The 64362-nt window shown below is 33.3% G+C and overlaps 5 protein-coding genes and 1 pseudogene across 9 annotated transcripts; all 6 read right to left on the reverse strand.

Annotated features, from left to right (window-relative positions):
* Nucleotides 1-4190: 4190 nt before the first annotated feature.
* LOC100804940 (splicing factor 3B subunit 2-like) lies at nt 4191-11281 on the reverse strand (annotated as a pseudogene).
* A 5039-nt stretch (nt 11282-16320) lies between these two features.
* Nucleotides 16321-21982, reverse strand: LOC100818650 (protein RTF1 homolog). 4 transcript variants are annotated; one of them, XM_014778115.2, is made up of 4 exons: nt 21924-21975; nt 21673-21776; nt 19022-19091; nt 16321-18583 (listed from the first exon to the last, which is right to left on the reverse strand). In XM_014778115.2, exon 4 carries the CDS (start codon nt 18551-18553, stop codon nt 16583-16585), a length of 1971 nt encoding a protein of 656 aa, XP_014633601.1. In that variant the 5' UTR covers nt 18554-18583; nt 19022-19091; nt 21673-21776; nt 21924-21975; the 3' UTR covers nt 16321-16582. The 4 variants fall into 4 exon arrangements, with proteins under 4 accessions (XP_014633601.1, XP_003529309.1, XP_025985092.1 ...); XM_003529261.4 differs by lacking the exon at nt 19022-19091 and having other exon boundaries at nt 21924-21982; XM_026129307.2 differs by lacking the exon at nt 21924-21975 and having other exon boundaries at nt 21673-21902.
* Nucleotides 21983-27692: 5710 nt separating this feature from the next.
* LOC100819183 (cytochrome P450 736A117) lies at nt 27693-32667 on the reverse strand. Its single transcript, XM_003529262.5, has 2 exons — nt 31716-32667; nt 27693-28746 (listed from the first exon to the last, which is right to left on the reverse strand). Exons 1-2 carry the CDS (start codon nt 32652-32654, stop codon nt 28132-28134), a joined length of 1554 nt encoding a protein of 517 aa, XP_003529310.2. The 5' UTR covers nt 32655-32667; the 3' UTR covers nt 27693-28131.
* Nucleotides 32668-34560: 1893 nt separating this feature from the next.
* On the reverse strand, nt 34561-36429 carry LOC121172598 (cytochrome P450 71A8). The gene is made up of 2 exons (XM_026129128.2): nt 36211-36429; nt 34561-35332 (listed from the first exon to the last, which is right to left on the reverse strand). The coding sequence occupies exons 1-2, from the start codon at nt 36427-36429 to the stop codon at nt 34895-34897; spliced, it is 657 nt and encodes a 218-aa protein (XP_025984913.1). The 3' UTR covers nt 34561-34894.
* Nucleotides 36430-36464: 35 nt separating this feature from the next.
* Nucleotides 36465-37073, reverse strand: LOC100806015 (cytochrome P450 736A117). The gene has a single exon (XM_041017537.1). It carries the CDS (start codon nt 37071-37073, stop codon nt 36465-36467), a length of 609 nt encoding a protein of 202 aa, XP_040873471.1.
* A 1503-nt stretch (nt 37074-38576) lies between these two features.
* On the reverse strand, nt 38577-47046 carry LOC100806542 (wings apart-like protein 1). 2 transcript variants are annotated; one of them, XM_003528401.5, is made up of 13 exons: nt 46290-47045; nt 44936-45035; nt 44473-44815; nt 43753-43865; nt 43053-43181; nt 42755-42848; nt 42484-42594; nt 41192-41760; nt 40557-40819; nt 39937-40087; nt 39244-39341; nt 39093-39174; nt 38577-38878 (listed from the first exon to the last, which is right to left on the reverse strand). In XM_003528401.5, exons 1-13 carry the CDS (start codon nt 46739-46741, stop codon nt 38795-38797), a joined length of 2589 nt encoding a protein of 862 aa, XP_003528449.1. In that variant the 5' UTR covers nt 46742-47045; the 3' UTR covers nt 38577-38794. The 2 variants fall into 2 exon arrangements, with proteins under 2 accessions (XP_003528449.1, XP_025985093.1); XM_026129308.2 differs by lacking the exon at nt 42484-42594 and having other exon boundaries at nt 46290-47046.
* Nucleotides 47047-64362: the final 17316 nt, after the last annotated feature.

Consider the following 64362-nt stretch of genomic DNA (forward strand, 5'->3'; position numbering starts at 1 on the left):
ATTACCAGCTACTAGTTTTGAATCTCTATTATTGATTTTGAAACTTTAAAAGAAGAAATGAAAATTTTGAATGGAATTTCATATTTGATAGTATATATACGTTTCATTAATTAAAGTCCAAAATTAATAGTATAATATTTAAAATTAACTCATGATAACGACTGTAGAGGTTTTAGAGAAAAGAAAAATCTTCTGACGAAATTTATCTATAATTGTTCATTACTACTAACAAATCCGTTTATATTAAAATAGATTAAAATGTAATACATATTAATCTTTCATGAAAGAATTTATAAAATAAGAGTGCGGAATATTACTTAAACATCTTTCAGAGATGTAGAGTATAATTAATTTACTATACTTCTTATAGGATCGATTATATTGTAAGGATTTAATCTGAAGGTACTTGTAATAATAATTCTTTATAATACTAAATCATAAATTAATAAATTATTGAAAAACATTAAAATCACAATTTTGAAAACTTTTAACTTTTCAATGTTGTATTAATATGGTACAAAACTGAGGTAACGAAAGCACTTTGTGTTATGGATCGTAATCTAGAAAATTCTTCAAAGAATGTTGAATGAATTTATTAATAATATTGAAAGGATAGTGCAACAAAAATTTAACTTCCCCAATTTCTTTATCTCATTAAGAGAGAACTTTTCTTCTGATGCATATCCTAAGCATTCTTAGCTCTCAAGTATAAATGGGGTTGACCCCAAGCAAAATGACATATAACATTTTACTTATACATTAAACTCTCTTTACAAGTATTCTCCACTCAAGTTGTTGTCATGCAACAAAATTATTTAGAAAAAAAAGTTTAAATATTTTTTTATCCTTAATAAATATTCAATTTTTAAGTTTATTTTTTAATAAATTTTTATTTTGTGTTGAGTTTCTTATAAAATAATAATTTTATTTTTAATTTTTGGTATTTATTTTTAATTATTAATAAATTAATGAATTTTGTATTTATTCCTTAATAATTTTTTTCATTAGTTATTAGTCGAGACTAAATTAAGTTAATTTATTAAAAAATATCATAAAATTCGCTAATTTATCAAAGATTAAAATAAAATAAAAAAATCAGAAAAAAAATATTATTTTAATAGGAACTCAACTTAAAGTTAAAATTTATTATGAAATAAACAAAAAAATTAAACATTTATCAAGGATAAAAGCATTAATAAGCCTTAAAAAAATTCATAACTTGATTTCCAAGACTCACGTCTAGAATCAAGTAACAACACTTTGGTTATAAGTATTTTTTAATAGAAACCACATCTTTGGTAAAATTAAACTATCAATAAATTTATAAAATAGTTACATCAAAGTCGTTCTCTATATTTATAGTCAAATTAGATGTGTAATCGATCCTTAAGGAAACTGAAGCCGCACCCCTGCGGCAAGCTAGCATTTTTCTAAAGATATTAGATGGGATGTTTCCTCTTATAGTTTGCCTGATTGATTTTATTTTGTAATATTCAGAATTTTTGGTATGTATGTCAGTGTGTTTTATGGTATAATATATATATATATATATATAGATAGATAGATAATTTTGCTTTAATCATAAAACTATTATGAGTAATAATTTTTTTAAAAATATTTAATACGATTACAGGACTAATTCAAAATGACTAATTTAGAATTACTGATTAAACTGAAATAATCTCCAAATACAAGGGCTGAATAATATACGGTTTGTTATTTGTGTTTGGGGGATTTTCAGTGTAATTCCCTTAATCTCCTGATTGTTAAAATGGATGAGTCTGAAAGGACCCTCCACCTAATTGTGCAGCACTGAGACGTAGACATCCATGAGGAGAGAATGCATGTTAATCATGCCACACAAAAGACACCTGCAGTGGCCGAATCTTCCATTTGATACGTACCATATATGGTGGGGAAAAGCCATCAAATGTGTTGTGGGTCTAGATCTAGAAAATTAGGACACCAAGCCATGACGAATGGCTTCATGTTTCTGACCTTTAGATTGAACATTTTGTTGCCAAATGAAAGAAAAGAAAAAAAAAAGTAGTTGTCATCTGTCAAATGAGCACGAATATACATATACATATATATATATATACATACATATATATATATATATATATATATGTAACATGCATCCATTTACATTCTCAAAAGCCAAAACCAATGAGAACCCTCCATTTGAAACTTTGATAGCTATAGGCGGTGATGGCGGTGGGACAAGAATATGATAGCATAGGTACGTAGTTCTACAGGTAGGGAACTGAGTAAGGAAGAAGTAATAGATTTGACTCAGAGTGGAGCCAACCTCTCTGCTGCCACAAGAATAATGGCATGCATAAGTCACTCAATAGATTGGATGGCTTCCAATAATTTTTAGGAAAAAACTTAGATACAACATCATACGTATTGTTGCTAGTGTTCTCCAATTAAATTTAAAATTTCACTTCGATAATATGCAATAGTGATATTTAATAGATTTTTTTTATTCTCCCTATAAAGTAAATCTCTAAATTTAATTTAATTGGAGAACAACACCTGCAATACCTATGATCCTGTATAGGTATGGTGTTGTATCTAAAGTTTTTCCTAATGTCTAGGGTGCCTCAACACCTATGAGCAATCTTGATGAAACAATTTTAGTACGTGTCAATACCTAAATAGTGCGAAGTCTAAACAAAAAATTAAAGAATTCTCTTCTATTGTTTGGTCTGTCGCAAAGGGCATCAACTGTTTTCATGTTATCAGTGGGGAATGATTCTGCATGATCAAAGGATTACTTTATTTGAGTAACGGTTATTGCACAACACCTCTTGTGATTTTACGTTAACTTGAATTACTGTGCAAATAGGTCCACGTATAAACAGACAAAATAATAGTAAAAAAAGGCTGCTACTGACATAAATTATTCATAGGTTACTGTACCTCACCTGACTTGGTTTGAGGTAGAATCACACTGATTTATACCTGGGAATCAAGCTTCTCTCATTTCCTAATTAGGCCAAGGCGCTGGCCTCATCCACAAGTTTATGACAATTGAGCATACGTAACTATTTTAAAGTCAAGAGATACACTTTCCAAGATAGGCACAATTATAATTTATTAATTAAAATATAAGAAAAAAATTATAATACAATACACGGATAACAACAAACAAATAAATGTATACAGATTTGAAGATAAAATCTCACTAGTTAGTTTTCTAAACAACACTATATATTATCTTATGAAAAACTTTTCCTATTCAATTTAGGAGTCAAATATGTGAGCTAATCCTTAAAGTAAAATAAAAAAAAAGTAGTGAACATAAATTAGCAAGACTAAACACAATTAAAGAAAAAACTCTTAAATAAGTAACTTTTTTTTTTCTAATGAACAAAAACTCGATAAATCTTTATATAAGCTAATTAGAAGAACATTCAAGGGGAAAAGTCTAAAAAGCTAAGGTGGTATTTGGTTGTGTGAAAATTAACAAAGAAATGAATGAAAAGTTTCAAAATTTGATACAAATCTCATACTTTTACCCTCTACTTTAATTTAAAATTTCATTTCAATTTCACTTCTTTCCATTTGTTTTCCACTCTACCGATGCATCATTCAACACACAGACACGATTTTATATAAATAATAGTCGGAAAAAAAAGAATAAGAAACTGTTAATGACAAAAAAGGTATGATTCCATAATACACCTCCATCCCCCGATCCTAACCCCACAGCAATGCCTCCCACTGACCCCTATATAACACTCCTCCCAAGAGTTAGAATCAGAACCACAAGATCGTGGGCTTATGTTTCAGTTTTAAGATAGATAAATGGAAACAAAGGATAAATTTACAACTCAGTATACTTTCACTATCCTGTTTGCACAACTCAGTATAATTATCACTAGGGATCATCCAAATATCTGCCTCAACAACGGATTCGGAATACCAACATTAATAATGATTTATTGTATTGTGTTTCCAACTAAAGAATCAGCGCTGTATAAGGTGTTTCATCGTATTACGAGTAGTATGTTCCTAACAAAAAACAATGAAAGCTACTTGCAGACAATAACGTGTGATAGAAATGCCATACAGCAAAGCTAACAACCAATCCTCCCTTAGTGGAAAATGACAGTTTGATGAATGGATAACTTCCGTGTCACCCATTTTTTTCTACAAAAGAAAAAGGCATGAAACCACCTTTAGAACTTAAATTCCTTATTCCTCTTGGACTAGCCCTCCTTTTCTTGCATCTTTCTCTTCTTCCTCTTCTCATTCTGCACCAGTTGGTTACACAATTAAATATACAAATAAAAACCAAAGTTATTAATAATAGCAACAGCAACATGAGCGAGTTTGTAAGATATGAAAATTAAATGTAGCACACCTCTGCCACCATGTCACTGAAATCCTCACGCTGATTTCATGACTTCCCTTCCTCCCTTGCTTCTTCATACCTGGAACAGTTCCAGCAGAGGTAAGAAATCAGAGCCATGATGTTAACATCACTAACAGGCAACAGAATGTTTTTAAAAGAAATAGAATTCATACTTTGCGGATAAAACATTTTCCTTGGCATCCAACTCTTCTGGCAGTAAAGTGACATCCACTTTATCTGACTTTTGACCTCTAAGTAAATCAACCTGGAAAACATGTTATCCCACTAATCAATATCATCACAAGAAACCCCTCCCCCTTTTCTCCCTAAATATAGAGAGGAAACTCTTTAAGTTTTACCCTTTTAGACCCTGACTTGTCCTGGGTGCCAGTGTTAACCACATAACCGGAGAGAAAGGGACATCAGGACTTTTTAATAAGCAAATAATTGTGAGGAAGAAAAAACAAAAATGTCACCCAAATATTACAAATAAAAGGTGCCAATTTTGCATACGTGTGTGTGATTCCAAGCAAAGTTCCTGGAGCAATTTTTTCCTCCTTCTCAACAAGAACTTTCATGGAAAAAACATGATTAATGACAAACAATTGATCAAAGAGCTAAAACTGATGGAAGAGCAGAAATAGAAACACTCACCTGATAAAGAGGCTTTTCAGGTTCCTTCCTTTGCAGCTTACGAAGGTCAATAACATCATGTGTCTCCACTCCAGTGGGAGTGCTGGGAAGGAAAATGTAACAGAAAATAGGAAAGAAATGAGTTCACAAACACAGGAGATTATACAACAAGCCCAAAACCATACCTTGACAGACTATCAACCACCACTCACACACATGCAGAGTAGAGAAATATAAACATGAACCAATTTAGCAAGAAATTCATGAGGTTGGTTCTTTAGGTTATTTATTAACCACTGCTGAACTAAATTAGTCATGTGATAAGTCCTTAATTTCCATTTATCATGCTATTCCCAAGAAAGACTGTAAAGTATCCATGAAAAGAAAGAAATCCAATAATAAAAGAAACTAAAACGGAAAATCATACCTGGACAGACTATCAACAGACTGAATACCAGCTTCAAGTTCCTCCTCCTCCATTTCTTCTGATTCATCCTCCACTTCTTCCTCTTCCTCCAAATCACCCCAGTGTTTGGTCTTATCAACCGGCTCTTCCTGCATTGTGAGAACACTCAAGTAAAATACAACTAGAAATACCATGAGCCAAAAAACCATATTTGAGTTGATAAGTGCTCCTCAATTATAAATTAAATATTAATTACTTTTTCTAGCCCAGTAAATTCTGCATTCAATCTACCTCAAGAATAACTTTTAAGAATGAAAAGAAGAGGAAAAGAAACAATGATAATAAGCAGTGTATTTGGATATATGCAAAATGGCTTGATAAAAACCTAAAGCTGATTTTATTTCTAACTTCAAATTTCTCTCATTTTTATCTCTATCATGTTTTCATGGACTTGAATACAAAGGAAAAGAGGACATAACACACCCACACACACTGAGATTAGAGACAGAGAACAAGAAGTTCCATAAGCTTCAAACATTGAACATAAAAGGAACTTACTTGACTTTGTCATCGAACATAAAAAGGGCAACATTGAAAGATTGTATCAAAGAGAAGAAAACCCTCTAATTACATAAAACTTCTATGTAAACCAACCTCATAATTAGGCTGGTCTTGTTGATGAACACCAAAAACATCTCCATAAAGTGGACTGCCATACTGTTTAGGTGCAGACAAGAAAAAGTGATCAAAGAGGTGAAAAGGGGGAAGGGGGTGGGAGAGCACTTTAATTTATTTTTTTTATCAGCAAAAGTATATATATATTATATAGAATATTAAAAATAGTACAAGCAGTACTGTTGTATATACATCCTAGCATTTGAAAGGTGCAGAACTGTGGTGACCTAATACATGCTAACCAACTTGAATTAGGAAACCAAAGATCTAGCTAACCACTAGGTACCCATCCAGCCTAACTTGTTTTATATAAACTATCCCCCCTCGACACAAAGAACTATCCCTAATGTTACTGGACCATGGGTGAAACGGGATATCAAATGATGAAAAGAAGAGTGAATATAAAAAATGTACTTCATCAACAGGAGGCTTGCCCCAGCCACCAGGATGGTAACCAAAACTTGCCCCAGGGGGAATGGGAGCATTCAAGCCTGGGATCTTCAGATGAGGATAAGATGAAGGAGGACCATACAATACCTCTGGTGAAAAAAATTGATGTTATGAAAGGGCCAGGACCAGAAGAATACAACATACATGCCACAAAGACACTGATATTACCTGCATATTAATAAGCCATGGTGGAGGAGCACCCTCAGGTATACCAAGAGCTTCTTTTAATTCATGTGATAACATGCCAGGTTTCATCTCCCTCAACTTTACCTGCACAGCATTATATAAAATAATAAGAACCAAGTTATAAATTTTATAGGTGCTGATAATCTTGACACTTAACTAGATCAAGGGAAGCATCTTAGCAAAATAAGTTTGATGATGTGATCTTCAGACCAAACATTCAAAGAAAAATACTTTATACTTTTGACAACACTATAGAGAAATACATTAAATTTCCACTACACAAGGAAATGATATAGAGTGAAGCTAAACTCTCAAGTTCTAGGAAACCCATTATTCAACCAGAAATCGGATAAAGAGAAATATCCTGAGTTATCCATATTATACAAAGTATGCCAGTGATAATGAGTTAACTACCATTTCAATCAAAATACAGAATTAATACATAGAGTGTACTACAGAGTACAGAGTTAAACCAAAAACCCAAGTTAAGTGATAACTTATTCAGCTCTATGGATTAAAATATGAAAATTGAAAGTATTTTAAGAATCAAAGAATTTGAAAGAAAACATATCAACAACCTGGTACTCAAGAAGGCAGATTTCCCTAATAGCACCAGCAACATAAGCAATACTGCCAACAACTAGATAACAACTAATCTGTTTATAGATTTCAACTTCAAAAAACTAATAATAATGACCTACTGAACAAAATGCTGCAGCTGAAAAATACATTTACAGCACAAATCTAACAATTTCCTCAACTTAATACATATGACTCAATGAGCTCATTGATCTTCCAGTAACAAACAGTTTCTTAACTTCTATATATAGAGATCAATCAGTACATGGACACTATTGCACATTCTTGTTGACATTAACTCAGCCAATGAATTATGCAATATTTCAAATCTTGTGCTTGCAATTAAAAATGAACTGTACCTCAAATTCTTTTCCTTCATGATATAGGTCCCCAAGAGATGTCCGCTTTGGCTTTGTCTGATAGTTAAAGAACACATCATGAAAAACCTAGCAGCCAAGAAACAGTCACTTGAGAAAAGGTAGAAATTGTTCTGACTTCTGAATACAGCATAAAAACAAGCAAGCAAGACAAAGAGTGCAAAACTAGAATAGGTAAAGATATAATAAAACCTGATAATCAATATCCATTTTCCCCATTTTTGGTTACATGCGTTCTCTTTGCTTTTGCTTCAACTTTTTACTGTGCTCTTTCTCAATATAAGCCTGCATGAGAAAACAGAAGATAACCTGCCAGGTAAGAAGCAATTGCAGTAATGCAATAAAATTACTTAAAAAAGACAAACGCATACATTGCAAAGAGAAAGTTTCATGTTATATCAAGTTCAGTTGAAAGAAACAGCAAAAATCAACTACGGATGTGAAAGAAATCTATATAAAACACCAGTCAGAAAATTAATAAAACATCAAGATTCCAATATAAACAAAATGTTAGTAAAGATCAATAGTAAAATCAACACAACATTTGATTGAATAAAGTGTAATTTTGTGATGGATCATTAACACTTCAGCAGATTCAAAACACATCCATCAAATAATTTTTTAAAAAAGAATCTCAATAATAAATGAATATCTTCCCAGTAAACCATTCAAATTATTTTAAAGGATCTCAACACACAAATCAGAAGTTCAAAATAATATGTTCCTTCACATCATGATTTTCAAACAGCAGTAACATCCCGTCATTGAATTAGCAATGCTAGACCAACAAAGTTATTTCAGAAAAGTATAGAAGTGTGACTTTTCAAATACACAAATAGCTTATTAATTTTGTCAGTAAATCACATAAACATTTTACTTCAAATATTACTTTATTTTTTTAAGGTGGGTCACTTAGACAAAGAGTTAGAACAGATGCAAACAGGTAAGATCATATTACCTGTCTGATTTTCTCAATTCCTGTGGCAGCAATGAAATCAGGAAGCTGAAAGGGTGGTTTCTCTATACCTCTTTTCCCCAGCAAAAACCATAACTACATTTGATGAGATATAAGTAAATTACATGTACATGACTATGAAGTTCTGTGGCCAAGCACTAAAACATTGAAGACAAGAGGAATTCACCCCAAGCATTAAGCACAATGAAAGGCATCTGAAAAATTCAAAGCAGAACTATTAGCAACTTAGTTATAAACAAGTGCCCAGGAGAATTACACGAGAAAAACATGATCATAAACCCTCACCATGTAACATCATATAACACCCATATTAGCATGCAATCTAACAGAGAAATAAATGAATATTGAATCAAGGATGCTCATTGCCAAACACCTACAAGTCCACGCTTGGTGATTGCCACAACCGCTCCCCTGCAAGCATCACATACATACATATAAGAGAAACCTCATCAACATTATCTTCCTCACTCTATCCCTACATCTCACATGTAGACAACAATCATCATATATGCTTGCATCTTTAACCCATAATCATCGATTTAGATAGCTGAGACTAACCTGCAAAAAATTTCTCTTTTGGCACCAATGCCTAGATACAGGTACAGTATTTTGATAAGATTTCAAGAATACCAGCAATTTGGATCTGATGCAGTAGCATCCCACATCTTAAAAGTGAAAAAATAAAGTGTTAAAATAATGACCATAAGACTAGAAATTTAGGAATGAAAGCACAAAAGTACAAAACTACGTATACTACAAAAAATATTCCAACCTCAACAACATCAGGCCTAGAGAAAATCTGTTTCAGTTCTGCAATCTTCATCTGGCGTTGAAGCTGAGAACAAATAAAACTTTTAGCATAACAGTAGAAGGGAATGTGATAGTTAATTGAGCAAACAAAATAAATAAATAAAAACATTACAAATCACTATACCTTTTTCTTCTTGTTTGAGATGCCTTTCTCTTTTTGCTCATTAACGTTTTCTTCCTCTTCAGAATCCGAGTCTGCTTTCTTATTGGTAGTTGCATTCTCGACAGACTGGTCCCTCTTATCATTATCCTGGTTGTATCCAAGTAAACAATTCATCAAGCAATATATGAGCATGCAAGTACAATTAAACAATTGATACAAACTCTTTATCTCTGAACCAGTAACCTAGCCAAAACTAAATTTCTCAAAGATTTTTCTGAATTCTTCATCTAGCTCTGCACTCTCTGGTACATATTCAATTTCAACTTGCTCAACAACCTATAAATTGAAGAAAAAAGCAACATGAAACGGTCACACCATCATTTGTGTAGTAATGACATCGTATTTGAAGGCACTGGAATGTGTCACTCTTATATTAAAGAAAATATATATCTGCCTCACCTATGTAATTTCCAAAACACTCAACAATGACTTTGGATTGAAAATCGTAATAGTTCTAGTTTTCAATGGAGCTATAAACATACATGACATTTGAAGAGCATCTATAATAAAAATCACCTATACCTTCTTAGTTGCACTATAACAAACAATTCTAACATAGGGATCAAAACCCAACTCCTATAAATAGGTGAAGATGTTCTAAACTAATAATCAATAGACAAAGCTTCTTGCCCAAATTAAACAACTCAATATTATTTGGGAGGAGAGGATGGTGTCCCAGTCGAATGCAGGAAAAACCTCCAAAATTAAAGAGGTACTTATATTTACCTCACCCCAAAGAGACAAGTAGTTGCTTCTGTCAAATTCGAGACTCTGTCTTATTCCACTAGGCCAACCTCTCGGGGTTATGCATCCATGGGAGCTAAAACCAATTATTGTGCATAGGGGGGAGGGGTAACTAAGAAAATTTGCACTCTGCAATCCCAAGTCCCAACCTTCGTTTCCATTGCACAACTAGAATCATACTGTAATTTTCTAACAACAAAATTGCCATATTGAACCTACACACACTGAACTCAGCAATGTTCAGTAAGATGAAATTGGAGAGAAGAGAAAGGAAAAACATCCACATCACACATATCATTCTCCTTTCTTTCCCTTCCAATTCCCATTCACCAAACAAAATTCTCATGCTTCTCTTCTCTGCCTCACATTCCAACCTCCTTCACCCGAAAACTCTAACATGCAAAACGACGAGCTCCGTCCAATTTCACAAACCTAACTTTACTACAGCAACGTGAGAACAATTGCTAACATCTAATCGGTTCCTATCGTTTCCAGTGATAGTGCCATTATCGATTGCGAAGCTAAACAAACCATAGAGAACCGGAAGAAGGATGAAAACCTGCTGCGGATCGGTATTCTCCTTCGCTTCGTCACCGTCTTCGGTCGCTCTCCCGGGATTTTTTGGTGGCGGTGGCGGAGGAGTTGGAGTTGGCATCTTGATCGGCGTTGGAAACGACGCCGTTCTGATACGTTAACGTTGCTGCGGCCATTGTTGCGGGTTTCGGCCGAACGGAGTGGGGTAACCAACTGCGTTTTAGTGTAACGAACGGAGTTAGAACTTAGAAGAAGTGTTCAGTTTCCACGTGGCTTTGGCACGTGTGGGAATCTGTTGGTCCTTTCGCGCTTTACCGAGTGTATTTCGAAATCTCGAGGACGAATGTTAGGCTGTTGCATTCTTTTCAGAGTATTTTTTTGTCATTTCAGAAGTAGAAAAGAAAATGCATTTCGAAATATAATTGTACATTCCACAAGTTAAAAAACAAGTGCAGGAAGCACTAGTCCCAATGCTAGGGTGAAGCTAGCTAGCTAGCCCAATTTGCAGCATTTTTTTAAATTTGTTTCTAGTATCTCAAAATTTGAAACATTTTGTTTTTAGAACATTTTAGAGGGAGATTTTAAATTGGCATCTTAAATATTTTTTATGGATCTTAACTTAACACATCGGGTGATGTAAGATTTGATGATATCTGTTTTATTTTCTTTTCTCTTTTAGTGGTAGATCTAATTTTAGGATTAATCTAAAATTTGACTAGGATATAAGAAAATTTAATCAAGAATTATTTCCGTCAAATATTAAATTTGAATATTATACAAATAATTTAATTTTAACTTTGGCATATTAATAACTTATGTGCAATCCCTTGATTAAATCATTAATTATATATCATCATAAGTTCAATTGTATAATTAATTAAATTTAATTCTCCACCCAAGTTTCAAACCAATTGTCAGACCACTTGAACCCAATTTTTATAACACCAATTCAATCACTTATGATTAACTTTAAATTGTATAATCTCTTACTGATCTTCGAGATATGTCTCCCAAGTAATGAATAATAACCATTCAAATGTCAAGCTCAATAAGCCTAGGATCATTTTGATGCCTACGAAGTTATTTCATAGACTGAAATGAGATATGACACAGATCTTGACCCAAAGTGCTCGTGTTCTACTAAGCACATGTCTTATTTTGACTCTCAAGCAAATGTTCTTTGAATAAAAGTGGGCAGAAATCTTTATTTTTTAGATAGCACGAGTTAAAGTGGTGTTGAATCTTTGCATTACATTTATATATGCTCGAAATTGTATTATTTTATGTGATAAGAGTGATTGGTTGTCTTGCTCACAAATGATTTCATGTGATAAGAGTGATTGGTTTGAAATGTAATACTTGTTAATAGATGAATTTGTATGTTCTATTTATGATTTCATTATTTTCCTAAGCTTACTTTTGTGTGTTAGCTATATGTGTGTTTGTGATTATTACAACAATGTTCCCTGGAGTAAGCAACAATGATCCATCAGCGAAAGGGACCATGTTTAGGGAGGAGTCCTTATCAAGTCAACAAACACAATGATGGCATGTTAAAAGATATAGCTGATAAGGTGGATTAGATGATTAAAGAAAAAAGAAAAATAAAGAAACTAACATATTCAATTCTCTCTATTAATAAAATTAACATTGTCAATAAAAAAATAATGGTGTGTTATCTTTAGTGGATGTAGGATGTAATCTTGTGGCCAATGAGGGAGTAGTGTATTTGGTATCTCTTTTCCTTTTAGGTGTATGTATTTATGATGGGTAAACTTCCCTTGGCTCACACATTTAGTATTTCGAGATAATTGGATTTTATGATGCATATGGTTTGTAGTGTTATAACTATAAGGCACAACTCTTCACTGCTCTTTACTTCCCTTGGCTCACACATTTAATATTTTTATATCCATACGTTGGTGTGGTGCTTTTATTTGCAATGTCACGCGGTGAATACTACACGAAACGCGAAAAAAAAATAATACGTACTTTTACAAATAATCTAATAACAGTTTTTATAAAAATTGAATTAATTAGAGGATGAGACAATTGAGGTCATGTAGTAGCAATGGTTTGTTACAAGCTTAAATTCAAGGATATAAAAATTGCTGTTGGGATTAACCAAGATTGTCCGAAGGAAATGGTTAAGCTCCCTCAAAAGGACCATGATGAAAAGGTTGGGAAAAAGTTGTTTGCGAGGCCCTCTCATTCTATTCGCTAGATTGTGATTGTGGTAGCGGGGAGGGATTCACTTTTTTAAGCATATAATAATTGGTTAGAATAGAAGTTATGATGCTCTACAATCCATTTTTTCTTAATAAAAAAATAGCTGTTACTACTAAGTACAAGCTATTGTTGACAACCATTGGACTAGCATTGCAAAAATCCTTTTCTTGATAATAGCTTCTTTTTTGCTTGACAAAGTTGGAAGATGTTGCTTGGTTACAAGCACAAGAGGAGTTGTTTGTGGTCTTACAATATAAAAATTCAACTTGACCATGATGCATACATCTTAGAAAAAGCTCTTGTGGCATGATATTGATTCATTGACAAGCATATTAAGTTATTAAATAGTATTTAATAAGTAAAAATTATTGTATCCACGAGAACTTATATAATATTTAATAAATATTATAAATTTTTACTATTTAAACTAACAAATTAACAATGATGATTTGAACATGACATTCAACAATAAAAATACATTAAAACAAAGTTACAGGTTACAACATTTTTTGGATTTTTGATACACAATAAAACGGTATGAAATTCAAATAATGAAAGTTGTTGGAATTAAATTTCACCAAACCAAACTCTTTTTGTACTAAAACGTAACACTCAACTTGTAGTCCAATGTTAATATGGATCACAGTTCAAGCATGATATTCTAAGTGAAAATACTTAAATTTTTTCATTAAATGTCAATCTTATGAACATTTAACAAAGGAACTTGTTTTAAGCTCAAAGATAACTATTAATCCTCATCTTATTCCTAGCTCTAAGGTTTAATGGACATTTTTTCACAATTCATGATAAAAAAAAACATTTTCCAATAGCAATTTCATCTAAAAATCAAGTTACGGATGGTCAATCCATAACAAGCATAAAATATAGAAGTAAAAATGTAACATTGAAGAACAAGATGAATATATAACAATATTTCAAGAGAAATACATGAAAGTATAAGATTCAGATACAATCTAACTCCAACAATGAAAAATTTAACTATCTATCTCTATGAGTAACATCCAAAAGTAAGATGAAAAAAAGAAAATAAAAGAAAGGAACTTTGAGAGAACAAACTTGGACAAAGGAATTATTTTTACAAGTTTAGAATGTGATACCCACAAATGAAGAGACTTAGTGTCCAAAAAGACGTTTGTGCCGTGGAAGACATTGTTAAGCCTCCCACCATAAACCTTTCCTAGGCTCTTCAATTTTCCCATAAAGCCCAATTTAAAAGGAAAGTTGATAACTAAGGTCCGGATTGAGTGATTTTCTGTTTCTAATTTTGAAATTAAATCTGATTTATGTTTTGAGTTCTTAATTTTAGTTTATTTGGATTTTTAAATTTTAAAAAATTATTGTAAATTAAAAAAAAAAGTCAAATATTATATCTTATCGCGTTTCATTATAAAATCATGCAATAAAAAATATCAACACAAATAATTAAACATAGTAAAAATAATTAAAAAACATTAAAAAAAAAAAAAAAAATTCTACAACTAAAAAAGTTTGTTAAAATTATAAAAAAAGGTTCTACAATGTTGCTTTGTAATAGTATTCCCATCTAAAACGTTTTCTCATCTATAATTCAATGCCTTTATAAATTGGTATTTGATCACTTATAGTACATTGATCATAGATTCCTATAGATAATTAAAGCAACAAGATTGGAGATACTGTAGGAATAAAAATATCAACAGGAATGCAATGAAACAACAATGAATTTACCTATTATATCAGTACACAGCATGAATGATCACAATTGTTGCAGTTCCATAACAAGTGTTGAATGATCATAGCAAGGAAAAAAATACAATGAATTTCTAGGAGTACAAAAAACATAGTGACATTAGTTATGCCCTTTGATCCATGTAGGATCTGATGCCAGACAAATTTGAAGTTTGATCCAAGAAAGAAATTTATTAAATGCTAATAATACCAACAATAGTTAATTAGTAATGGTCCTGATATATTGCTCCAAATTCTGCTCTCGATGCCTGCTCATCATGCGTATAGGAGGAAGTTGCATTGTGTGCCACATAAGAATCATCTATACAGTGGTTGCAGTGCAGACTCAGGTAATTTACTCTCTGTTGGTACTCCTCTCTGACAAGCAAACACGCACAAACAAAAAACCCCTTTCATCAATCTATTCCCCCAAATCTACTCCCTGAACTCAACCTGAAATTTGTTCCTAATCTTGCTTCTCCATTATCACACACATACACAGTGAGAGAAAGAGAGAAGGAGATACAAAATGAGTGGCGACGAACGACAAATGGAGGCGACGAGCAGCGAGCAGATCTCGACAATGAGCAGCAAACTAGAGGTGAGGGGGAGAACAACAGTGACCGACGATTGACGACTGGCATAGATCGAAGAGAGGGAGACCACGAACAGATCACATCAAGGAAGGGAGCAGCCACAAACAGATTGCAACAAGGAAGGGAGCGACCACAGGGGAGGGAGATCGGTGGCGAACAACAACAAGCAAACGAGTGAGGGGTGAAGGGAGAGCAACATGAAGGGAGTGAGAGTGTGAAGGGTCGTGATTGCTTAGGGTAAAGGGTAACTAACAAAAACAACAAACAACAAACCAAATTTTGCTATTTCTCAAATGGGATAACTTTTAAAAAGATGTGAAAAACAAACTCAACCCACTTTTTGTCGAATACGTTTTCGTTTCGAAATATTACATTTTAAAATGAAAAATCGAAGACTGACAACCACCCCCGAAGAGGGCTCGGATAGTGATATTTCCTATCAGACATTTCTCTGTAGTCATTATAACAAATAAATAACGTAAATAACAAGGTTCATATATCTTCCATAAGAACTATATCATGAATGCCTCGACCATATATTTCTCTACTTTAGCTCATACGTAACATTATGGTTTCAGATGCTATTAATTTGAGTTTCACCATTTTTTTTACATGACATGATTTATACTTTGTATCTGTTTATCATCAATACAATGAGCTAATGAGGCAGCTAGTATTGCTTTCCGTAACAACTGCAACAATATTAAGAGAACCTTCCCATACAAGAAAACAAGAGCACAGGAAAGTTCGTGGATAACACTCAGGCTCAGCACAGCACACAGGAAATTGAAAGTGAAACAGAAGTTCTTCTAGACAATAACAGTCTCAACTCAAGAGGACAGATATTCTGTAATATTTCACAACGATATAAGATTTTCTGTGCATTTATCATGCTTTATCTTTAACTTCCAGCGATCTGGCTAAATATCATTGTTAAATCACACACATTCTTCACTAACATTCATCAAATATCTATTGTTTGTTTGAGCATTGAGAAATAAAAAATATATGGAAACATGACCACTTAAAAAATTCAAGATACATAATATTACAGTCAACACGAACCATCTTCAGCTCATAGAACCGCAAACTTACCTCTAACTGGCATACTGCAAGAGCAGCAACAAATTTCAAAGAAGCCCTCTTCTTCTTTTGTAATCACTGACTGTCAGCGTCAACGCATGCCTCCTGCCATCGTTTTCAGAGACTCTAAATCCAACTGTTGCTTCTATTTTTTGTTTTCTTGCCATAAATCCTGCCTGAGCTCCTTGAGCCCCGCCAAACTTTTGAAGTAATGCTAATGAAATTGGCAGCTCAAAGTTGTGCAGCATATTTGACTCTGTCCCTTGATCCACAGGAGCACTTGTATCCACCAACTTCCCAGCACCAGCAGCAGCTTCCAAGGCAGCAGCAGTAGCCACCATGCCAGCCTCTGCAGTCACTGGTGCTCCTGTTCCATTGCTGCCAGCACCAGCCACATTGCCATTAACACTATTATTTCCAGCAGCAGCCTTTTCACCAGGTTTTGCAGCATAGTAATTCCTTGATCTAGTCCATCTCCTTGAAAATGGATCATAACCTGCCTCCCCTGCTTTCAAACCTGTATTCACCGGCTTCATTTCAGAAGCATTCTTGAAGTTCTCAAACCTGTTTTTTCTATTCATCTCAGCCAGCTTCAATGCCTTGGCATCCTTCTGCTTTGCTTGTCTCGATGCCTCTAATTCTAGCAGTCTTGTCTTGATCCTCTCAACTTCTGCCTCATCATACTTACTTTGTGCTATCTCCAATTCCCTCCTCAGTCGATCCTTCTCAGCAGCAACATTTAGTGGCCTTGTTGAGGCAGACTTTTTCTCTTGTAACATCTGCTTCACAGTAGCCGCTGAGTAGACAAATGTGATGGCTTTTTGGATAGCTTGTTTTTTTTCTAACACGTCTTGTTTGCTTGGCATCCGGCCACCACTGCGATCTACTTCCTTAACCCACTGTTTGAACTCCTCTTCAAGTGGAGCAGAGTCACTAACCATAGCCATTTGCCACCTAGCAGCAGAACTTTCATTTCCCCAAACAACATTCAAATACTTGTATGTAGTTTTATTTTCTAATTTATACTGTCGATCAGGTTCTGAAGCATCAACATTTTTCACCATGCAGAGCCGGTAGATTGGTCCAGTTTTTGATCTACCAATTCCCACTCTTACAAAGCAACCAACTATTAACTCCTCAAAGAAAGGCTCCATAAACCATTTGGCAAGTTTTGATCTGCGAATAGTTATTTCCTTTACATCCTGAAATGATGGACCCTCAGACCCAGCTAGTGCCCTGTCATCATCACTGTCAACAATTCCTCCATCCCCAGTTGACCCTTCATCGTCACTATGGGACCTACTTTCGCTCTCACTATGACTTGAACTACTGAGACTTGTTGATGTGAATGGTTTGCGCTTTGGTGGAGAAAAATGCCGGGACCCTGCATTTCTTGATGCCTCTCTTAGTCTCCGGTGAGCTTCCGGATCTTGCTGTTTCAATCGCTTTGCACGCAATTCATTTAACGCATCATTCTTGGCTGACCTGTCAGCAGATCTGGCTGATGCACGCATGCGCGATGATGACATGGGTGGAGACTGTTTTCTGGGCACTGCTACCTTTCCTTTCTCACGCTTTGATGCTATCTTCCCCAATAAATTTTTATCATCCTTTTTCGTAGCCCTATCCGATAAGATCATCTCTCTTTGTAGTTCAGTCATCTCAGAAAGCTTTCGCCTGTCATCCTCATCCTTGTAGAGATCATCGCCAATATTTGATTCATCACTGCTATCGCCATCACAATCGCTGCGACCATCATCATCTGCTTCTTCCTGACTGCCTAAATCATCATCTCTTTCTGTTGGATCTAATCTTTTCTTCAGAGGAACTTGTGATCCAGAGGGCTTTCTACTTGCATAATTGAGTTCGTCATCTGAATCCTCATCCCTAGAATCACTCCCACCATCTGAATAGGCGCCATCATGTCTTCTCCTTGAAGATGGAAGAGAATGGCGATTTCTCCCAGCTGTACCAGTTCTCCCCGCAGCCTCCAATAGCAAATTCTCCAAATCGGCCATATTTGTATTGGCTTCAACCTAAATCCTATCCTGCATAAATCGCAAAAATCCACAAAGACCGCTTCAGATGGGAATATCATACATAAAACATTTAGTTCGGTCCATGAATGTATCTAAGCCATATAAGGTAGTAGTTATGACATACAAACATATTCAACACATGGATATTCAATATAGGGGAGTAGAATTCAGAAAAAAATTGACTCATGGCTTGTGTAGGTACACGGTTTGACTTTGACATCTTTTACATTATTACCACAAATTCTTTTAAAGAGAACGCAGTGCGCGGTACATGTGCCGTGAATTTAGTACACAATATGCAGGGTTATTGATAGATTTATGTAAGCCACACAAGTCGTAGTTATGATATACAATAATGTTCAATGCATCTGTGCGGATAGTCAACATAGGAGAGTAGAATTAAGATAAGGATTGACACACAGTTCATGTCGGCAAGCAGTTTGTCACCTTTTCCATTATTATTGCAAGACTTCCTTTAAAGATGAAAGAGAACCCACCCGGGATGCGGTAGTATGCACTATGCAGGATTATTAAGAGAATTATGTTAGCCACACAAGTAGTAATTAAGATATACAACAAGAGAAATGCTAGCAACACACTCTTTTGAACACACTAATATTGGTTGAAATTTATTGGAATCCACAAATTTTGGTGGGTTGAACTCCTTTTGTTAACAAGCCTCTCTCCTAATTTTGTAGGTTCAATAAACTATGAAGCACCGACACTGACACAGACACCGGACACATGGACACCTGTAATATCCAAAATATAAGACATGGACACGGCTATATATGTATAATTAAATAAAATAAAATTACATAAAATTAAATATGAGCGATATGCATAAAAGATCTAAATTGAAAATCAAGATTTATATATTCATCATCATCTCAAAAGAACTTTTCCTATGATAATGAGTCTCACAAAAAATACTAAGAGACCTCATTATACAATTTGTACACTTTGTTTCTTTAAACTTTGCGTTCCAGTGTCGTGTCCAGTGCTCCATCGCCGTGTCGGAGCCGAAAAGAATGGGTATTTCAATTAGGACACTGGTAGGGCATGTCCGACGCACATCATACGGGCGTCGGTGTCGAATTCGTGTCGGACACCCGGACACGGCAAGGGACTGGGGTGCCCGTGCTTTATAGTCAATAAATTTTAACCAATGGGGAGTATGTTAGTAAGAGACTGTGTTGCTAACATTCCTCTATACGACAATGTTCAATGCACCCAAGTGGATATTCTATATAGGGGAGTTGAATTCGGATATGGATTGAAACACACTTCATTTAGGTAAGTAGTGAGTCATCTTTTAATCTATACCAATAGATAAAGGAGATACTTCTTTTGGTAACCACCTTTTGGTCTCCACTTTTATTAGACCATTATGCCCTTAATTAACAAAATATTAACAAATATGGATGTAATCAAACACATGAAGAGGAGAGGACATATCCATCTTTTCCTCTCCATTTTTTAAACTCCTCCATAGTTCTACCATCAACTACTAAGCAACTCCTTTACACATTTTTTTCTTCTTATTTTCCACTTGAAGATGTAACTGCTCCAACGTGCTCATTCACGTTTTTGTGCTTGAAAGCAGTTTATATTTTTACAACTCCCACAATTTACCCATGCATTTTCACTTCTCTTCTCTCTTCACCAACCCTAAATGCACACCCCACACCCCACATCCCACATCCCACATCCCACACCCACTCCTATATAGCGCACTCACCACCATCCCTCTGCTCACTATTGTGCCATCCCTCTGCACCGCCGTTGCGTTGTCCCTCTGCTCGACGCCGTTGCATGGTCTCGTTGCAACACTGCTGCGACTTCGCACTGCTCGAACCACTTCGTTCAGGTACTTCCTCTGGTTGTTTCTACAAACCCTTCTTCTCTGACTATGAACCACTGAAATTGAAACCCTTGAATTCTCTATGTTTTATGAACGTGTGTGCCTGATTCCTCTATGTGAGTCCTTCTTTTTGCAGTAACACCATGTTTAGAGGTGAAATTTTGTGACTACTTTCAAGTGGGGTACTGAAATTGGTTAAAGATTGAGTTTTGGGTTTTGATTTTTTTTTTCCGTGTTTGAGTATTGGAATGCTAGGACAAACAATATAACCCCTGTAAGTAACAATCGTGTCTCTTCTAGCCACAAAAACTCAACCGCTTTGGTCATTCACGTTTTTTTTTCTAGGTGTGATGGATATGTGTTATATTAAAGAACACCATCAAAGGGAACATGGCTTGGATGATATTTTTTTTCCAATTACAATAGGAAAAATGTTCAAACAATCTTTAATTTTTACACATATTTTTTATATTTATTTTATATATTTCTCCATTTCTCTTATTTTTCTCTTCACCAAATATCTTAATTTGAAATATATCAAAAAAAATCCTTAGAATTGAAGTATATACACCCTAAGAGCAAAGATAATTAAAGATCAAAATAAGAAGAAAAAATTCAACATGTGACATAATAATATTACCATTTCAATATTTCACAAATGCATTTATCAAATAGAATGATATTCAAGTATGTACAACAAATGGTTTGGTCAATTGTGTACAGATAGACATGTATTTACAAATATAATATATCAATTTATCATGCTATCATAACAAAGAGACATAAGAAGTAAAATTATGTATACTTTACAAAGTATATTAAACTAAAATAAATGTGACGGCGAAATAGAAATGTGGACACACAGACACTACCACTCCTGTGTTTCTGCTAGTTTACTATTACATGACTTCTTTTTAACAGAAGTGGGTTCATCTAGGTAAGCAGTTTGTCATCTTTTGTCATCTTTTACGTTACTATTAGAAAACTTCCTTTAAAGATAACCCAAAATGCGGTACGCATGTGCTGTCATTCACAGGTTTATTGAGAGAATTATGCAACTAAGCTCATCTCAACAAAAATCATAACTAAACTCAATAAGCAAAGTACTCCCTCAGGTCTAATTAATTTCGATTACTTCCTTATAAAGCCAAATCATAAAATCCCCCTTAAACAGTATTCAAGAACAACAAGATCTAGGAATGAAACAAAAGAATTCATAGATCGCGAAGCTTACTGCTGAAGAAGCTGCCGTGGAAGCAAATTTCCCCACCTTTGACGATATGGGAATGAATTACAAAGACGACAGTTGAACGTGTTTGACTTCAAATTTGAAAACGTCTACAATGAAAAAAGACAGGGTTTAATCGTCAAAAGAAACTAAACTAGGGTTTGATTCTTGAAACTTGAAATTCTAAATGGAAGATTGCAGTAACTATTTTAAAGAAACAGAATATCATGAGAGAGAGAGGGAGAGAGAGTGCTTACAGAGAGAGGAAACAAGGCGATATAGTGCGTGGAACCACAGTAAATAGAGAAGTACTGAACAAACCCAAGAACAAGAAGTTGCTTTTGTTGTACATTTCTTTTGGTTATTTTCCGAAAAAATTATTTTAAAATTTAGTTGGAAGTGAAAAATTAATTGGTAAGTAAAATTTGAAAGTTATAAACTAAAAAAATAGTTTTTCAAATTATAAGTGTATAATAAAATTTATTTTGAAGTAATTAAAAATTTAAAATGATAAAAAAATTATTATTTATTTAAAAAGATAATTAAAAAATTAGATAAATATATTAAGATAAAAATAAAAAATATATAAAAAATTAAAAGTTATCATTTTTTGGAAAAAGTTACTATAAGTATCATTTAAAAACATTAGAAATTGCTAAAATAATTATTTATTAAACAATTAGATAAATTTTTCAATTAATAAAAAAAATTAAAAACTAGAATAAATAATCATTTTTGTACAAAAAAATTGATAAATTTATCCTCGAAAGAATGAAAATTCAAACTTTAGTCTCCAAAAATAAAAAATGTGATAAATAATTCATCCATTATCTTCTCCACGTTAGCATTCCGCATCCCACATTTTAGTATTTTATAAATAATTTTGGATTTTTTTTGTGTTATCATTACACAAATTTTACCTTTTCAATTCTTATCATAAACACCACATAAACTAAAAGATATTCTAAGATGTGTACCTAAAAAAGATAATTTTTTAGTCTAAAGATTAAATGAATAATTTTTACTTCTTCTTCTTTCTTTTTATTTTTTTATTTTTTTTCTACCTATGGAATCTAACATTTTACATTTGTTTCAAATATCAACTTCAGTTATTTTACCTTGAATAAGATTTTTTTTTTATTTTTTATTTACAAAATGGTAGAAGTTTTAAAGTGAGTTCCTGATTCAATCTTGACTAAATTGAACCTAAATAAATAAATTAGAGAAAAAAAAACTAATTTAACCTAAAAATTAAATGATTGTGTTAAAAAAATTAAGAGTCTTGTTTATCCCCTAGTTTGAAATAATGTGAGAATCAATTGACGCATGAAGGATTATAGACGTGAGCTTCCAATAGGTGTTTTGAATTATGATATATAACTTAATAACTTAAGAACTATAATCAGATAAAAACTAGTATTATTGTTCAAAAACGCTACAAAGGGTTTATTGAGACAATTGTAGAAGATTAGGTGTTACTTAGGATAAAATGATAGTTAAAGGTGTCTATTTGTGAAAGGGTAAAAGTTTAGGGTGCTTATATGCTCTTTTCCCTTTATTTGTTAACTAAGAAATTCAATATTTATTTATTAGACAACTCCGCATATTTCACGAATTTCCTCTACTGTACAAGAACTTCATCTAACAAAGCTCTCCCAGCAAGCTTCACACATTTAGCTTCAGCAATCAATCATTTTCTACTGCACTTTAGCTAAATTTCCCACACTTCACAATCCACATACACCATTCATGACGAAAGTCCAATGTCAACCAACTGAGCTGAACTAAACCCCTTCATTAAAAAATTGGAAGAAAATTTATATCTTGTCTCAAAAGTTAACGGAATGTTTGGTTTGGTTGTTTTCTATAGAAAATGATAATGAAATGTGTTTGGTTGGATTTTTAAAAACATAGGAAATAACCAGAAAATAAAAACAATAAAATATTATTTGCAGTGTTTTTAGTTGAAAAAACAGAAATCTCATTTTGGATAAAATGAAATTGTGATGACAATTAATATAATTTCAAGCAAATCTAAAAATACAAAAAGACAAGAAGTCAATATATCATACATTTTTAATATTTTTATTTCATAAAAACAGAAAACGAGAAGTCAAATCAAACATATTTTCAGAATTATAATCTTTTAAAAATAAAAACAGTTTTCAAAAAATAAAAATAGAAAATGAAAATGCAAACCAAACACATCTTAAATTTTCCACACTTCACAATCCACATACACCATCCCTTCTCAACCAACTGAGCTGAACTAAACCCCTTCAGTAAAAAATCTAACTTTTGAGACAAGATATAAATTTTATAATTTCTAGCTTTTTCCTTCTTTTTATAATCTGCATCAACTTGGTTTGTTCCCACACCGCACTCTCCAAACTTTGGCTAAAAACTATGGCCCTCTAATGCTACTTCATTTTGGGAAGGTACCAGTACATGTGGTCTCATCTTCTGATGCAGCACGTGAGGTGATGAAAACTCATGACCTAGTCTTTTCAGACAGGCCACAACGTAAGATAAATGACATCCTCTTGTATGGTTCCAAAGACCTGCCAAGTTCTAATTACGGGGAACACTGAAGGCAATTAAGGAGTCTGAGTGTGTTGCACCTTCTGAGTACCAAAAGGGTTCAGTCTTTTCGCGGCGTGAGAGAGGAGAAAACGGCTAGAATGATGGAAAACATTTGGCAGTGTTGTTGTGATTCCTTGCATGTGAATTTGTCTGACTTGTGTGCTGCACTTGCCAATGATGTAGCATGTAGAGCGGCTCTGGGAAGGAGATACTGTGGGGGAGAAGGGAGGGAGTTCAACATTGGTTGTTGGAGTTCAGGGAGTTGTTGGTTGCTGTCTCTGTAGGGGAGGACTATGTACTTTGGCTTGACTGGATGAGCAAGGTTAATGGTTTGTCTCAGAGAGCACACGGAGTGGCCAAAAATTTGGACCAGTTTATAGATGAAGTGATTTCGGATCACGTTAGGAATGGAAGAGATGGGCATGTTGATGTTGATAGTGAAGAGCAGAATGATTTTGTGAACGTTTTGCTTTCCATCGAAAAGAGTAAGACTACTGGCTCCACAATTGATAGAACTCCAATAAAGCTTTGATATTGATAAGTAAGAACATCATTTGTTTTGTATTTTGCTTCGGATCTGAGGTTTTGTACATGTAATATTGCTTCTTGATTTCTGTCTTTGCTCTGGATGATTCTGCTTCTTATAATAAATCAATAAGTAGAGAGAGCTCAGATTAACAGGGTCACGTGTTTCTTAAAATTTGAATTGATTAGATCTCAAATATCTAGAGTATTTTTTTTCTTAGTTCATCTGTACTGGCTTTTATTATTGGACAGTGGTGCTGTATGACCTTTGGTTGTACTAGAGTTTCCTATGATGATTTGTTATTAAATGAAATTGTAGGCACAAGGATAGGTTTGAAAACTGTGAAAATGAATATAAGGATCAACTGCAAGAATTGGCTGTCTAGTTATGCAGCAAGAAAGGAGAGGAAATGAAAGCTAGCTGATATTGTACTTTAAAAAAAAATCATCTTTTGATTTCTTGTTTATGAAAATGTGTCATGAGTGATTCTTATTTTCATAAAAGAGGGACCAAAAAGAGGTGATTTTTTGTGAAAGATAAAAATCACTCATGACATATTCCATCAAGGAGAGATTAAAAGGTGGTGATTTTTTATAGACTCAAAGTGAAAAATTTTATATTTACAAATTACAAGGACTAAACATGTTTAATCTTTTATTTCTATAGTATTCGAGGACCTGCCTATGTATATTATTTTCGTGAGTAAATAGGTAATGTGAATTGTTCAATGTTTATGAAGAGTTGTATATAACTACATTTAATATATTGTTGAAACTGAAACATTTATCATTAAATCAGCGTGGTTTGGTAACTACAATAAGGTGTCATGTAATTTTGTTTTCTTTTGTTCAGGACATGCTTGTTGCAGGTACTGACACAACTTACACAACCCTGGAGTGGACAATATCCGAACTGTTAAAGCACCCCAAAGGAATCATTAACATGTCTTGCTTGCCTTAGCCCAAGTCCACCACACTCCTTATGCTTACAAAGAGTTTCTTAAGCCACCCAATGAACTTTCTTGTCTGTTACAGTATCACCCCAAAGGAAGTTCCTGCCAATCTGGTCAAGTTTATCGCATACCACACGTCGTATGAACTCTGACTGCATAGTGCAAACTACTAGTATTGTTTGGCATTTAGAGTTTGACAGTATGCTATATGTGTAATTATTTATAGTTGTTATTGAACAATTTATTTGACTTCTGAATGTCCAAGTTTTAATGTACTAATCAAATTTGGTTGATGAGGTATCTGACCTATTTGGAGGACAGCATTCAATTTTATAAACAAGTTATAAGGATAATTTCTATGTGTTCACTATGCAATCAAGATACATGATACAAAGGATAAATTATAATTTTTGTGTCCTATTTTTAAATCAATATATTTAATTTTCTTTTTTTTTAAAATAAGTAATTTTGGTGCTTTCATCCGCCAACTGTCTAAAATTAAATGTTAATTTTGATATGACATATTAGTATTAACGCGACCCTTATATAGACCGGAAGAGTTGAACTCATAGTCTCTTGTTCAAAGATAAGGTAACAATATTTTATATGTATCATTAATCAAAATTTTTTAATTTTTTTCTAATTATAAAAATTTATAATTAAAAATATATTTAATATATAAATTTTTTTAATTTTATTTTACATCATTTTATATATTTTTTATTTTAAATACTTTACATATTTTTATTTTTTATTTTACCAATTTATAATTAAGTTTCATAAATTCATATATAAACTATTTACATAATTATTTTGTAGATTTATTTTAATATACGAACTACTTTTACTCTAATTATATAAATCAACATAATTGCATCAACGTAAACTATACAAATTAATTAAATTTATTTTAATATTTAAATTATTTTTATTCAAATTATATAAAATAATAAAATGTTAATATTTAATATTTTAGGAATTACTTACATGTTAATATTTTCGTTTTAACTATAAAAAATTATTTAGTAAATAAGTTTTTTGATACCAATTATATAAATCAATAAAATTATGTAAATTATCTTATGTTATTTATAAAAATTATGTACATTTATTTTTATATATAAATAATAAAAAATTAATTTAATTATGAAAAATAATAAATTTTAATTTTTATATTATTTAAATATTATTTTAAATTTACTTAATTTGTATAAATTACACAACATAGTTTTTTTAAAATAATCTATATATTAGTTTATGTATTTTTTTAAATTATATTAAAATAATAACAAATTTTTGTTAATTTATATTAAAATAAAATTTTATAATAACAATAAATACATGTAAAATTAAATATTAAATATACTTAAATATCAAATTTTTATTTTAATTTATAAATTTTTATAATTTAAAAAAATTAATAACTTCCAACTAATGATATATGTAAAATAGTATTTATAAAATTAAGTAAACAAAACAAGTGTCTTAGGATTTTATTGCTTTACCTTCAAATAAAAGTTTATGAGCTCAACTCTTATTAAGATTTTTTTTTTAGTTTTAATTTTATTTAACTCCTAGTCACATAAGTATCATTTAGACAATCTATATATGCGTCATGTCAATACCAATACATCGCATGAAAGTCAATATTTGATTTTGGATGATGAATTAATGAAAGAATCAAAATTACTTATTTTAAAAAAAATAGGATGATTAAATATTTAAATTTAAAAATAAGAGACTAAAATTACCAATTAAAATTATTAAAGGACCACAATTATAATTTAAGCTTAAATAACATAACTATCAAGTTAAGCATAAGATAGAAAAGGAATAAATCCCTGAACATTAACTACTAACCAGATCCTTTAAAATAATATTCTCCTAATAATTACCAATATACAAATAATCACTCCATAATTTTTGGTATTAATATAATCCCAATTTATTTGTAAGATATGTTAATTTATTTCTTGTAATTGATATATAATTTCTATCTCAGAATAATGAGATACATCAACTATACAATTCCCCACTTAAAAACCTCAATATATATATTCAGTCTTTCTGCTTGTCTAATCAATTCTCCCACACTTTTTCCATTGAAGGCAAACTGACCACAAAATCATTCTGGTCCTCACTTTCTGCATAAATTTCCCCATCGCTGCTATTCCTCAACCAACGACTAATGTGCTCCTCAATTGCTTCATCTATGGAAGATAAAATAAAATTAAATTAAAAAACTAACAACTATGAAGAATATACTTTTCAGACTCCCCTTGAACCAAATTTCATTAGTAGTTTAAAACTTGCACATACAACATAGAAGAGGCATATGTGATGTGTCACAATATGTGAAATTTTTATTTTTTTTATCATAACTTCTTCTTCTGGTCATTGCATATCAATTTCTCTGATATGCAGTTGCTACTGCAAGTAGAGGAGATTTTCTATGAACAGCAAGGCCAGCTGTTTCAGACATGTCCAAGTCCTCCCCTGCAGCCCCACCAGGCAATGACCAATCAAATTGGTGAACAAGGTTTGCTAATACCACCTCAATTATATTTGTGGCAAACGTTATTCCGGGACAACCTCTTCTTCCAGCACCAAACGGAATAAGCTCAAAATCATGTCCTTTGAAGTCTACTGAACTGCTGAGGAACCTTTCTGGTTTAAACTCTAGAGGTTGGTTCCAAGATGAAGGGTCTCTTGCAATTACCCAAGCATTCACTAATACCTGAGTGCCAGCTGCAATGTCATAGCCCTTCACTTTGATATCTTCCATGCATTTCCTAGGGACTATTAATGGAAGTGGAGGATGAAGACGAAGACTTTCTTTGATCACAGCTTTCAAGTAGTTCATTTGGCCCAAATCATCCTCAGTTACATGAGTCCTGTTACCAACCACACTTCTCACCTCGTCTTGCAATTTATGCATAACCATTGGGTGCTTTAACAGCTCTGACATTGTCCACTCCAAGGCCGTGTGTGTTGTGTCAGTACCCGCAACAAACATGTCCTGAAAAGAAAACATAATTACAGGACACCTTATAGTTACCAAACATCACTGATTTAACAATAAATGTTTCAATTTCAATAGTATCACACTTTCACATGAGCTATTTGCTCACGAAAACAATATACATGGCATATTTGAGATTACCAAAAGAGAAAGGTTAGATATGTTTTTACTATTTTTGTCCTAGTAAATATAAATAAGTTCATTACATGCCATTATAAAATATTGGCTCCTTTTAGTCCTTGGATTATGGAAATATATCATATAGGGTACTTATCGTTCATAAAAAGTCGTCTTCTTTTGTCTTTCATTTATGGAAAAAAGAACTATGCATGATACATTTTCAAAAACAGAGAACCAAAAGAAGACGATTTTTTTGTGGGGACTAAATGTGAACATTATCCTATTTGAAGAGAACAAATTTAACTCGATCTAATTTTGCTTTCTCTTCATTCTTGCTGTGTATCTTTGGGCAGCAAATTCTTGCAGTTGACCCTCTTTTTCTTTTTCACAATTTCCAGAAACTAGCCTTGTTTCTACAATATCATTTAATAACAAATCATCATAGGAAGTTCATATACAAAGGTCATACATCACCATTCACCCCTGTCCAATAATAAAAGCCATTACAGATGCAATAAACCAAAAGATAGTGTAGATATTTGAGATCTAATCAATTCAAATTTTAACACGTGATCCAATTAATCTAGCTAAATTTCTAGTATGATGCGTTGCATTTCATTCTATCTTTTGTTTAATTTGGATCATTAGCCTAGCACGAGTGATTTAGGCTTAGGTTCGTGCATAATCTCTTAGTTTTTCCTTTTAGGACGCTGTTACACTTTGTGGTGTGCTTTTGGTTTTAGGAAGCAACTACACAGCTAATTTTGGCTTGAAGGCCAAGTTGGATGAGTTGATTTCCTTGGAGGAAGATCTGGAAGATTTTTAGAGGCATGAGTGTGAATGTATGTATACATGATTTTGATGATGTCAAAGAAGAATTTAACAAGGTTGTTTCAAAGGATAAGCATTTGCTTCAAGAATAATTCAAGATTGCTTCAACAAACAAAGCCTTGTTTCAAGATTCACTAAAGATCAAGTCTTGTCTTAAAACAAAATGCTTTCAAGACATGCAAGATTCTGGTAATCGATTACCAGGAAGTGTAATCGATTACCAAAAGACAAGGTTGAAAAATAACTGTTGAAAAAGGTTTTGAATTTGAATTTTCAACATGTAATCGATTACCATATGTCTGTAATCGATTACCAGCAACGAAACTCCTGAAATTCAAATTCAAGAGTCATAACCCTTCAAATTATGACTGTGTAATCGATTACACAAACATTGTAATCGATTATCAGTGGAGAGTTTTCAGAAAAACTACCAACAGTCACATCTTTTCATTGGATTGGTGAATGACCATCAAAGGCCTATAAATAGGTGACTTGGGCACGAATTTTAGAGAGAATTTTGCTGGTCCAAAATGTCTTATCCTCTCAAAAGACAATGAGAGAGATTCCAAGAGAACTTCATTATCAAATGTTCTCTCAAAAGAAACTCTTGGACAAACACTTACAAATTCATTAAGAGTTCATCCATGAATCTTCATTGTAATATTCTTCTCTTGAAGAGAGAATTCTTCTTTCATTCTTCTTATTCAATGAGATTGGTTAAGAGACTATGAGTCTCTTGTTGTAAAGCATCTGAACACAAGGGATGGGTTGTCCCTGTGTGGTTCAGACTTTGTAAAAGGATTTTACAAAGATAGTGGAAATCTCAAGTGGGTTGCTTGAGTACTGGACGTAGGCACGGGACGTGGCCGAACCAGTATAAAACTGTGATTGCATTCTCTCTTCCCTTATCTCATTTATTTTATTGCAATCAATTTTGCCTTGCATGTTTAAAGAAAATTATTAAATTGATTGTTGTTACTTCTTCTGCATTCTAAGTCTATCTCTCTTAAGATTATTGAGGCCACAAGGTCCAACAATGGGATCCTTCATAATGGAGAATGAAAGCTATCTTAGCATGAAAATCATGAGGTTCTTGATCAAAAGTGAATATATGAAAGGTGTGATAAGTCCCCACAATAGTGTAGGTACTCCTGACACGTATTTTCTCTTTCAGCACGCCTCTCACACCTTGTGGGAGTAGTCACACTAGTGTGAGGCGTATCAAAATGACTATTTACAAATTTTTAATTTTATTTTCAATTAGGTTTGGACCTATGACTTATTTTTAAGTTTTAAATAGACATTTAAGAGATTCTTGTTTGAATTCTCTTGTGAAAGCTTAAGATCGAAGATCATGTTTTTCTAGATTTTTCCAATCCCATTCTCAATTTCTATTTCTTTTTGGGTTACTATGTGTGAGTAGAATCCTATTTTCTAAGAATAGGGTTAAGCCCTTGGGAACTAACTTGGTTTAGTTAAAATAATTAAAGAAGAAATTAATGGTGAACCTAATTGTTGAAAACCCTTGATAAAGACTTAAGCTTTTAACCATGAAAGTAGGTTTGATCCTTTGAGAAATCAACACCTACCATAAAAGATCTAATTGAACATAACTATCATGAAAGTATGAGTAAATTAAATTAGGCCTGTCTTCCTATCTTGAAAGAGAATATAATTTATTTTAGGTTAATTCATCTTCATAGAGAACCAAATAGAGCAATTGGTTGGTGGATTAAGCACATTGAAACCCATTGTGTATAATGTTGTAGTTTTTCCTAATTTTGTGATTAAATGTTTGATTAAAAATGCAACACGAAACTAAATTTAAATTTATGTTATTTCATGAAGAAAACGCGATCCATGTGGAGAGGCCGATAATTTTATTACTAGAGCAATTGCAAGAGCAAAACCTCACTGATCCAAAACAAAATAATGAGATGAAAGAGAAACCAGCGTACGTACTGAGTATACGATCATAATAAGCCATATATATGAAGAAAAATGTTCTTACTAACCAGTATCAAAGCCTTTATTACAGTTCTATCAATGGGGGAGCCAGTAGTGTTATTCTTTTCCATGGAAAGCAAAACGTCCACAAAATCATTCTGCTGCTTACTATCAACATCAACATCCCCATTTCTTCCATTCCTAACATGATCCTCAATCACTTCATCTATAAACTGGTCCAAATGTTTGGCCACTTCTTGTGCTCTATCAAACAAACCACTGACCTTGCTCATCAGCCAATCAAGCCAAGGCACATAGTCCCCTATAGACACAGCACCCAACAACTCCCCAAACTCCAACAACAAACTCTGAAACTCCCTTTCTCCTCCCCCACGGTATCTTTTACCCAAAGCCACTCTACACGCTACATCATTCGTAATTGCAGCACACATATCAGTCAAATTCACATGCAATGAATCACTACAACACTCCCTAATGTTATCCATCATTCTAGCAGTTTCCTCCTCTCTCACACCTCGAAAGGATTGAACCCTTTTGGTGCTAAGAAGGTGCGACACACTCAAACTCCTTATTTGCCTCCAGTATTCTCCGTACTTAGAACTTGCAAGGTCTTTGGAACCGTACAAGAGGATATCATTTATCTTACGTTGTGGCCTGTCTGAGAAGACAAGGTCATGAGTTCTCATCACCTCACGTGCTGCATCAGCAGATGAGACCACAAGTACTGGCACCTTCCCGAAATGAAGCAGCATTAGAGGGCCATATTTTTTAGCCAATGTTTGGAGTGTGCGGTGTGGGAACAAACCAAGTTGGTGCAGATTACCCAGCAGAGGTAACCTTGGAGGTGAAGGGGGTGAGTTTTTGGAGGTTACTGCATTGGAATACCATTTGATCATGAATGCAAGAGAAAGGCAGAGAACAAAGACAGTGAAGAAAAGCATTGTGAATGAATGCGAATTTTCGTGGGGCATGAAACTTGGTACCATATGCTGAGTGGTGATGACTACTATGAATATATGGTACTGATTAATTTAATCTTGCATGGTAAGGTAAGGGAAAAAGACACGTTAGGTTAAAAACTTGCACATGTGGCAAGAAATATGTGGGTGGCAAGATGTGTGGGAAAGTCAAAGGCTGAGTGGGGATATCCAAATTGAGTGACTCTTGTTCTTGGTACAGGGCATGGAAGATTTTCTTCTCTCTTTTCTTTAATCTTAGCTCCTAATGTAATGCACTTTTGCTTGTCTCTTTTTAGAATTTAATTCTTGGCTTAATGAATTAGTCCCTTTATTTATTTAGAATGTTCAATTGAAGCATGGAAAACAAGATAATTCACACTACTAGACAATGGATATTTTTCAAATCTTATCACCCGTATCAACTCGTAGCAATGATTGAAAAAACTTTTAATGAAAGACAAGAGGATGAAATTGCTTTGATATCCTTAACTGAAAATTCGAACGTTGCAATATTTGCAGAAATTAAAAACGTATTTATATAACACCTTCCTTTTGTTTTCTCTCGTTTCTTGCTGTATATCTTGTCAGCAAAGTCTCGTAGTTGACCCTTATTTTCTTTTTCACAATTTTGAGAACCTATCCTTGTTTCTACTATATATCACTTTAATAACAAATCATCGTAGGGAACTCTTATACCAGCAAAGGTCATACAACACCACTGTCCAATAATATAAGCCAGTACATATATATGAACGAAACCATAAATAGTACCGAAGATTTTTTTTGAGATCTAATCAACTCAAATTTTGATAAACATGTGACCCTATTAATCCAAGTTGCCTCTAAACAATTTATTATAAGAAGCAGAATCATTCCGTACAACGGCGGAAGTAATGGGGAAGCAACATTACATGTGCCAAACCCCAGATCCAAGACAGAATTCAAAAAAGAAAAAACTAACTGTTGATAAATGTGGCAAATCATATGATGTAAAATTAAAAAAAGGGTAAGAAGAAAAATGGAATGGAAAAGAAACCAGGTGTAAGAACATAATAACCTATAGAAAAAAAAAAAATGATGTTCTTATTACTAACCGGTATCAAAGCCTTTATTGCAGTTCTATCAATGGGGGAGCCAGTTGTGTTATTTTATTTCTATGGAAAGCAAAGCATCCACAAAATCATTCATTCTGCTCCTCACTATCAACATCAACATCAACATCAACATCCACACCTCTTCCATTTCTAAAATGCTCCTCAATCACTTCATTTATAAACTGATTTAATAGTTTGGCCACTCTGTGTGCTCTCTCAAACAAACCACTAACCTTGTTCGTCAGCCTATCAAGCCAAGGCACATAGTCCCCAATAGACACAGTACCCAACAACTCCCCAAACTCTAACAGCAAATGCTGAAACTCCCTCCCATTATAATACTGATAATGGGAAGAGAGAAAAAAAAAACATTATTCACAGCAAATTATTCTAAGTTTGTGATAGCTGCGAACCGCAAGCATGCAGCAATATGTGAGCAACATATTTTTGTTTTAGTTCTTAGAAAACACCATTAATATTTTTGCAGATTTGAGTTAAATTAGTTGCTTAGGGAATTATATTGCAAGGACAAGAACTATTAATTACTTCAAGATAAATTCAACTTTTACACAAATCAGAGTAGGATCAAGGGGTAACTTATAGTGGTGGCTTCCTAGTTGCCACGGGAAAGGTTGGATTACCAAGCACATAATAAGCCATATCAAGTAATAAATTACCGTGTTAAATTATTCGCAAAGAGAAATAATAACACATACAACATACTGTTAAACTCTTAATTCAACCAATAGTAATAGTGTAAGCCAAACTCTAATGTCAACCAACATTAGTAGTTTATATCTATAACCTGCCAAATTAGATGAACAACACATAATCATCCGTTAAGCAGTAACAAAGCTTGTGCAATCCATTAAACCACAGTTGGAAACGAGAGAAACCTGCAGACACAAATGCATCCACAACGTAAAAGAGTCATGTGTGTTACAATATAAAACACAACCTTATTGCTTTTATAATAACTTCTTTTTATGGTCATTATATACTAATTTCTCTCATATGCAGTTGCTACTGCAAGGAGAGGAGATATTCTACTAGCAGCAAGGCCAGCCGTTTCAGACATGTCCAAGTCCTCCCCTGCACCCCCATCAGGCAAAGACCAATCAAATTGGTGAACAAGGTTTGCTAACACCATCTCAATTATAATTGTAGTAAACCTTACTCCAGGCAACCCCTTCTTCTAGCACCAAATGGTATAAGCTCAAAATCATGTCCTTTGAAGTCTATTGAACTTCTGAGGAACCTTTCTGGTTTAAATAATAGAGGTTGGTCCCAAGGTGAAGGGTCTCTGGCAATTGCCCATGCATTCACTAATACCACAGTGCCAACTGCAATGTCATAGTCCTTCACTTTGATATCTTCCATGCATTTCCTAGGGACCATTAAGGGAATTGAGGGATGAAGCCGAAGACTTTCTTTGATCACAGCCTTCAAGTAGTTCATTTGGCCCAAATCATCCTCAGTTACCTGAGTCCTATTACCAACCACGCTTCTTACCTCTTCTTGCAATTTATGCATCACAGTTGGGTGCTTTAACACTTCTGACATTGTCCAATCCATGGCTGTGGTAATGTCACTACCAGCAACAAACATGTCCTGAACAAAAGGAAAGCAAAGTTACAACACACCGTGCTGATTTAACAATAGTGTTTCAATTTCAATAGTATGAAATATATACTAAACTTCATAAACATTGAAAATTTTGCATGAGCTAATTTACTCAAGAAAATAACGTACATGGGCAAGTTTGAGATAATTACAAGAAAAAAGGATTAAATGTGTTTTTACTTTTTGATCCATGCAATATAAATATGGATTCCATTTAATTAGTCCCTCCATTATGGAAATATATTCGTAAAAGAACCATCTCTTTTTGTCTCTGGTTTATGATACATGACACATTTTCATAAATAAGGAACTAAATGGAAATGAGTTTTTTGGTACGGATTAAATGTGGACAATACCCCATTTGAAGAGACTAAAAGCATATTTAACCCCTAACTTTTGTTTCCACTCCTTTCTTGCTTTATATCTTGGCAGCAAATTCTTGCATTGCCCCTCATTTTCTTTTTCGCAACTTCCAGAACCTATCCTTGTGTGTAAATGTACAATAGCAGATTAATAACAAATCATCACAGGAAACTCATATACAAAGGTCACATTATATATCACCACTGTCCAAAAATAAAAGCCATTACAGATGAAATAAACCAAAAAAAAGACAGATATTTGAAATCTAATCAATTCAAATTTTGAGAAACATGTGACCCTTTTAATCTAAGTTGCCTCTACTTATTAATCTTTTTTAAGAAACAGAATCAGCCCAAGCATCGACAAAAGTGAAGGAGAAGCAATATTTACATCTGCAAAACCTCACAGATCCAAAACAGAATACAAAAAGTAAAAAAATGAGATGTAAGAGAAACCAGGTGTAGTAACGTAACAAACTCAAAAAAAATGATGTTCTTACTAACCAGCATCAAACCCTTTATTGCATTTCTATTAATTAGGGAGCCAGTAGTGTTACTCTTTTCTATGGATAGGAAAACGTCCACAAAATCACTCTGCTCCTCACTATCAACATCAACATCCCCGTCTCTTCTATTCCTAACATGTTCCTGAATCACTTCCTCTATAAACTGGTCCAAATGTTTAGCCACTCTTTGTGCTCTCTCATACAAGCCAAGGTACATAGTCCCTTAAAATAGACACAGCACCCAACATCTCCTCAAACTCTTGACAACAAATTCTGAAACTCCCTCCCTTCCTTCCCACAGTACCTCCTTCCCAGAGCCACTCTACACGTCACGTCATTCGTAAGTGCAGCAAACATATCAGTCAAATTCACATGCAACAAATCACTACAACACTGTTTCCTCCTCTCAAACCGCGATAGGATTGAACCATTTTGGTGCTGAGAAGGTGTGACACACTCAAACTCCGTACTTGCCTCCAATATTCTTCGTACGTGCATGGAACATGCGAGGTCTTTGGAACCGTACATGAGGACATCATTCATCTTAAGATGTGGCCTGTCAGAGAAGACCAGGTCATGAGTTTTCATCAACTCACGCGCTGCATCAGCAGATGAGACCACAAGTACTGCTACCTCTCCAAAATGAAGTAGCATTAGAGGGCCATATTTTTTAGCCAAAGTTTGGAGTGTGCGGTGTAGGAACAAACCAAGTTGGTGCAGATTTCCCACTAGAGGTAACCTTGGAAGTGCAGAGGGTGAATTTTTGGTGGTTGCTGCATTGGAATACTGTTTGATGATGAACATCAGAGAACAGCAGAGAAGGAAGATAGTGTGAATGAATGCAAGTTTTCTTGGTGTCATGTAACTGCATCTGCATGCCTACTTCAACATAACTTGTACCTTCTGCAGACACCAGGTGCCTTGTCACCTTCTCCTGTTTTGATTTTAAAACCGAATTTTCCGATTTGAATCGGTTCGGATCATAGTAACATACTCTCTCTGACCTCAACCACATTTAATAATCTCAATTAAAAATAAAAAATAAAAAAAGTTACCTTTCATTAGAATTTTGATATCTGAAATAAATAAAAAATATCATTAGACTTAAAATTTTAATTAAATAAAACATATTTTAAAGACAACGTTAAATAAATTAAAATTTTCTTATATTTAACATCAATAAAAAAATTCTTATATTTATGATTGGAAGAAGCAATTTGTTGTTTCCCTCTCAAATCATGTATTGGTAATTCGATCCTTGTTATTGCTCTGTTCTCTTTTATAAAAAAAATTCAAATCTTTTTTTTCAAAGTAAATATTAACAACATATGTCTTATGTCTTATTTAATGAGAATATTTTTCAAATATCATTTATTTAATGAGAAATTTATGCTTAATATCAAGTTTTAACTAAGGATAATTTAATAAAAATTTATTTATTTTTATTGAAATTATATAATTTAATAATAAGATTAACTAATTTTCTTAATAAAATTAAAACTAATATTTGCCAATTCGCACACAGGATGGATGAGGTACTTTCAACGAATATTAGGTTGATTTGAATAAGATTTTCAGACTGATATGAAGGCACTAATTAAGGGCAAGTAGCAAGTTTGTGAGATTTTAATAATTTTTTCCTCCTCCCTTAAATATAAGGGAAAAAAATATTCATTCTAAATTTAATTAACCGTATTTAACTATATTAATTTCAATTAAATATTTTTTCCAACTTATCCTTCATTCAAACATAATATAAGAAATAAAAAAAATTAAAATTAACACCTCAATTAAATAAAAAATATTTTAAAATAATAACATTAATTAAAGTAAAATTAATCAAAATTTTCTTATATTCAAGACAATTCTTTTTTCTTATATTCGAGAGACCGAAGACAATATTAGTCATCATAAAGTGAAAGAATGAAAATAATAATTAAACCTACTAAAATAATGAGTTGGTCACTTAGTTAATGACCGACTAAAATGATATAAAGCCACTTACTAACATTCTTGTAAAAAATCACTAACTGAAAAGTACCTAATATTGTAAATTTGTAATACAAAATAAGAATTGGCAGATAGTTCCAAAATGTGCCAATCTGAAAAACAACTCCATAGTAATTTCATGCAAGTTTTATTTTTCCCTCCACTAACGTTTCACAATGTTGAATATCAACAAAACTTGGCTTAGAATGAGAATTGTTAACGCACAAATCTCCACTGGTATTTAACATTAAACAAGACTGACTAATCCAGCTAGCTAGCTTCCGAAACAAAGGGACTTGGGCACTTGAAACAAAGTCCAATACAAGAAAATGAATGAATAAACAAGAATATTGAAAAAAAAATTACCACTATTGATTACACACAAACTATGCTAGGTACGTATCTCACTATTGATTTTTTTGTATACAAACAACTCAGCGTCATCACCAGCATGGTAATACAAGAATAAGGGTATAAGCGCTGTGAGCAGAGAATAAAAGTTGGTCAGACTCGTGTAACAGAGTCCCATTTCCTCCGGAATAACAACAAACCCTAAATTATGCCGTGGCTGTACAGAGTTTCCCTTTGAGCTTTCATCGAATTCTACACGATTCAATGACCTCACTAACAGCTTTATGAGTCTCCGGCGAAATCATGTTCAATGATAGATGGAATTCCTGCAGACAAGACACAATGATGCCTTTAAAAAGCTATCAATTGTGTGAAAAACACTTACAAAAGCAAAAAAGGAAAAGGTGATGAGGCCCCAGGTGTCCAAAATGATTAAGGTGAAACCCCCAGTTACCATTCCCAAATAAATTTAGTGTCTAACAAATATGTCAAGCTAACTTCACATTTTCATCTCCATGGTGTTAACAATTATCTACATACCACAAATCTGTCCAACACAGGTACAAGACTTGCTAAGTTCTGGTCTGGAAGATTGTCAGCAATTGCTGCACGGATGCTCTTACTGTAGAGCAAAAAAAGAAAAAGTAAATTATAGGCCCTAAAATATACAACAAAAAAATTCAGAAATTACCTTTCAGTGGAAAGAAATGCTAGAAGCAGCGCAGAATAAGCTTCCACAATCATTTTCTCAGCTTCTTTTTCACCTTGTAGAACAGCTGCCTCATCATTCTGCATGATGAAACATATGATTAATCAATAAAATTTCATATATTTCCACATCTACATTACATGAGACACACCAACTTTATTTAAGTGTTTCTACTTTCTAGCATTGATAAACAAGTAAATAAGAACAATGATTACATATCAGATGAGATCTACTAGAACATTTTCACATATTGGAAGTTTGAAGCCAATTCCAATTTGTTTTCCATATGCATCCTATTGCATTATCCACATCAGGGCACAATCAAGTCAAGCACGATTCCAACTTCCATTTTTCTTTACCCATTGCTTGTTCATTTGAATTTTAACTGTTTTTTTTCTTTAGAAACTATTTCAGTTTACGTAAACAAAAACATCTTTTAATCACCTGATAATGCTGAACCATTACACATGATATAGTAAACAAGTTGGAAAGATTACCTATAGATTTCCAATTAGAGGATATAACATCAGTAATTTCTCAACCAAAAGAGCAATTCTAGTATTCGATGCAATTCCAAGCTTCCCACAAGCATATCAATAGATAAGGAATAAAAATGCGAATAAACATAATAATTGTCACAAGAATTTTAAGGAAAAAATTTAACATGCTACCCACCAGTTGCAAATGTTTATCTTCCCCAGCTCCTTCACTTTCACCCAGGTTAGCCAAGAAAATGGAGCATAATAATTGAATAACATCCTTCCGAACCTCCTGGTGCAAGCTTACTGAGGAAGGTAGCAGAACACTGGCTGCTGCAAGTCGTGATCTGCAAAAAAACAGAAGCATGCTTGAAAGGGTTTTCACAAATGGCTTACTGGGCATTGAAATTTATTAGTCTAACCATTGGATAGGAAATACACATCAAGTTAATCGAGTTTACAATATTTTATGCTTGAATGGGTTTTCACAAATGCTTGCACTTCATTAATCAACTTCAATCTACCCGACATTATACTTTCATTACATAATGTTTAATCTATTAAAAATTTGGCATGTAATATGTATGATCATTAAGATATTACACATGATTCAGCAATTATATTTGTTAAATTAAAATCCTATAAAAAGTTATTAAGTGGAACAAGTGCCCAAGACTTTCTAAAGGGGATCCAATTGTTTGGAATAAAACTAACAATAGAAGAAAAACAATCAACAAAAAAAACAAACAAATCTCTTGCTCATGTACCTCTATTAGTTTCATTACCAACAGCCAGTTCAGAAGTTGCTCAAATTACCTGTTATGACCATCCTTCTCGACCAGGTTTACAAGCAGGCCCAGAATAGCAACAAGGAAATCTAACTCATGATCAGTCAGATGCCTATCGGATTGATGATCTTTTGTCGTTCCTGCACCATTTTCCTTTATTTGAGCAAAGGATGACGATGAACTGAAAGAAGGGAAATGACCAGCAATTAACATAGACATAGTCTCCAATCCTCCATAGTTAGCAATTTGCCGACAGCCAACAGGGTTGTCATTGGTCAAATTCATCAGCACCTAAAATAAGAAGTGAGTTAGTGAAAAAATTGTAACTAACCTCTGCATGAGAAAAACCCTGATAGGATCTCCTATAAAAAGAATAACAAAAGAAAACGACAGAGAGGACACACATATCCAAGTTCCACGGATAGGTCTATCAGTATATATAAACAAAAAATGAATTATATATCCAGCAGATATCTCTCTAAAACATCGGTATAGTGTATAACAGTGACAGAAAACTCGATTGCAGCTATGCATTAAACAAAAAATAACTCTCAAATGGTTAAACAGGGAAGCAGTTCCTCCACTTTCACTCAATTACCCAAACATTATGAGAATAAGTGTATCTAAATGTTGCATAGAACAAAATCAAATCAGATAAAATACCTTTACAGCAGTAAGAAGGCAGTCAGCTAGAAGGCTGGAATCTTTTTCATCACCAACATCAGAACTGGAACAATTGATGTCTCCATTACTTAATTCTCGTTGGCTCACATTGGTGTGAGATTGACATTCATTTTCAAACTCTCTGTTTGCTACCAGATGCTTTTTAGAATGAGATTTTTTTTGTTTTCCTGATAATAGATCCCACTTAGAGGGTGCAAAGTCATCCTCATCAAATGCAAAGGGATCTTGGCTATCATCCAATATTACAACTGGGGTACCTTCCATAAAGCGAACATTCTTCCCAGAACTATTTTGAATCGTGGATGTTTTACAGTATGAACTCTTAGATGCACCACTACAAGACCCAGACATGGAAGAACTGACCCTCGTCTTTAGTGAATAAGTATCAGTAGTTGAAGTGCTGGGAGTTTCAGAAATGGATAGCGAACTTTCCAACCGATTACATGTCAATATTCGGTTGATCTGAGAAGCATTAGAACTCTTAACAGAAGAGGCTCTCTCCACACCGTGGTACTTTCCAGTGGAACTGATGGATAAAGTCTCATTCTCTGTGAATTCAAAAGAAGGAGCATTCAGAAAATCTGAAGACTAACTTATTTCTACATTACTAAGTCACCACCAATTTATCTTCTAGAAGTTAGATTGTTAGAATATGACAAAAAACAGTGCACAACCCAAATACCCGGGACTGGGAAGAAACAAATTATCTTTATAACAATATTAAGGTGCAGAACAACGAAAGACAAGGCACAGCAATGATTGTCATTCTACAAATTACCACATCCTGAAAAAAGGTAAGTTTTCTACAAATTACTCAACCCAGACCAAGCCCATCCCCTTTTCCTCTCAATTCAAGCCTACCATGCAGTACCAGTGCCTATCCTTCCTTTAATATTCTCATTTCTCCTCAACAGATTTACCACCTCCCACTATTCCTTGCAGCCCAGCATTCAGTTATGCTCCAGACTTAACAGCATGAATTTTCCATTTATTTACTATTAGGTGTCCTCTTCATCCATGCCTGCATACATTAACCTTTTACATCCCATCCCCTTCAGAATACCATATGCCTCAGTAATAGAGGCCTGTCAATTCTGCAGGTTGATAAAAAAACATAGCAAAAGATAATAGTTATCTCCTAATAGAGGGAAACAATTTAAGCAATCAATCCTGTCTGTCTTGGATAAAAGGATAAGTAAGAGTATGAAGGTTCAAGAATGGTTTGGCAAATTTCTGTATAGAACTCCAACCTAATACTAACAATCTAGTACCTTTATAGTCTCTGAGCTGATCCAGTTCAGAATCATGACTGGTCATAGAGAAGGGATCATAAGGCTTGTTATCATTGGATGCAGCAGAGGCACTTCGATGTAAACATAGATCTACAAGTTAGAAGATTTTTGGCAGGGAGAGAGGAAACAAAAGCTTAGAACCATTAGAAATGTAAACTAATCAAAGCAAAATAACATGACTATTGAAAATAAAATAAATAATAATGAAAAGGCAGCAAAAGCAAGAAGTTACCCTTTGAGTGATCATTACCTGAGAGGATTTTTATGACAGTTATAATCAGCTCCGTAAATGAAGTTGGGGGTCCCTGAGGACTCAATTTTCTTTTCATTCCAAGCAAATGAGTCTATAATGAGAAAATAAATGTTAAGATTGAATGATTGATAAATTAAAAATTTCACCAAGCAATGAATGCAATGCAGCAAACTGTATGCATTATGCAATACAGATGGAGAATGTCACACATGTAAAATTCAAGACAACCCAAATTACATCTATAAAAATAAACAAACAAGTTTACAAGTAAAACAGGCAAAGAACACATGTCAACCTGATTGCCATTGCTTAGGAAAGTTGCATTTTCCATTATCTTCAAGCACTTGAGAAGCAAAGTTAGGCTCTTGATTCGTTTGTCATTTCTTAAATCTTTGGTAGACAGAGAACTATCCTTCATCCAATTCTGAAAGACAAATCCACAGTTTTCAGGTAGTTATTACCATAATTTCTTATTTGAGGAAGCAAATATAGGGTGCATTTGATCACGATTATGTTAGAAGTAATGTTGAAAGAATTGATTTTTGAAAAAATTAAGGTTAAAAAATTTGTGTTTAAAAATGAGTTCAGAATAAATGATTTTTTGGATGAAAAAGTTTAATTACTCTTGGCGTTCAACTACAGAATATTTTTATGGGTCCCACACCAAGAATCTATTTAACAGAAAAGCTAAAAAAATTAAGTCAAAACCAATTTGACCCACAGCAGAATTAGTTGAGAGTCTAAAAAGTTACCCAAACACTCATGTTACTATACAATTTGTTCTTTTATCAACAAAAATGTGATTTTGAAAGCTTTCCAAACAGGCCAATAAAAGAATTGGTGAAATCAGCAGAATACAATATCTCATGTCAGATAAAAAAATATCAATCAGAAAATATTCTGTTTTAACTGTCTCTGTCAATTTCTTTTGGCCAAAGTTATGTGTACTACAAATATAGTAAGGCATATATATGAACTAACATACAAGCTCACACCTCCAAATCTGAATGACAATTCATGGTGACTTCAAAGACTGCATCAAGTCCTCCATGCTCCCTTAATTTTTCCTTGAAATTTCCACCAGCCTTCCGTACAGCACCACTGGTTTCTGAATGCAAGTAATCCCCCAAAACATCCAAAGAAAATATAAAAGAATACTCAGAAGATGTTCCAATAGAGGTTCCATAAAAGAATATATACAGTCAGCAGGATCATGGAACATTACAAAGCCCATTGAAGTTAGTTCCTGATCAACTATAACTTTTTGTGAAGAAAGAATACCACAGAAATCATAATTTACAAGTGAAAACAGCATAATCCTAATTAATTTGGGATGGAAATTCACATAAACAAAGACCACTGATATACAATTCAGAATAAAGCCCCCTAGCATATAAACAAACCAGATTCCATCAAATTAAGCACCACTGTTCTGAGAACTTACTAGTTTTATTTGTATTTCAAAATCAAGATGGCACCGTCAGAACTTAGAAAGAAATAAAAATAAACAAGACTAATACATAAACTCATCGCTAATGATTTTAAACACTAAATAGTAAATACCAGTATAAAATATATATGAACAGATTTGGTTGCCTACTATTATTTTTGTGCAAAAATACCGACATTAGCATTTAAAAGGACACAATATAATAGAGGGAAAAGAACATCTTCAGCCAATAATACAAACTAGAAATAAATGTACTTTACGATACCATCAAGAGAAATGGCAGACAAACAACCCTTCTCCATAGTCAGCAATGCTAACCATTTTGGGCATAACTCTGGCCTCTCCACCCTACTGTCATTCTGACATGTTTTCAGCTCTTTGAAATTTACTAGAATTTCTTGAACTCTAGAAAAAACTTCTGCAGAACTGGAGTCCAATCTTCCCGTTGTATTCGTATTTTTCAGCATGTCATCATTCTGACGCAATGATAGAAGTTTATAGCCAAATTTTGGTGCTTTGTCTTTAATAGCTGAGGAGATAATTGGTTTTACCAACTTCATCAGAAATTGAATAGAACCAGGTGATTCAAGGAGGTGATCATCTTGGCCCTGAAAAACAAAAGCACATCCAGTCAAATACATAATAATAGTAATACTCATATTGGTCATAGCTTCTTTCATCATTCATAAATTCACTAACTGCAATTCCACAAACAAAAGAAGACTTACATCACCAGTCAAAACGTAGAAAAGGGTTGCAGCTGCAAGATTGCTGGGAGAATCATCAAGACTGAGGCCCAAAATAGAATCAATTATTGTCTTTGCCATCCTAGAAAGCATAAAAATCAGGGATTTATCAGCTAAACATCCATACTGGTATTTTTCTATAAGAGCTCAATCCAGGGACTCAGTTTAAAATTCCAGATTTAAATGAAGATTCATGGAAATAGAATAAACAGTCATGTTAGTTCTCGAGAGCTCTGTGTCACCCCCATGTCTAAGTCACTCAAGATTTAAGTTGTCACCATATTAGTGCTCCAAAGATTTTGTGACCATAATGTCACACATCCCTAAGGAAGACAAAAGTAGTGACACAAAGAAACTATGAGGGACTAATTTTGTGGCAATTAAATCTTCAAAGGCTCAATTTGGTGACAATCTATGAAGTGCTAGAGCAATCACAACAAGACATCTTTGAGGGACTAAAGTGATGACAAAAAAACACATCTCTGAGGGACTAAAATGATGACAAAAAACATCATTTGTGGGATTAATTTGGCAGCTAAAGCTTTTTGAAGAACCTAATTGAGGGTTTTCTCTAGACAATATTACCCTGCCTCGCTCATGGACAATTAGATAATACTAGGGTAAATGATAACAGCAAAATTATGAATCTTATTAAGCTTGTGAATCTCGATATGGAAAATTTCACATCATTATTACGGTATCAAATAGCAAGAAAGTCACCCACAATGGGTGACTGAAGTGGGATGCAAAGTCAGCAGTTCAGGGATTCAACCACACAAGAAAGCAAAGGGGAGAGGTTGCTCAATACCTCGTAAGGTTTAACAAAAAAAAAACGGCAACAAAGACCATTAAGTGAAATAGACATGCGCAATCCCTAGAAACTGAAACATATCTAATCTCCCCATCAAGCCGCATTTCTACAAAAGAAGTGCCAAAGAGATCCCAAGATCGAATCGACCCAAACGGAAACTACAACAAACTCAGCAAATTCACTAAGAAATTTACCAACACTTTCAATTCTTCATCTCAGGGAGAAGTAATAAGAAATAACTCATCAAATCCACGACGAATTTTACAGCTCCCAACCCATCCCTAAAATTCAAAAGCGCCAACATAATTCAAAAACCCAGCAAAATTCAAAACAATTGTGAACCTAAAACCACCCCACCACTCCTCCCAGCCCAAATTTAAAAATTTGAACCAAACCCAACAAAAATTAAAGAAAAACAAAAGTAAATTAAGTCAAATTAAACACCCACAGACTAATAACACTTTTTTCAAGAAAGCCATTTCAGATTCGCAAGAAAACAAGAAAGATTGAGCGTAATTGACGCACCCTTGAGTCCTGAGGAGCCTTCTCTGGTGCGTGGTGGCGCAAATTGTCAAGAGCGACACCAAGCTGGCCCTTCTGATCCGCAGAGGCTGACCCTTCCGAAGCCCATCGAGGGCGAAATTGACCTCGTCGACGTGCTCCATCATCTCTCCGAACTCCTGCGCTTCCATCAGCGTCGACGTCGCCGGAATCCCCTCCGCCACCGCCCGCTTCGCCCTCTTCGACTCCCTTGCGCCGCCTGCGCCGCCGCCGAAGTCGTCGATCTCCGAATCGAAGAAGGACCAATGCTGCGAGGACGAGTCCTGCGAGGAGAACGCGAAGCCACAGACAGGGTCGTCAATCTCCTGAGATAAGGAATCCCTGAATGGCTCGGAAACGTCGCCGTTTAAGGAAGAGGAGCCCGAGCACGTTCCCGAGAGGGTTCCTTTGCGGCGACCGTAGGTGCGGACGATCATCTTAAACGGAGATCGGTGGCGGGTGGTGGGGGTTGGTGGCGGCTACACAGAAGAAGAAGAAGAAGAAGAAGGGTTCGGCATTTCGGTAGAAGAAAAGGGCTTTTTCGGAATTTGAAATTTTGTAGAATTCAGCTAGCTGGAGTGAGTTCAAGAACTGGAAAAAGAAAACGAGGAAGAAGAATTGAATTGAATCGACGAAGAAGAGTGGTGTGTTTGTGTGTTGGGTGAATTTGAATTTTTCTTTCTTGTTATCAAATTCCGTGCGATTTTGAAATCGATGGGGCAGTGTGGTGGTTTATTTTATCCGGTAAGAAATAAAAACCCCTTTAGTCAATACCTTGGGAAGGAGGGTATTTTCGGTATTTCAGACATCGCTTTCTCACGTGGAGGTGGAGTAATGAATTTTTTTTAATGTATTTATTAGTACTAACTATTTATTGTCCCTTGTTGACTCCTACTATATTATAAATCCAAGTCATATTTTAATGTTAAAAATGTATTGAATATTTAATATTCACAAAAAATATTTATATTTAATTTTTATTATTTTTTAATATCATTCTTAATTTTAATTTAAAATTTAATTTAATTTGATTTGATGATAAACTTAGGAAAAAAATACTATCTCATGATACTTTCTTTTATCTTTATTTATATATTTGATCTTCTTAACTGGTTATTACTTTTAATTTGATTTTTATCTTTTTTTAATTGAAAATAATCTACCATTACAATGCAAGTTATCTACCATAAATCCAAATTATTATTTATATGGTAAACGAAATTATTTGTTATGAATTTTATTTATAATATAATTCATATATTCCAAAATATTTATTTATTGTAAATTTTAGTTATATAAAAATAAATATTTTTCATATGAATTACACTTATTGTTATAGATTTTGTCAACTTCGATTATGCTAGCTGAAAATATTATAAGTCTACAATAAAAAATAATTAATATCTATCCTAATTTTTATTGTTATTGTTGTTAGATAAGATTATTATGGATAATAAACATCCAAGACAGAACTAATTATCACTCAATTTTTCGATCCATTTGATACTCCACTAAAAATAATCTTATTTGAGTTAGATAAGATTATTATGGATCATAAACATCTCTCTCCAAATATTTAACAAATTTGTATACTTAGGATTCAAATCTAAAACATAAAATTAAGCTTAAATAATTTCACACTAAGTTAGTTGATTTCAGGTGATTGATTGTGATTGTACCTTTTTATATAGAGTTAGTAGGATGTGCAGTTATTTTTTGGGGGCAAACCATCCAAGACAGAACTAATTATTACTCAAAATTAAGTTCATTACATCAGTATCCTCCATAAAAGGGTGGACTGCAAAAGAAGGCAAACTGCTATAGTAACATACATCCGATGATTGTAAAGACAACCCATGCTTGACAAAAGAATCTGCTAAATTTTTCGCTTCTCTGTGATATGTCTCATAACAAACACCTGGAATTTCTCCTCCACTCACGAATGGTAAATAGCCCATTATCTGAATGATCCCACTCCACTTAACCCGGTTGATTAGAGGTACAAGGTGGTTTCATTTTTTGGATACTACGAAGAATCTCCATAAGGAGCTGATGGAAAGGCAAAATAGAATAATGATATTTTTTACAAGTAGTTAGTGAGTGGTTTTTTGATATGCAATTAAAATACAATAATGATGTAATTTATAATGTTAGTTAAAGGGTAAAATTGTAAAAAAATGTAAAGACAAAAAGTAGGTATATCATTATAATAATTATAGATTATTATCATTATAATAATAATAAGTAAATAGTTTATGTATTTACAATATCTAAGACAATAAAATTGTGAATAAAAAGAAGTTTATAATATTATTATAGATTTATATGTAGTTAAATATTATTATTTTACTTGGTGTGAGATGCATGCATTATAAGGAATAACTCGAATAGAGCTATGCTTAGAACTGACCCCAACAGTTAATAAATTAACATAGTTCCCTTCACTTCATTTGCCCCAAGCTAGCGAATAAAACAATAAAAACACATTAATCTTTGTAAGAGAATGAGCTTGCACCAAAATGACATGATACTTTGTTACAATAAAAAGGCATAAATGTAAACGTTTATAACGTTTATGATAAATGAAAACGGGAATATTTTGTTTCATTTCGACTAAATAAATTAAATCAATGTGTGACGTAATATAAAACAACAACAATAAATATTTGAATAAAAACATCATCTATAACAAGTAAAATAGAAATATGTTTTACAATCCAAGGTGTTACGACCATAAGTTAAAATAACGAAGTACAAACTAAAATAATATAAATAAGTCTTGAACTTATTACGAGTCTCATAATTGGATCGCAACCCAGTCTTATAGGGGTACCTTAGGATTTTATACAAAAGTCAAAGATTTTTACTACAATAGTTTAAAAAAATAATATAATCAAGTCCATTAGTCCAACAAAATACATCAAAACAAAAAATAAGAAAAACCTATAACTCATATGTTGGCAATGAACCATTACCCCAACTAAAACTAAGTGTCCTTAGAAAGTAGTAACTCTTTAGCCACTATATGTTGCAACGCTTCTTGGATCTTTTTAGCTCTTGCTCTTATCATGGGCTCTCCTATGCCTTGAATTGGGTCTTGGGCTTCCTTCTGAGCTTGGGTCTAGTCTTTGATATTCTCATCATATGGCCACCCCACTCTTAGTTTTGATAGCATATTGCAATTCCTTTTTGGATTTTCTTCTATAGTTGTTGAAAACACAACATAATTGTTTTGAAGTTATTTTGTCAATTGACCTACTTGCGTCCCTAAGTTCTTGATGGATGCGTCGATGTTCTTTTGGTTGGCAATGGAGGCAATCGACAAGTTAATAAGTTTAGCAATAGCCTCCTCCAATATACTATTATTGTTCTTTAGTTTAGCAGTCCAGTCATACAAATTTGGCTTTTGGAGCGTTGGTTTAACCTATGAAGGACCATATCTGCATTCTGATGGTAATTACCATTAGAATTCTAAAAGCCTTTCTACTAATAATTGTTGTTGTAGGGTTCCCTTGACTAATTACCAATATAATGAACTTCCTTTTGCTATCCATAGCTAGTATTACACTAAGAAGAATGGTGCTCTCCTCCTCATTGTTCACAGTTGAAAACTTTGTGCGAGGTGTTATGCATTGACTGAAGTTGCTTAGGCAGTTGTTGAATTTGCTTTGTGATGGTGTCCAATTGCAGTTGCATCTTCTGTTGAGTGGCTAGTAGGTTATCTTGACTACTCATCTCATACATACCCTTCTAAAAAGTGGCTCTACCATAATCCAAATTTTGCTCACTAGCAGCCAAGTCTTTAATGATCTTCTTGACTTCAACAATGGTTTTGTTCAAGAAGTTACCACCAACAACGACATTCACCACCCCCCTACACTCATGAGTGATTCCTTTTAGGAACATAGAAATTATACTATACTATGAATATCCATAGGAGGGGCAGCTACTGAGTAGAGTTTTACATTTCTACTAAATAAAAAAAAAACTCTATGACTGATTGTCTAAAATTGATAATCTTTTCTCTAATGTTTGAATGGGAAATGACATGTATAGTGAATGATATAAAGACCCATTTTCTCTATGAAGGAATTCTTCAAAATTATACAAGATGAATATGGCATGTTGAATTGACAAACATGCCAAAAGGATGTCCCAAACTAAGCATGTTTATAAAGAAACTTAAGTCAACCAATATTAATACTTTATATCTATAGCCTGTCTAATTAGACTAACAACATATAATCATCCTTGCAAGGATTAAGCAGGAACGTTTGAGGTAATTACAAGGAAAAATGATTAAATGTATTTTTACTTTATGATCCTTGCAAATATAAATATATATGGAGTCCATTTAATTAGTCCCTCCATTATGGAAATATATTCATAAAATAACCATCTCTTTTTGTCTATGATTTATAATACATGATTCATTTTCATAAATAAGAAACCAAAAGGAAGTGAGGGTTTTTTTATACAAATTAAACATGGACATTATCCTATTTGAAGAGACTACAAATATATTGGCCAAATGACCTCTTTGGTCATTTATCTTACTTTTTTGTTCATTTTAGTCGTTGATATTTTAAAAAGTTCATTTTGATTCTTTAACATTTTAAAATGATTAAATGTGGTTCTTCGAATAGTTTAAAGTTAACACCGTTAATTAGTATTTAGATATTGACGACTTTTAGCCGCCACAAAATGTATTTTTCTCAAATCTTCCTCTTCCTACTTCTCTTGTTTGCCCTTCGGTGGTGTTGGTCACCATAATGACAAACTCTTTTCCTCCTGTGTGTGAGAATGACTTTGATAACATGATGAATATGCGACGAGCCATCTCAACCACCCCAAACTGCCATAGTTCTCCAACTACAGAGAGTAATTGTGTGTAGTTCATACTTCGTGAGGGTATTTCGGTGAAACAACCAACTCTAGCGCACACAATAGAGATAAGGAGAAACACACACTTACACAGAGAAAGAACCTTGGATATAGTGGCTTGTTGGCAGTGACAACTGGAGTCTTCATAAGTGTCGTCATCACTCCAAAATAAGGGCCTGGTAAGGATGCATCTGGTGAAAAAAGCGATATCACAATGAGAGATGGTAACGGTTAGCCTTGATCTTGAATATGATTGTTTGAACCCCAAAAGATAGATATAATATGCTGAGATTTGTGTGAAATGGTTTGCTTTAAGTAGAAGCTTCACTATGACTATGTTTTTCATCATCGCCACTCATACCTACTCATGTTTTTGTGGGAGGTGTGTAAGGCCATGTATTTTTTCATATGCCTTATTTTATTTTGGGTGAATAAATGTAATTAACTTAATTCAATAAAGAAAAATGATGTTATTAGACATGAGAAAATGCTTTATAGCTACTGGAAATAAATTGGAAATTGGAGCACGATAATGGAGGAATGAAGATTCGTGTAGAAATTAAAAAGTCCCTTGTGAAGCAATTTCTAGAGGTTTTTAACCATGAAAAATTGTTAAATACTTATTAACACTTAAGTAAAGTAAATTCTAGCAGTTTTAAATCACCAAGAAAATAAATGTCATAAAATATTATTATTACGTCATCACTTAACAATTATATTTGATGACAGAGATAAAAAAATGAAATGGAAAATAGTTTGAAGATCAAGAGCGGTCGATTTTTAGTTGAGAGAATAAAAACAAAAATCTTACATAATTGAGGGACTAAAAAGCCTATTTTTTATTTCAATATAAGATTTTAAGCACTTTTCAATTAATTTTTAAGTGTGTTATTAAGTGGCTTTATGTCATTTTAGTCAATCATTAACTACAGTCTACAAGTGACTAATTATTATTTAATAAAAGAGCCTAATAATTGCTTTATTTGACAGACGTGATCTATTGTGGGAAAGGCCATCATATCCTTCACAGTGAGAAAGAAATACTAATCGTTTGATTAATTGAATTTTTAAACGGATGGATAGGATTTATCCAAGGAACTGATGGCCGAAGGATAGCAAAAATGATTTTCAAAAATTTATAAAAGGTGACATAATTGTAACGTGGCAATTTTTTAATTAGAGAAATATGTGGGTTTTTTTTTACAGTGACCTAGTTATATTCTCCCAGACACCGACTCTAAAAGGTGTTATTTGGGTTTGACCCGATCCGAGGTCTTGTAGACCTAAATTTCACCTTGGTATACCCAATGTGCTACACGAGAAAGTCGATGGCCATTATACTCTGGAGTAAAATAGGCAAAGATTTTGGTTGTGGAAAAAATTTCGTTAATGGTGGATGTTGATTGATAAAGTGAGACTTAGGTATATCATCATTTTGGCTAGTCATCTTGTTTTTGAGAGTATAAATGTTGTCTTCTAGATTAATGGTTGTGATGTCGAATTGAATTTGTCATTTAGTAGAATGCAACGTACATTTTCAATGATAATTGAAGACCAATACTTTTTTTGAGGATTCCATTATTTGAACTCATAACTTAGAAGTATAGTTGCACTGATTGTGAGGGTTTTTCGAAATCGACATAGTCTACAAGCTACTTGTGAAAGAAGTGGTAAATACTATGATATATTGGAGTGTTACTATAAGAACAATGCGGTTAGTTGTGATTATTTTGTATTTATTAGCCTAATATTTGAATATTTTATTTTGATCAAGTGTTTGCAAGAGTTGTGTGCTAGATATGGCTAACAATGGATATGATGCCTATGAAGATGAATATGATGGTAATGAAGATGCATATGAAAGCAATGCAGGCCACAATGACAACATTAACTATGGATCAATTGACAATGCAAATGATTATGAAGTTAATTGTGATTGATCTTTTTTCCATTTTGATGGGTATGAAAATGAATGTAATGGACTTTATGGAGACGAAGCTGAAGATGAAGGGGATGAACTTTATGGAAATAAAGTTGAACATAAAGGTGATGGATTTTATTATGCTGAAGATGTATCTAAAGATGAAGGTCATGATTTTTTTTGGCAATGAAGATGTTTTTGAAGATGAAGGCGGCGCAAAGGATGATATACTTGTTAATGTTGACATTGGTGTAAATGCTGATGGTAGAGAAAGTCACATTCAGATCAACAATGTGGTCAATATATTAAACTTGGATTAGGAAACTTTAACAGGAGATGATTTTCCAAGGATTGATTTTTTGGACCATGAAGTTGCTTACTTATTTTACACCTGGAATGCAAAGTTTACTGATTTCTTTGTTTGCAAAAGCCACGTGCTTAGGAACAAGAATGGGCAAGTTATCCAACAAACATTTTTATGCTCCCGTGCCGGTGAAAAAAAACGAGTTTTAAGTATGTCACAAAGAAAACGTAAAACGAGGAATGAAACCTGTTGTGAGTGTAAAGCATTTTTTTGTGTTCACATTAGCCAACACAATCATAATTGGTATGTGTCTAAGGGAAAGTATTATCACAATCATGCAATGCTAGATCGAAGGTATTGTCCTTTGTTAGTTGCCCATAAGAACATGACGACAACGAATATAATGCAAATTGACAATTTCAGAAAGGTTGGTATTAGGATCCCTCATATATTTGCTGCATTTGCTAATATTTCAAGTGGATATGAAAATGTTGGATTTGTTATGAAAGATATTTATAATCAATATGGAAAACAAAGACATGAACAAAGTTTCGATATTATAGGTATGTTGAACAAAGACATGAACAAAGTTTCGATGTTATAGGTATGATTTGTTTAGTGATGTTTTAGCTTTTGATACAACATACAAGAAAGACAAATACGATTGTCCAGTTGTTATTTTGTCTGTTGTTAACCACCATAATAACACCATTGTTTTTGGAGATGCTATTATGACTAATGAGACCGAGGAGACATATGTTTGGTTGTTGGAACAATTTTTGATGGAAATGAAAGGGAAAAGTCCATCTTTAGTTATAACCGAGGGTGATGTTGCTATGAGAAATGCAATTAGAAGAGTTTTTCTAACGCTTATCACAAATTGTGTGCTTGACATTTGTTGCGTAATTCGTTGACAAATGTTCATTTGCCTAAAATGTTGTCAAACTTGAAAACCTATATGTTGGGTGACTTGGAAATTGTAGATTCTGAGACGAGATGGACTGATATGGTTGAAAGATTTGGGTTGCAAAACACAACTAGATGAATAAGTTGTATGCAAAACAAAAGATGTGGGCAACGAGTCACATTTAAGATAATATTTTTGTTAGTTTAAGAACAACTTCAAGGTGTGAATCATTCCATAGTCATCTTGCAAAATATGTTGAATCAAAGATTACCTTGATTGAATTTGTGGAACAGTTTCAACAATGTTTGACATACTTTAGGTTTAGGGAATTGAAGGCTATGGTGTTGAAACCAGATTGGTAAGATATGAAAGGTGTGTTGGAAATCACATGACTTAGGAATTGTTTAATTTGTTTCGCCCTTATCTATGTAAAGCCTCATTTTTAAGGGTTGTTGAGTGGCAACAATTGCCAATATATTATATTTATACAAACAAAGGTGCAATGGGATGAGGTGGCTTGTGACATATTGTCCATCACAATCAGAATTTAAATGTTCTTGTTTAAGAATGAAGTCGATAGGATTGCCATCTTCACACATTTTATGTGTCCTACTTTACTTAGACATTGTTGAAATTTCTTATTCATTGTTGTTGCCAAGGTGGTTAACGTAGCCAAAGAAGAAATTCAAAAAAATTATCTCGACGGTTCAAGATATTGGGACTCCTACTTGTTTGCTAGATATTCTACAATTTTGCAATTAAGTAGAAAACTTTGTCAATATGCATACTATGAGAGTTTGGATAAGGGATTTCCTTATATGATTTCTTCATTGAAAAAATGGAGTTCTAGTGTTACTTATTTGTATGTTTTCATTCGGTCATGATGACAATAAGTTAATATGGAACAAAAAAACAAATAAGGAGGTATACAAGTAAATCCATTGCTACTTTCATCCTAACAAACATTTTACTTCGGCTTCCTTACTATGATCAATGACGGGGATAGACTGTTGCCCAATGTACTTTGGCTTCATCAATCAAAGTATTTTGGATCTCATTGTGAAGTCACAATAGCAAATTCATTGCCACTTTCATCCTAACAAGTTTTTCATCCAACTGCATAAACATCATACAAGGTTAACAATTGGTACTTTGTAAATGATCCAAGCATGGTAGTAATAGTAAGAAGCACAAAAATTTGAAGTTATTAAATAAACCTCTTCCACATATCACTCCACATAGACTTCTAACAAATCCATGACCCATTTGCATTCAAGATAAAACCCAAACAACAGAGTTATCACTACATTTGTAACAATTTTGAAAAATATGTTAGAACCACGTTCTTGGAATGAAACAAACAAGTATTTTTAAAATATTTGTCAACGCCTCAGCATGTACTTATTTGTCACTAACATTCAACCATAGTTGAGTATCCCTCACGCCTCAACAATGTTCCATTCGTGAAACTGTTTGCGGCCCAAGTACATACTGAGAGTCAAACACTAAAGATGCAAGAGTGGACATAGTCTTTATTTGTAGTGTGTTATGATGACCAACATATTTAATGAAGAATTACAAGAAGGTTAATTACAAAGTCAATTACACATAAAATATACAAAAACAATTACGATGAACCAATTTGCAAATTGTGTTGATCCTTCTGGCAAATGTGGCATTCATTAAATGTGAGTCAAGATAAAAAAACTTTACGATGTTCAACACTTATGACAACTAGATACCAGTGGTTCTTGTTTTTGCAAATAGGAATGTAGAGCTTTACAAATGTGAGGAACATGGAACATGTAAATATTACGACATCCTTACAATATTGGTTTCCATGTATATAATCATAAAGTGTAAAATACAATATACCACATTTAGTTCTTTTACTGGAGTCATCCAATCCATGCAACAATTTTTAAAGAGCTTATTAGTAAATACTCCTTTTAATGCATCAACCTTAAATATAGATGTTACCAACATTAGTATTCAATGATGACACGGTTTAAATGCTTGAACAACAAATGTGTGATCAATTAATAGCTTACAACCAAGGTAGGTGGTAAACACCATATAGTTTTGTTCGGCCTACTTAATTCGTTCTTCATCACCTTGAGTGCCATAAAGAGTATAATCTGCAAACCCAAATGAACAAACAGAATGTTAACCCTGTAGTCATTGATAATATGATTAGCAATGTTAAACGTAAAGAAATATAAATAATACCTCTGAGTCAACAATCCTGTTAGAGCCTTAGCTTTGGAATACGTTCCTCAAGCCTAGATTGTTCCTAACAACAAACACCAAATTGCCCTCGCTTATTTGATATTTGTTAAACCAAATATAGTTAAGTTTGATTTTGATTAATATAATAATAATTAGATGTTGAATGAAATGAAATGAAATCCTTGTTACCTTGGATCAATTTGTGTGTTGAAGACATACGTACAAACCTGCACCTTCAACTCTGCAATTTCATATCTATCGTGGGCCTGAATGTGCAATGAACATTATGCGCCCACATACAAATACAAGTTATTTAAGTAACAATACATATGGAATACTTCAGAAAAATGACAAAAAAGATGGACAAAGTTTTATAATTTTTTTTTGCACGCCTTAGGCACAATGTTAGCATTGGATTTCTGACTATAAACTCATGGTACCTCTACAATTACTTTTCTTTTGAAGGTTGATTCTTTATAAGCTACTTCCTTGCCTTAACATCTTCTTTGAACACAATATGAGGTGTTGATGAGGGTTCAGTCTTTGGTTTCTTTGGGTTAAGTCTCCCAGAGACCCTACTAGTGAATGAGAGTCTCCTTGACATATGATCCAAACACATGTAAGCTTGGTTGTTTGAAATCATTAATATATTAGCCACCTTCTACTGTCTGAGAGCACTATGTTATTGTATGTTATTAACCAACGAATATTAAGCGAAAAATGTTTTACCTTGCTAGTTAGGCCCCTCTTGTAGTTGCTCATAAATGGTTTCGGTTGAGAATGCTCATAAACAAATTCACCCCTTGCCAACCCAAGCAAAGTTGCATGAGAATGAGCCAAAGGTTTATTTGGATTGAGGTTATTACAATCTTCTTTGCTGCTAATGCTCGTTGGGCTGCTCAAGTTCATCATCGCCAATATATATAGTTTCAAAATCACTGAGTTTGTCTAATGCCCGTTTCATTGATAGACTTTGCTAAGTCCCACTGATTTCAACTAACTTAGGTCTTAACGGTTGTCCCAATAGAGATTTGAAACTTCTAATGGACCTCGATTTCCAATTTAAGAGGCTTTGTTGTGGCATCTAGGGCATTTGTGAGTAGGTCCATGACATCCTTGTGGGTCACATTATTTGTCATTGTCTTCGTTGCCTTCTAGTGGTACAAAAAAATGCATTATGTTGGACAAATGACCTTAATAACTTAAAAGGGGGAGTGAATTAAGTTTCAAAATTTTCTCACTAACAAATTTTAACCCCCTTTTAAATAATATATGATAATCTCATAATGTAGAAGAAGAAGAAGCAATCAATTTAATAATGTTCTTTTAACTGTGCAAGACAAAGTAAATTGCAATAAAATAACTGAGACAAGGGAAGAGAGAATTGCAAACTTGATTTATACTAATTCGGCCACTTCTCGTGCTTGCGTCCAGTCCTCAAGCAACCCACTTGAGATTTTCTACTATCTTTGTAAATCCTTTACGGTCTTTGAACATACCTTGAGATTCCTCACCCTTATGTTCAAGATTTTCATAAGTCAAGAGACAAATAGTCTCTTGATTACAACTGAGTTTATGAGATGAACAAAAAGATTTCTCTCATTTTGAACAGATGATACAAATTGAAAATCTTAGAAGAATTCTCAATAGATTTGCAAGTGTTTGACCAATAGTTGTTTAGAGAGCATTTGACAATTAAGTTCTCTTAGAAAATTTCTCTCATTCTTTTCGAAGTCAGACATATATATATATATATATATATATATATATAGGCTCATTGTGCCTTTTCAAAATTGTTTAAAGATATATGTCTTTTCAAAGCTTTTCTAAAATCTCTTTGTTGGTAATCGATTACACAGTTATATTTCTAAAAAGTCATGTCTTTTCAAAGCTTTTTCTGAAATCTCTTCACTGGTAATCGATTACAGGATTCTGGTAATCGATTACATAGTTCAAAATTCAAATAAGTTCAAAATTTAAAACAAGCCATGTTTATGATCTCTCTAGTAATCAATTACAAGATCTGGTAATTGATTACCAATTCAAAAATATCTTTCTGTTGAACTAATTAAGCTAGATAAAGAAATTTTGATAAAATACTTTGAGGCCAAACTATTGCAATAAAAAATGAGATTCTTTTAACAATTTAACTAAGTCCTTATCTGTGATTTTCTTGATCTTGTTTGTTGACTTGAAATAATGTGTGCTTTCATCAAGTAAATTCTTTTGGCATCATCAAAACTTGCATGATTCACACATTACTCAAATGTTGTTATCTTCGCAGTCTTTAGTGCAAAATTTTAAAAGTCACATGAATAGTGATATGGGTATACACTGCTAGCAACATCATTTATAGTGTTCTCCCGTGCAATATTTGCTAGATTGGCTCCCTAGTTAATTATTCTACAAATAATGATATGCAAGCCTTTTAGTAAGTGCTTCAACTTGATAAAATGAAGATACATACAGTACACTATAACATTACCGAATCATGTCTTCATCATGCAAGTTGTATTCCGTCGCCATTGCTTCACTTTTTCCCGATGTCACAGAATTCAAATCTCAATTAGGGTCTATGTGTGGTCACTATTGGTTTCTTATATATTAATGTGTGGAAGGCACCCAAACCTCGTTTGCCATCTAAAGGTGAAGTTAAATTTCCAATTATTAAAAGTTGATTCGTTTTAGCGGTGGATACTAGATTGACGCAAGAAAGCCTCACCTATCAATATTGGTGTCTGCAACAAATCTTTTTATTTACGTAAAATATTTATGTTTTTGTAGGGGGGTCAATCGCATTTAATACCACCCCATGCCACCACTATTACCATTCCCTTAAATTCCAACGAGTTTCTCAACTATTCTTGTATTTATGTTCAAAAAAGAAGATCAAATCAATTACTTAATTATTAGAAATTGTACTATTATTTATATTTATCACAATATATAGTTGCATCCTTATGTTATATAATTATAAATTGTGTCTCGTTCAATCAAATAATTCACAGCTATCAAATTATAAATTGATTGACTTCATTTTTTTTAATGTCCGAAATAAGTGGATTTTGACTTTTATTATACTTTAATTATGCCCACCCTGTCTAATACATGTGGGTGTTCATGGTATATTTATTATTAATCTACATGTTGACCCATATTTGTTGAAACAATATATAATAGAAAATTCACATTACGATTCTACCTTTATGGGGTATATGGAGCTTAAAAATGTTGACCTTCTTACCAGTGGACCATATAAAGGTGAAAAGGGAATAACAAAATACACAATGCACGTGCTAGTCATGCCACTGCCATCAAACCATGCATGGACAACCTAAGAAATCAAAACATACAATCCAATGAAACATTACATGACCACGTGAATGCCACAGTCTACATGCCCTTACTGTGTAAAGCCCTTTGATGAGTTCAACGATTGCATTTCATCGTTTAGCATGTTCATCTCCACCTTGAATGTGCCATCATGGTCACCATACATTCTTAGTTGAGATTCAATGTTTTGTACGTTGTAATAGTTGAAATCTCTTATCTTTTTCCCATATGCTTTCAACAGTTTATTCAGTAAAATGTTTGCCACATCTTTCATCGCCTTGTAGTAATTCTTCCCATACTTGCTAAAGCAAGCATATTGCAAGGGGCCTGTGCACATGACCTTGATATATCCATGGTATCTATGATATTGAAATCTGTTGATAACCTTAGTGTCGTGCAACTTGTACATTGGTTGAGGAATATTCAATGACCAGCATACGTCCTGAAGCTGTGTTTGGATGAAAATTTGCTTGATAAACACATTAGATGTTGTGTCCTCTGCAAAAACAAACTTCATTTTCCCTAAAAGGTATGAATGCAAAGCATGAGTAAAGCCAACATCCATGTTTATGTAATTTTTTTTTAACGATGAAGGAGTACAGTACAAACCAGGTTTATCATTGTTTGACAAACGTTACTTTCCATGACTTTGTTTAGGTGATATGTCAGTGGTGGACGATGGATACCTTACTCTAGTTTTGAATAGGAAAAAGGTCAATGAAGCTTATTATAAGGTGAATGTTTCCAATAAGCTTAATAAATGTCATTTAATAAAGTTGGTGTAATCACTTAATATGTGAATCGATAGAAGTTGGGACGTATTAATGCTTTCATTCGTTTATCCGGACCATTTACCCATTAAGCTAATTAGGCCTTTATCAAATATGATGCCACTTGGGCCTTCTTCATGAAGCATTGAAGAACCTTTTTTTTATATACGTCACTAAAAATTAAACATCAATAAAATAAATAAATCAAAATGACTAATTATTATTTTCATTAAAATACGCATTTATTTGGACAACCATATAATGAGTTTTTAAAGAAAAGTTTCATTAAATAATTATGTACACTTCATTTGATGTTAACCTAGACCCTTAAAAAATTCATTTATATTCGAGTTTTGACACACGGTCTTCTGTCAAATAAACCCAAACAGATGTGCGAGATTTTTAACCATTTAATATAAATAAAATAAATATTTATCCAAATAATAAAAGTGTAAAATTATATACACAAATGATACAAAAACACTATGCAGGTTGAAAAATTGGTTCCCAAAAAACGGTTTCTCAACGTCTAGAGTAATTTTTTTATACTTTGCATCCACTAAGAAAACTTGCATTCATTCACAATGTTTTTCTTCACTATCTTCATTCTCTATTATTCTCTAATGGTCATCATCAAACGATATTCCAATGCAGCAACCACCTAAAATTCTCCCCCTTCACCTCCAAGGTTATCTCTATTGGGAAATTTGCACCAACTTGGTTTGTTCCTACATCGCACACTCCAAACTTTGGCTAAAAAATATGGCCCTCTAATGCTACTTCATTTTGGAGAGGTAGCAGTACTTGTGGTCTCATTTGCTAATGCAACACATGAGGTGATGAAAACTCATGACCTGGTATTCTCAGACAGGCCACATCGTAAGATGAATGATATACTCATGTATGGTTCCAAAGACCTTGCAAGTTCCATGCACATACGAAGAATATTGGAGACAAGTACAAGGTCTGAGTGTGTTACACCTTCTCAGTACCAAAAAGGTTCAACCCTGTCGTGGTTTGAGAAAGGAGTGGAAACAAAAGTTAGGGGTTAAATATGCTTTTAGTCTCTTCAAATAGGGTATTGTCCATATTTAATCCGTTTTAGTTCCTTATTTATGAAAATGTGTCATGTATCATAAACCAAAGACAAAAAGAAATGGTTGTTTTATGAATATATTTTCATAATGGAGGGACTAATTAAGTGCAATTCATATTTATATTTGCAAGGATCAAAAAGTAAAAACACATTTAATCCTTTTTTCTTGTAATTATCTCAAGCATGTCCATGTACATTATTTTCTTGAGTAAATTAGCTCATGCAAAATTTTCAATGTTTATGAAGCTTAGTATATATTTCATACTATTGAAATTGAAACACTTATTGTTAAATCAACATGGTGTGTTGTAATTTTGCTTTCCTTTTGTTCAGGACATGTTTGTTGGTAGTACTAACATTACCACAACCGTGGATTGGACAATGTTAGAAGTGTTAAAGCAACCAAATGTGATGCATAAATTGTAAGAGGTAAAAAGTGTGGTTGGTAATAGGATTCATGTAATCGAGGATGAGTTGGGCCAAATGCACTACTTGAAGGTTATGATAAAAGAAAGTCTTCAGCTTCATCCCCCACTTCCCTTAATGGTCCCTAGGAAATGCATGGAAAATATCAAAATAAAGGACTATGACTTTGTAGCAGACACTGTGGTATTAGTGAATGCATGAGCAATTGCCAGAGACCCACCAACCTCTAGTGTTTAAACCATAAAGGTTCCTGAAAAGTTCAATAGACTTCAAAGGACATGATTTTGAGCTTATACTATTTGGTGCTGGAAGAAGGGGTTGCCCTGTAGTAAGGTTTACCACAATTATAATTGAGATAGTGTTAGCAAACCTTGTCCACCAGTTTTTTTGGTCTTTTCCTGATAGGGGAGTAGGGGAGGACTTGGAATGTCTAAAACGACTGTCATTGTTGTTCATAGAATATCTCATCTCTTTGCAGTAGCAACTGCATATGTGATATAAAATGACTAGAACAAGAAGTTATGATAAAAGCAATAAGGTTGTTTTTGGTATTGTAGCTTACTTGACTCTTTTATGTTGTGCAAACATTTGTGTGTTTGCAGGATTCTCTCATTTCCAATTGTGGTTTAATGGATTGCACAAGCTTTGTTACTCCTTAATGGAAGATTATATGTTGTTCATCTTTATAAATAACATTAAAAAAAATAAGTCTTTGAGATTTTATTCTTCTTCTTGTTTGAATGTATGACTGAAATACCAATATCTTTAAAACAAAATCCAGTGAAAAGAAAAATGATAAAAGCATAAGAAAGAATTGACACTTCATTACTAGTGATACATAATAGAATTGTTAAGAGTTGTAATTTTATCTCTACGACATACAATTGATCTTGCCTTCTAAAGAATTGAGAGGTGTAAAGCAAGTTTGTGAAAGAAGTCTTATGGATGACAATCAATAATAAAGTAATGCTTTCCTTATTTATATATATTTACTATAATGTAATTACCATGGAAATCTAGAGAACATTTGTTTTGTTACTACGGGAAAATGCATTAATCCATTAAGGTTAAAAAAAGGAAAAAATGTATTAGATAGGTAGGAATTAAGAATTGAGAGAAGAAAATCTTCCCTGCCCTATAGCAAGAGCCACCCAATTCATATCCCCTTGCAATTAGCCTCTGAATTCAATCATCTTAGTGAATTTTTGAGAAAAGAATGATATAAAAATGATCTCATTTATTCATGTATTCTTATGCAAAATATGAAAATGGATTTGATGTGATTGTTATTTATAGAAATAACATGCAATATTATTATAATTCCTTAAGGGCTTCCAAAAGCTATAAATTGAATAAAGAAAGAATTTGGTTGAAAGACCTATGAAACACAAAGTTCGGTTTACAAAATTGAATATTTAAAGAATAATTTTTGTGTGTATAAAAAATTTTATATGATAAAGGTACTTAAAAGATTTTATAAGAGGAAATCTCATTAATTGTACACTTCAATGACCGTAAGGTCATTAGATTTGGACAATAATCTTTTTAGATCTTAAGAAAATGATCAAGAATTATTGGTCCTAAAGTATCATGTCTTATCCTTATTGAGGAATTAATGTATCTTGCACAACCTAAAATATAATTTTTCATTAATTTACTAGCATAATTCATGAAGACGTCAGGATGAAATCATACTTTATTATTTTAGAGGTTTTTTGTTAGGTCCCTATAAGGATACATCACAAATAGAATATTTGTTTACATGCGATGATACAATAGTTCCATGACAATGTGAATCAAGCCAAAATAGACACATCATCTAATCATGTGAAAAGTTTAGTTTTACATAAGAAAAAATGACATCAACGATTATATGTGAAAACAAAGTTACATATTGCTCAACTGAAAAAGAATACATTAAAGGAGATACACTAAAAAATATTTTACCAAAATTCATTTTCACGGATTATCTCGAGAAGAATCTCTTTAAAAATGGCAACAACATATCTTCTTTCTTTCTATGAAAGAATCACACAAATAGAAGGTTAATTCTTGCAGCTAAACTTTTGATCAAAACAATTTTACTAATTCCAATTATTTTTTTAACCTAGCTCAAATTGGATCCTTTCTATTTTTCTATCAAAAATATACTTACGAAGTTTTTCAAACTTAATAATTTTCACTAACC

This window comes from Glycine max, chromosome 7 (assembly GCF_000004515.6).
Source record: "Glycine max cultivar Williams 82 chromosome 7, Glycine_max_v4.0, whole genome shotgun sequence".
In the NCBI taxonomy this organism is placed as follows: domain Eukaryota; kingdom Viridiplantae; phylum Streptophyta; class Magnoliopsida; order Fabales; family Fabaceae; genus Glycine; species Glycine max.

Excerpts from the sequence above, each read along its gene's own strand:
- LOC100819183 (XM_003529262.5), bottom strand. The coding sequence starts at position 32,654 with ATGGTACCAAGTTTCATGCCCCACGAAAATTCGCATTCATTCACAATG. Across the intron at positions 28,747-31,715 it reads TAATAAAGGCTTTGATACTG|GACATGTTTGTTGCGGGTAC; the intron begins GTTAGTAAGAAC and ends TTTTCTTTTCAG.
- LOC100806015 (XM_041017537.1), bottom strand. The coding sequence starts at position 37,073 with ATGACACCAAGAAAACTTGCATTCATTCACACTATCTTCCTTCTCTGC.
- LOC100818650 (XM_003529261.4), bottom strand. The coding sequence starts at position 18,553 with ATGGCCGATTTGGAGAATTTGCTATTGGAGGCTGCGGGGAGAACTGGT.
- LOC100806542 (XM_003528401.5), bottom strand. The coding sequence starts at position 46,741 with ATGATCGTCCGCACCTACGGTCGCCGCAAAGGAACCCTCTCGGGAACG. Across the intron at positions 43,866-44,472 it reads GTCTGCCATTTCTCTTGATG|AAACCAGTGGTGCTGTACGG; the intron begins GTATCGTAAAGT and ends ACTTGCATTCAG. Across the intron at positions 42,595-42,754 it reads TGTCATAAAAATCCTCTCAG|ATCTATGTTTACATCGAAGT; the intron begins GTAATGATCACT and ends TCTAACTTGTAG.
- LOC121172598 (XM_026129128.2), bottom strand. The coding sequence starts at position 36,429 with ATGTACCTTGGCTTGTATGAGAGAGCACAAAGAGTGGCTAAACATTTG. Across the intron at positions 35,333-36,210 it reads CAATAAAGGGTTTGATGCTG|GACATGTTTGTTGCTGGTAG; the intron begins GTTAGTAAGAAC and ends CCTTTTGTTCAG.